Raw genomic sequence first — 72,089 nt, forward strand, 5'->3', positions numbered from 1 at the left:
TAAAAATCCTAAACAAAAGTTTTAATGCATGCAAGTTCTTTTTTCTAAAAGCAAATTTGGTCGATTAATCAATATTATAGAATCTTTGATTGACCATGATTATATCTACCATTTTTAATCAATATTATAGAATCTTTGATTGACCATGATTATATCTACCATTTTTAAAAGTTTAATTTAAAAAAGAGTGCGTGTACTTGTAACATTTATTTTTTGTAGAAATATCATAATCAACATTTGATTTGAAAATCTTTGGTGAGAACAAATGATTTTATTGTTCCTAAAAAAAGGGTATACGAGTACAAGTAGCGGTAAATCACTATATTCTAAATCTTGTTTCGTACAACGGTACAAGTGGTTTCACTTTTTATAAAAATTTTGATATATAATTTATTTTTTAAAAAAAAAACAAATTAGAAAGGTGCAAACGCCATATGATTTTAAAACCAAAAAAAAATAAAAATAAAAATAAAAAGTTGTGTGAGGAGTATATCGGCCTAAAGCAAAATATGTGGTGATATTAAAACTTGTGTGAGGAGTATATCGGCCTAAAGCAAAATATGTGGTGATATTGTTGAAGTGGTTTATTGCCAAAAACATAATGCTATGTGGTATAGTACTAAACAGTAAACACAACAAATTAAGGGATCTTGAAATATTATTATTATCACCTAATATTAAATATTTGGACATATACGCGTTATATGTATTTGACCTATTCTAAAAATATTACTGTTATAACTTTCAAATTTATGTTATATTATTAGTAATAATTATTACTTTAGAATAAATGCATGAGATATACTTGTGATCGATGTAAAATTCAAGTAAGTTATAGAATGATACAGAATTGTGGAAGAAAGAGCTAATCTTTTGGATAAATAAGCTTTGATTACATAAATGAATACATTTAGGTTGCATTTAGATGGATAAATTTGAAATTCCTATATTTAAATCAATTGCATGTTTTGTTTGGTAAATTTATTTGGCAATCGAATTAAATTCCAAATAGTTATTTGTGGTAGATTTCAAATTTATTTATCCAATAAAATAGACAACATTGAGTTCAATACATTATCAAATTCAAATCATTCCATCCAAATAAGCAATTTATTATTATATGTTTGCTTTTATTTTTTAAATATAAGTTTGTATTGTACGATATTTTTTTCAGCACACTCAAAAATACAACCGAAAGAGTACCCTTGAGATTAGCCTATTCACGCACACGATGATTCATCCGCACATATTTTTCAATCGGATTTATTATTTTAAATTTTTGGATTATTAATCATTATTACAATCAACAATAATTTAAAAAGTAATATCTTGGTAATTTTAAATTTTTTGGAAAATGGTTCCTATAGTTTTTATAAATTCAATAGATAAGGATAAAACATATTTTAGTAGGTTTTGTGAGAAGTTTTACTTATCGATCCAATATATTTTTTAAAAAAAATAATATTTTTGAAATAAAAAAAATTTATGAATCCAATCAAATCAGATGTCTATAACACAAGAGAATGTTGAAAAATTAATTTTTGTGATTTAATAATTTCAATTTTTCAGAAAATGGAGAGGATAAGTTTTATAAATTCACTAGTATATCTAATAGATAAGAGTAAAACATATTTGAGTAATTTTAAAACTTTCTGAAATTGATAAAAGAAAAAAAAAAAAAAGGTTTTATGACACTATATGAGATATGAATCGATAGATATCTTTGAATTACAAATTTAGTTAATAAAATATCTTATTACATATATATATATATATATATATATATATATATATGTCCAACTCATCCCCGACAACTAAAACCCGGTAGTGGGTTTTAGTGGTCGGGGACGAGTTGGTCAGGAATGGTTGGGCAGCTGAAAATTACTCATATATATATATATATACACACACATATATATATATAAATATATATATATATATAAACTGATGGAATAATATTTCTTTGATATATTTCCAATAATGAATACAAAAATGTTTATATACATCTAGAAAGCCTAAGAGATAAGAGAAAAATATAATTACAAAATATACAGACGATAATATATAATATATTACAATAGACCCCCTCAAGATGGTGATCTCATAGAGACACCATTCTTGGAACAGAGTAGACGCATTCGAGCACTGGGTAGCGGCTTCGTCAGAGCATCAGCCAGCTGATCAGAGGAAGGGGCACGAGAACATCGAATTTGTTTACTCTGAACCAGCTCGCGAACAAAGTGGTAATCCAATTCAATATGTTTCATGCGAGAGTGAAAAACTGGATTAGCACAGAGATACGTAGCCCCAATGTTATCACAGTAGATGGAGACAGGGAAAGACCCAATAGCAACCCCGAGTTCTTGAAGAAGCCATCGAACCCATTGGATTTCGGCAGCAGTAGATGCAATGGCACGATATTCAGCTTCAGCAGATGAGCTAGCAACAGTCCCTTGCTTTTTGGAGCTCCATGAGATAGGGGTCGCGCCCAAGAACACAATATATGCGCCAATGGAAGTGCAATCATCAAGATCACCGGCCCAATCCGCATCACAGTAAGCATGAAAAATCTGAGAGAACTTTTCCAAAGAAGAAGACCATAGGAGCGTGTATAATTTAAATAGCGCAAGAGACGCTTGACGGCAACCCAGTGAAAAGAAGAAGGCGAGTTCATGAACTGGGATAACTTGTTGACAACAAAGGCAATGTCAGGACAAGTAAAAGAGAGATACTACAGACTGCCCACCGTTTGACGATACAGTGTAGCAACAGTAGGTGGAGAGCTGTCCAGCAGGTGCAGAGACACCGACGTGGCAAGCGGAGTTGAAACTAGTTTGAAGTCTGCCATGTTCGTCCTAGTGAGAACATCAAAAAGATATTTTTTCTACGATAGACAAAGGCCCCCTTTACAGAAAAATGACTGCTTATGCAATCAACGAAGGCCTGGATAGCACTAGAATTATTTCCCGTGAGAATGAGATCATCAACATATACAAGAAGATACATAGTAATGCCGCCAGAGCGAAAAAAAATTAAGATGTGTCAGCAATAGAGCAAGTAAAGCCAACACCGAGGACAAACTGACGAAGCGTCGTGTACCAAGCGCCCGATGCCTGTTTGAGACCATAGATTGCCTTGTTCAATTTACATACATAGGAGGGGAGCGAACTATCAACAAAACCAGGTGGTTATGCCATATAAACACAATCGGCTAGATCACCTTGCAGGAAAGAATTATTAACATCCATTTGACGAAGAGACCACTCATTGAAGACAGCCAGAGACAAGAGAATGCGAAAAGTAGTGGGTTTCGCTATAGAACTAAAAGTGTCCGAGTAATCAAGACCGGGACGTTGATTAATACATGATAAAAAATCCTCGGGTCAGGGAGTTGCTCGCTCGAGCGTAATTTGTGCTCGCTCAAGCGAGCCGCGCGTAGAGAATTTTTAAAATTGGAAACTCTCGCTCGGGAAGGATATTATCTTTTGGGGATCTTGGACACTTAAATACCGACTTAATCATCAGATTAAAGGGGGAGAACGTAGACAACAGAGGAGGAGGCTACTAAGACTTGGGAGAGAAGATTTATCGTTTCTTTCTTCTTCTTCTTTTTATTTTGAATTATAATTTCAATTATTGATTAGTGTGTTTTCAACCAAGACGGCGTGATTGGGCCGAACAAATTCATGTAGAAAACTTAGATGTTTATTTGAGATTTTTCAGATTTGATTTGATTTTATTGATTGTTAGATTCATATTTGTCATGTGGATAGTCTGATCAACTGTTTGCTTGCATGTTAATTGGTTCCAAGTCGACAGAGGAGGGATTGATTTCGATCACTTTGATAATCAACACATGAGAAAACCAACTAGAAATAGAATTCGATTTCAGTGTGCGGTTTAGGTGAAAACTGAATTTTCACAAATATTTAATGCATTCAAATTTGATTAGAATTACAAAAGATTAATTCGTCAATATTTTTGTAGGTTTGATTGTTTTAAAAATAGACCTTTGAACAATTTAGGAGAATTCCCATAATCTAAGATTAAATCTGAGTCCTAAATCGGCTACATGTTACATGATTTGTTCGGTATCTATGTGTGTCTTGGTTGTCTTAATTTGATTATATTTATCTTTCTGTTATTTTAGTTCTTATTATTTTTAGTAATTAAATTTTTATTTAATTTGTTGCTTCTTTCTTTATTATTTTTGTCTAGATTAAGTAAAATAATTAATTCCTGATAATTGACAGCAGTCCCTGTGAGATCGATACTTGGACTCTCTGTCCACTTTACTATTACTTGACCTAGTGCACTTGCTAGTAAATACCGAATTAAGCGGTTACGCAGCGTGTTACCCGCCCTTATCTTGGGCGCTGTCATCTCTGTGGTCGTCAGGGACATTCCGCCAAATGCTGCCCGAATTTCACTTATCCGCTAGCTCCTGCAGCATCTTCTGGGCATTCTTATTCTGGACCCTCTACTTCACCATCCGCTTAATTGCTTGCCTCGCCTTCTCAGTCTGACTGGATTCTCGACTCCGGCGCCACTCATCACGTGGCTTCTGATCTTTCCAATTTTTCCCTTCATGACCCTTACGTGGGTTCTGATGATGTCATTGTTTGTGATGGCACTGGTCTTTGCATCACCCACACAGGTTGTCTCTCACCATCCTTTAACCCTGCTTCTCTTCAATTTACTCATGCCTTGTGTGTGCCCTCCATTACGAAGAATCTTTTATCTGTTTCACAACTGTGTAAATCTAATGACGTCTTGGTTGTGTTCTCCTTCTCTGCTTTTTAGGTGAAGGACCGTCGCACCTGGGCAATTCTCCATCAGGGACCGCTTAAGGATGATGTCTACTCCTGGTCTGAGCCTCCATCGTCATCACCATTGGCTTTTACTTTCTCTGTCATTTCTCTGCCTGTCTGGAATCATCGTCTAGGTCATCCGTCTGATCGAGTCCTGCATCAATTAGTGGTGTCTAAGTCGTTGTCATCCTTTATACTCACTCCGCTAAGTCATTTTAATTGTAACTCTTGCGAGTGCAATTAAATTCATAAATTACCTTTTCATGATTCTTCTTTATTATCTCAGTTTCCTCTTGAACTTATATTTTATGATTTCTGGACATCTCCTGTTATCTCCTGTGATGGCTATACATATTATGTTATTTTTGTTGACCACTATAGCAAATATATCTGGCTTTACCTTTTAAAACGTAAGTCGGATGTTCTCTCTGTTTTTTATGTTTCAAATCACTTGTTGAAAAACGTTTTGGTCATCATATCCTCACCCTGTACACTAATAATGATGGTGAATTCCTCGCTCTCAAAGAATTTCTCAGTCTGCATGGAATTTCTCACCTGACTACTCCTCCCCATACTCTCGAACACAATGGCTTCTCTGAACGTCGTCATCGTCATGTTGTTGAGACTGGTCTAGCGCTTATCCATCACGCGTCTGTCCTCACTAAGTTTTGGCCTTTTGCCTTTGCCATCGCGGTTTACCTAATCAATCAAATGCCCAAACGCAACCTGTCTTACAAGTCCTCTTTCGAGCGCCTGCTCGGTGTCCCATCCAATCTCTCTAAACTTCGTATATTTGGTTGTCTTTGCTACCCATGGTTTTGCCCATATTCTCCCCACAAACTTACCACGCGCTCATCCCTTTGTGTCTTCTTTGGTTAATCTCTCACCCAAAGTGCTTATCTATCTTATGAGCTCTCATCTGGAAAAATCTTTGTCTCACGTCATGTTGTCTTTGTCGAGTCTGAATTTCCATTATCCAGTGGTGGTTCTGATGCTGGCTCGTCTCTGAGTGTGCCGTCTGATGTGCCAATGGAGGATTCCCTGGTTTTTTATCCTTCACTATCCTATCCCCCTCAGCCATGCCCTGCGCCCCCCATCTGTACTCCTGCTACACCAATCCCGACCCCTACCCATATCACGCCCGAACCACCACCTCTACCTACCCAAACGGCCGAGCCCCCTATCCACACATCTACCACACATCCTATGGTTACCCGCTCCAAAAATAAAATATTCAAACCAAACCCACGCTTTTCCCTCGCTGTCATTCCTGACTCCGCTTCCTCTAAACCCACCAACTATACTTCCGCTCTCAAGGACCCGCGCCTGCGTGCCGCCATGTCTGAGGAGTTTGATGCTCTTCTTCGTAATCACACATGGGATCTTATTCCCTCTGACGACTCTCAAATGTGGTTGGTAGTAAATGGGTGTTTCGGATCAAACGAAATACGGATGGCTCTGTTGATCGCTACAAGGCTCGCCTTGTTGCAAATGGCTTTTCTCGCTCGAGCGAACATAACTTGCGCTCGAGCGAGTGATTGACTGCCTCGTTAATTCAGCTGCACAGCTTCCTTGCGCGATTGTTCAACTATGAAACGCAATCGCGCTTCCTTCTTTTCCAACCTTGCGTGATAGCTCTTTATGAAATATTCAACAGCTCAAGTCACCTGCTATTCCTATGCGCTATCGCACTAGTTCAGTCTCCAATAACGCAGCTCATCATGCGCTATTCCCATGTCCTCCATGCGCAATCGCACATCATCTCTTCTCCTCAGCATGCGCAATCGCACATACTTGCACACAGATGCACCTTCTTCTGCCTTCACGTGATGCACAACTGCTCATCTTCTTTGGTGCATACACGCTTTTTGGTTCCTTTGAAGCTCAGACATGCAACTTTCAAATATCAGAAACACATCTTCCTTACTTCATCAACAATGCCGAGTTTTCGTCATTTTCTGTAAATGCACCAAGGGGAATAATGTGAAGCTAAAATGCACGAAAACACCAATAAAATAATAAGAACACACACAAAATAGATATAAATATATCACGAAACAATGCATAAAAATGCACTCATCAACACCCTCATACTTAAATCTTGCTCGCCCTCGAGCAAGAAATGCAAAAAAAAAAAACAATATGCAAACAACGACATAAGTAAGAATGAATCCTGAACAACATAGCCTCCGATAAGTTTCAACTTCAACAACTAAAAACCACAAACTTCTGATTGTCCACAATACATTGTCAGTTTAACGTAAACGTGAGTGTGTGACATGTCATTTCAGTTTCGTGCAACTTCAAAAGAGTGTGTCCTAAGAATGCTTAGCGACCTATGACCATTCGGTGTAAGTGTCACAATCCAGTACTCTTTCATCCCAACAATCCCAAACAAAAACATGCACTTTCTTGAAATTAATTGTGCACCGCCGGATTTTGCACCTGGTTTTTTTAAACCCCAATAATTACCCGAAGACTTAGCTATAACTATGATAGGATTAGAATTTCAATCCCCTCGTCTATAGCACGGATGAAGCTACATTCTCATTTAACCCGCAAACTTAGCTATGAAAGAATGATTAGAATTTCAATCATTTTCCAAGCCCGGATGGATTGTTATTTTTTAAAAATTTCAAGTTTTTAACCCCATGGAATCCGCATACATAGCGACGAATAGAGGATTAGGATTTCAATCCCTTGCTCGTAACCCGAATGGAGTTAACTTATTTTTTTCAAAAAAAAATTTCAAAAATTTCTAGGTGCGCCCAAGATCATACATGCAATGTCAGACAATCACCAGGAATCCAAAGACACTATCATGATCAACAAACACCTATTGTCGTGCAATGGTCAAACAGACACGAACTTCATCAATTACTTCGCTACATTACACCAGTCTAACATGCGTGCTTAAAAATATTCATGATTCAACCAACAGCTTCTATGTTCAATCAAAAGCAACATTTTCACAAAAACATTTTTTTTTCACAACTCCATCATCATCGGCTAGCATTCATCATTCTACTTATTCACACAACACAAACACAAAACAATATGATATGCATGATTACAAACTATATGTAATGAACTAGATCATATGAATGCAAACCCAATTATGAACGAAACAAAACATAATTAAACAACACTCCCATACTTATCCAAAGCATTGCCCTCAATGCTCTAGAAACACAAACAGTATGCACAAACAAAGAACAAATGAAAGACAAACAACAAAAATAGAATGAAACTGAAAACTAAAAATCCTCTGGTTAATTTGCTGGAATCTCCATCGTTCTCTTCCTCTTCACACTCTAGAAGCGACATCTTTTAAGGTGACAATAGCAAACTGGGTGAATCGGCATTCACGGCAAACTGGCATGGGAAAGAACAAAAATCAAATAAAAATAAACAAAAACCAAAAATTAAACTAAAGAGCAAGGGAAAGAATACTGGGTTGCCTCCTAGTCAGCGCTAAGTTTATAGTCTACACCCTGACTATGCAGAAGCAACCATCAAAGAGCGGCTGCCGCCCATAGTAAGAATCATACGACTCTACGTATAGGTCTTGATTTTCTACGCCCTCAAGCTTGGTGTGATATTGACTTTGTAAGCTTGTCGGTCCAACAATACTCTTCAAGAACTAATTATTTTGGAAGGAGACTCCGAATCTAGGCTGAAGATCATGGAGGATATGATATTTGGTAGTTGGAGTCAATGGAAAGAAAGGATTTTTTAATGGCGTGCATGTAAAAACTATTGACGAGGTCAAATCATTCGCTTGTACATTTCTTCCTCCTCCATTGTAACTTTTGGCTCCTCTTCATATGAAGATTTCTCAAAAAATATTTCCTCATAATCTGGCACAATTATTTCATTATTTTGACACATCTCAGAAAATGGTTTTATAAGAAGCGCAATATGTTCATCCAAAACACTCCAAGAGTTGATGCGGCTTTCCAAGAACTTATTTGTCTCTGCCTGCTTTCTCACAATGCTCTCCAACTGAGCCACATAATCTTCAGAATTCCCTATACACTTTTCTTGAAGCTCAAATGGTTGGTTCACAAAATTTGTGGAGTTGAATTCTGGAGGATATTGGTGATTCCAACCCTGCAGTGAAAGATCACAATGTCAATGGTAGTCGAAATCTGCCATATCATTTAACAAGTGCATAACACTGTCGTAATTTCTGTTGAACAAGTGGCTGCCAGTTGCTCAAGCTCCATAATCCACCCAATGTCTTGTTGTCTCATCCAAACCACCATAAAAAATCTGAACTAGAGTGTAGTTTAAAAAATCATGGTACCGAAATATGTCTGCCAAATCATTGAATCTCCCCCAAGCAGCATAGAATGGCTCTAAGTATTGCTGGCCAAAACTTGTGAATACCCGTCTATGATCCATCTCCAAGCACCTCACAAGTAAAAAAAATTAAAATTAAAAATTAAACAAATGAAAGAAAAAAAATGTCTAGTCTCAAACAAATAATCTATCATAATACTAACTAAACAGTCCCCGGCAACGGCGCCAAAAACTTAACCGCTTAACTCGGTATTTACTAGCAAGTTCACTAGGTCAAGTAATAGTAAAGTGGACAGAGAGTCCAAGTATCGATCCCACAGGAAATGCTGTCAATTCTCAGGAATTAATATTTTACTTAATCTAGACAAAAATAATAAAGAATTAAGCAACGAATTAAATAAAAATTTAATTACTAAAAATAATAAGATCTAAAATAACTAAAAGATAAATATAATCATATTGAAATAACCAAGACACACGTAGATACCAAATAAATATGTAACATGTAGCCGATTCAGGACTCAGGTTTAATCTTAGATTACGAGAATTCTCCTAACTTGTTCAAAGGTTAATTTCTAGAACAATCAAACCTATACAAATATTGACGGATTAATCTTTCATAATTCTAATCAAATTTGAATGCATTAAATATTTGTTAAAATTCAGTTTTCACCTAAACCGCACCTTGAAATCAAATTCTATTTTTAGTCGGTTTTACCATTTGTTGATTATCAAAGTGATCGAAATCAATCCCTATTCTGTTGACTTGGAACCCATTAACATGCAAGCAAACAATTGATCAGACTATCCACAGGACAAATATGAATCTAACAATCAATAAAATAAAATCAAGTCTGAAAAATCCCAAATAAACATCCAAGTTTTCTACATGAATTTGTTCGGCTCAATCACGCCGTCTTGGTTAAAAACAAACTACTCAATAATTGAAATTATAATTCAAAAATAAAAGGAAGAAGAAGAAAGAAACGAGAAATCTTCTCTCCCAAGTTGTAGTAGCCTCCTCCTCTGTTGTCTGCGTTCTCCCCCTTTAATCTGATGATTAAGTCGGTATTTAAGAGTCCAAGATCCCCAAAAGATAATATCCTTCCCGAGCGAGAGTTTCCAATTTTAAAAATTCTCTACGCGCGGCTCGCTTGAGCGAGCACAAAGTGCGCTCGAGCGAGTAACTCTCTGCCCCGAGGATTTTTGATAACGTATTTCTCGCTCGAGCGAGCATAACTTGTGCTCGAGCGAGTGATTGACTGCCTCGCTAATTCAGCTGCATAGCTTCCTTGCGCGATTGCTCAACCATGAAACGCAATTGCGCTTCCTTCTTTTCCAACCTTGCGCGATAGCTCTTCATGCAATCTTCAACAGCGCAAGGCATCTGCTATTCCCATGCGCTATCACGCTAGTTCAGTCTCCAATAGCGCAGCTCATCATGTGTTGTTCCCATGTCCTCCATGCGCAATCGCGCATCATCACGTGATGCACAGCTGCTCATCTTCTTTGGTGCATACACACTATTTGGTTCCTTTGAAGCTCAGACATGCAGCTTTCAAATATCATAAACGCATCTTCCTTACTTCATCAACAATGCCGAGTTTTTGTCATTTTCTGTAAATACACCAAGGGGAATAATGTGAAGCTAAAATGCACGAAAACACCAATAAAATAATAAGAACACACACAAAATAGATATAAAAATATCACGAAACAATTCATACAAAATGCACTCATCACTGCCCATTCGCCGATGGGTATGATGGCGGCGGCGGTTGTGAGGACCAGCCACCAGGTGGGTGGACTGGTTGGGGAGGCGTGATGGAATATGAAGTTGGGACAAGCGGCGAGCGGCGGTAGCCGCCACTTGATCTGGAAAACGTGTTGGCGGTGGCCGAAAGGGTGATCTGAGTGTCCCAGCGAGCATTAAGATGAGCTTCATGATTGAGGAGTTTATCATGCAGATCCTCAAACGATATTTCAGAATCGCGAGCCTGAATAGCATGAGCAAGTTCTTTATAGTCATTATCCAGACCATGAAGAACTTTGATCGTAAAATCCTCGATGTCAACTGGTGAGTTCATGAGAGCCAGTTCATCAGCTTTGGATTTGATGAAATGCATGAATTTGGTTATGGAATGAGAGCCCTTCTGTAAGAGTGGGTGCCCAGTGAGCCAACTGTGTGGCTATGGGCTTTGTTGACTCTTTGTATAAACAATCTTTTGTTTAATATTATTTACACTTTTATGGCAATGACTTTATATTACTTCATATTGTTATATTGTGATATACTATTGTTGTTTTGATAAAGACCTTGAATATACTATAGTGTATGTAAGATGTGGTAGAACATGGAGATGTCTATCATGAAATACATCTTATAGTCACTGTATATTCTAAAACCGTTCCTAGTCGATTGAGCCGTCCGATAATAAGGATAAGGATCGCTCGAGTTTGAGACTAGCATTTGCGATGCGGAGTACCACGTTTCATTGGTAGGGAACATGGAGATGTTCGAAGCATGCAAATGGATATTCATAGGATGAATAGTCGAACTACCCTATCCGGACTTTCCAAGTGGTTATCACTTATCGAGTGGATAAAGTCCGCGGTTTTGGTTGTACACCATTAGTCCTTACGACTTGAAACATCATGGAGACTCTATATGCTAGTACTGTGCTTTGACTCGTTTACCGACTCTGAGGGGGTCATCAGGTGTCGAGATTGGGTACAGTTACGACACATATAGGAGTCAATGCATTGTTGTCAAGGATTCACCACATACTTGCGAGTGTGGATATCCTATGCGATCTGAGGAGATATTAGTGTGACAAATCTCTGGCCAGAGTACTTGATGTGATTTAAGAAATGGTTTCTTAGTAGCACATGCGATGTCACTAATTTGATCTTCAAGATGCATTGCATAGTTATCGAATCTTGAGCGACTCTCGATATACCAATGGTTGTTGATTCGATCGGGATATATGGATGAAGGGACCGTACTGTACGTTAACCAAAATCTACTGGTTCTTGTAGGCACTATCAGTGATACCTAGGGAATCATGGGGCGATGTTGCTAGGCGCTTTACCATGATTCGTTGGGCAAGTCGGAAAGTGTTGTTCCGAGTCACAAGGAGTTGTGAGCCCACGGCTAGCTGTATCCCTGAACCATTGAGGGTCACACAGTGTAATGGAGTTTTAATCCCCGTTGAGATAGTTAAATTTAAAGAGTTAAATTTAATGAACTAAGGAGTTGGACTTCTTAAATAAGAGTAAGGGAGTAGGATTTCCTAAAATGACATAGGGATGGACATTTTTGGAAACCACTGAATTCGGTTCAGGAAAATTTATTTTGACTTTAAAACGTGCAGAAATGGTTTCTGTGCACATTTGTGAAATCGTTTCATCAATCGGAGTCACGATGAATTTTATATTAATTTCTGAACGAGCGGGCTTTGCTTGTCGGGCCCCAGCTTATGACTAATGGGCCCTAAGGTGTTAGTGGCCTGCATTATAAATAAGTTATTTCAGTACAGAAATTACACACAACAGGTCATAAATTTTGAGAGAAAATTTCGAAAACCCTATACCCTCTCAAAACCGATCGGCCGTCCCCTCCCTTTGCTCTGCCCGAGAAAATTCCGGTCTGTGATTTTGAATCGCAGTAAGGAATAACGAATCAGATTCGTTCAATCTCTTCGCAGAAAACTTCTGATAGATTTTCTAGTGCAATCTATCAGAGGGATTAAACCTCTGTTCGTAGACCTGATTGAAGGCGTTCATCGGTTCCAGGGAGAGACAACAAGAGCAGAATTGTTCTGTTGGTGTCCATTAATCTCGTTGCGAGATTTGAGGTAAAATTTATTTAATTGTTATTTAAATTTTACACACACGTAATTCAATCGATGAACGGTTGATACCCATACCATGGAAACGTTCCATGAAAATTTTTAAACTTCCGCTGCACCGGGTATCAATCGTAATTGGTCTGGGAACTCGCCAGTTTTCCAACAGTGGTATCAGAGCCAGGTTGCTCAGATCAATCGATTGAATTAATCAATTGTACAAAATTTTTGAGTCTCGGTTTATGAAACAAAATAAATATTTTTAAATAAAAAAAATTTTTTCGGGGCAAAACCCGGGCAGCGATTGGATCGCTGCCCGGTGGGGCAGCAATTGTTGCTGCCCCGGGCGGCGCACGGCGCCGCCCAAAGGGGGCGCACGGCGCCGCCCAGGGCGGCGACCGTCGCCGCCCAGGGCGGCGCACGGCGCTGCCCAGCGCAGCGCTGGGCGCTGCGCAGGGCAGCGCTCGGCGCTGCCCAGGGCGACGCACGGCGCCGCCCAGCGGCGGCGCCAGGCGCCGCCAGGGCAGCAAACGTTGCTGCCCTAAGGGGGCAGCCGGGCTGCCCCGCCCGCGCCCCGGGTGCGGGCCGGCCCGGGAGTGTCCCGGGCGGCCCGCGGGAAAAATTATATTTTTAATTTTAATATTTAAAATTTTATATTTTGGTCCGGTCAAAAATTGTTTTTGATTGGTTCACGAGATTTCGGATCGAATTGTTCGAGTCCGTAAATTTTAAAATTGATTTTGGATAAATTTGAATTTTTGGAAAATTTTAATATTTTATCCGTAAATTGAATTTTGAAATCAATTATTTTGGTACAATTGATGATAAGATATGATCTTATGATATATTAGATAAAATATGATTTTATTTGTAAAATTGGATTTTATAGATAAAATATGATTTTATTTGATATGGAGATAAAATATGATTTTATATGTGAAATGTGATTTTATATATAAAATATGATTTTATCTTGTTTAAATTTGAATTGCCACAGCATGTTATCCAATAAATTAATTTTGAATTAAATGTTATTGGATAAGGATGATCGATTGCCATGACCAATTTTGTAGGTGTATGTTAGGAATTTACATTTTGTCTTTATTGTTGTTGGTTTTATTAATGGGCCTGGTTTATGGCCCGATATGAATGTCATATGTAATAAAAGTGGGCTTGGTTTATAGCCCGTTCCCACCCCCTAAAAATGTATCCCCTACTTGTCATTGTTATTTATTGTAAATACATTAGATATAGTGGGAGATCAAGATTTGAAGATGGTGGGCCCAGCAGACAATGAAGACTGAAGAAATGTAAATTGGAAGCATATGTAATAGGATTGCATTTGCATACTGCATATTACCTAGGATTGGACTAAGACCCGTGATTGGCAACCACGGGTCAATTAGAAATGGAATCGATCATCCTATATAATATGTGATATTATGATTGTATGCATGTTTAGACATAAATTGCGTGAATCCGGCAATGCATGCAATAAATTAAATATGATGAGACAAATATTTTTATAAATAAAAATCCCTCATTTTAAATATGATTTAAAATTTATATCAAGATAAATAAAGGAAATTTAAATATTGTTTAAATGTTCCTACCTTCCATCAACGGTCAATGTATGTGATGCTACCCGCGGATACGGTCCGGCTCATATTATTGGGGGGGCCCGTCCGTCGGAAAGCTGTACATTGGATCGACAAATGTTGTAAGTTGGGTGGAACTCCCATGGGATCGGCTCATATTATTGGGGGATCCACATGGCGACCGTCCATCACAACTTAATATTGATGGGTCATCTTGACATGTCACTTTAAACGGCGTCATATTATTGGGCCCTTATTGGACATGAGGTAAATACATGGGGGTTGCTTTGGAAGCAATTGGGCTCTACCTTTTGAGAATTATGGTTGGCTGATATTATTCGGGACCATAAGTTTGTCAATTGGACTCCATGTTCTCACTAAGGAAAAAGTTTCCCGTTTTCACTAGAGGGTGGTGAAATCGTTAAAATAGTGGGAGTGAGATTCATAAAATTAAATTCGCCTATTTTATGTCTTAGTAAATTGTTAAACAATCATTGATATATGTCTGTTTTTCCTTTTCAGTATTTCATACAATGAATTCGCGAAATCCTTTATTCTCGATCCTCGAACAAAACAAGCTGACTGGCGCCAACTATACGGAATGGTTCCGGAAGTTGAAGATTGTCTTAACTTCGGAGAAAATGCTCTACGTGTTAGAGAAAGCACCTCCGAAGGAAGCACCAGCTGACATAAGTCCGGAGGAATTGGCCAAACTTGATGCATGGTGCGACCATGACATCAAGACCAAATGCTATATGCAAGCCTCGATGTCTGATGAACTCCAGAGGCGATTTGAGGACACGGTGAATGCTGCTGACATTCACACACAACTCAAGGAACTTTTTGGGGCTCAGTCGAGGGCTGAAAGGTTCTCTACTGTTAAGGAGTTGATGACGTGCCGCATGCGTGAAGGGACTTCGGTCCGTGATCATGGGGTACGAGTGATTTGGCTCATACAGAAGTTAGCGACCCTTGATTTGGTGTTGGAGCATGAACTCAATGTGGACTTGCTGCTTCTATCTCTTCCTTCTTCATTTGATGGATTCGTGATAAATTTTAATATGAACAAGATAGAGGCCACCCTTGAAGAGATGGTCAATATGCTCGTTACATATGAATCCACACTTAAGAAGGATAAGCCAGCTTTCTTGGTGGGCTCCTCATCTTCTGCTAAGAAGGGGCCAAGTATGAAGGGCAAGAAACGTTCTGCCCCACCCAAGAAAGTGGAACCCGAGAAGAAGCAAAAGACAAAGGCTTCAAACGATGGAAAATCCAAGGATGTTTGCCATTACTGCAAGAAGCCGGGTCATTGGAAGCGCAACTGCAAGGAGTATCTTGAGCAGTTGGGAACTGCAAAGGGTATGTTCTATATCGAAATAAACATGTCACTTAATACAACTTCTTGGGTATTGGATACCGGATGTGGATCTCACATTTGCAATGATTTGCAGGTGATGACAAGAAGTCGCAGGCTTAGAATGGGTGAGACCCAGCTGAGGCTCGGGAATGGTTCCAGAGTTGAAGCTACGGCCATTGGAGATGTTTGTTTGATTTTGCAGAATGGTTTTAAATTATTGTTGAGAGATGTTTTATTTGTGCCAGATTTAATTAAAAACATTATTTCTATTTCTATGCTTGATAGAGATGGTTATTCTTGTAATTTTGTGAATGGGATTTGCAGTATTTACAAGAATGAATGTTTAATTGGAAATGGACAACTTGAAAACGATCTATATAATTTAAAACTAAAAGACGTTCCAGTAAATTGTATTGACAAACCGGCGACAACAAACAAAAGGAAAAACGATAGTCAAAACCCGGCAAACCTTTGGCACGCTAGACTAGGTCATATTTCCTCAAGGAGGATGAACAAGCTAGTGGGAGAGGGCATGTTTGATATGTCTGATATTAACTCTCTACCTACTTGTGAATCCTGCCTAAAAGGGAAAATGACTAAATCCCCTTTTAAGGGGAAGCCCGAACGTAGTCAAAATCTGTTGGATTTGATCCATACAGATGTTTGTGGTCCATTTAGAGTAGGGACTCAACATGGCCACACCTACTTCATTACCTTTACTGATGATTATTCTAGGTATGGGTATTTATATTTAATGAAATATAAGTCTGAAGCATTTGAAAAGTTCAAAGAATTCAAGGCTGAAGTAGAAAACAAGCTAGGTAAAAGTATTAAAGCACTTCGATCGGATCGAGGTGGAGAATACTTGAGTACCGAGTTTTTGGACTATCTAAAAGAGAATGGGATTCTCTCTCAGTGGACTCCTCCTATGACACCACAGCTTAATGGTGTATCGGAGCGTCGTAATCGAACTTTGTTGGACATGGTTCGATCTATGATGAGCTTCACTGAGCTTCCACCTTCGTTTTGGGGCTATGCGCTTGAAACGGCGGTATTGTTGTTGAACAACGTCCACACTAAAGCAGTGGACAAAACACCATACGAGTTATGGAATGGCAAAGCTCCTAAGTATTCATACTTGAGGATTTGGGGATGTCCTGCTTACGTGAAGCGGACAGTGGGAGATAAATTGGATAGTCGATCCAGCTTGTGTTATTTTGTGGGGTATCCGAAGAATTCAATCGGATATTATTTCTATTATCCTGCTGAAACAAAGGTGTTTGTTTCACGGAATGCCACCTTCTTGGAGAAGGAGTTCTTATTGGATAAGAAAGGCGAGATGATGGAACTCGAAGAAGTTCGAGAAGAACCCGAAATACAAAATAACGATCCCACACCTCAGGAACCATTGCTGGACACGCCTGCACCTAGAAGATCCGAGAGGACTTCTAGACCTCCAGTTCGATATGGTCTTCTTCTTGAAGAGGGTCAAGATGAACCCGACATTGGATGTGATCCAAGAAGCTTCAAGGAAGCAATTTCTGATGCGGATTCGAATTTATGGCTTGAAGCTATGCAGTCAGAATTGGATTCGATGCATACTAACCAAGTCTGGTCTTTAGTGGATCCTCCCGATGGAATTGTTCCAATAGGGTGTAAATGGATCTACAAAAGAAAGCTTGGGCCTGATGGTAAGGTATTGACCTACAAGGCGCGATTGGTGGCTAAAGGTTATACTCAAAGGCAAGGAGTTGACTATGACGAAACCTTTTCACCAGTTGCAATGTTCAAGTCCATAAGAATCCTTATTGCCATAGCTGCATGGTATGACTATGAGATATGGCAAATGGATGTGAAGACTGCTTTTCTTAATGGAGACATTAAGGAAGAAATCTATATGAAGCAGCCTGAGGGGTACACATCCATGGGAAGCGAGCATAAGGTATGCAAGCTTCAGAGATCAATTTATGGTCTAAAACAAGCATCAAGAAGTTGGAACCAGAAATTTGATGAAACAATTAAAGATTTTGGTTTCATCAAGAACCCGGAGGAACCTTGCGTGTACAAGAAAGTAGTTAAGGATGCGGTGACATTCTTAGTACTTTATGTTGATGACATCCTACTCATTGGGAATGATGTAGGGATGTTGCAGTCAACAAAGATATGGTTATCAGGTAGATTTTCGATGAAGGATTTGGGTGAGGCATCCTACATTCTTGGGATACAGATCTATAGGGATAGATCTAAGAGAATGATAGGACTCACTCAATCAACCTACATCGATACCATATTGAAACGGTTTTCAATGGATGGGTTCAAGAGAGGACATCTACCCATGTGTCATGGAGTTTCTCTATCCAAGTCTATGTGTCCCAAGACTGATGCAGAGATAGAGAATATGACACATGTACCATATGCGTCAGCTATAGGTAGTATCATGTATGGGATGATATCTACCAGACCGGATGTAGCATTTGCTCTGAGTGTCACGAGCAGATATCAGTCTAATCCTGGTCAGATGCATTGGAAAGCCGTGAAGGACATTCTTAAGTACTTGCGAAGGACTAAGAATATGTTCATGGTTTATGGAGGACGAGAACTCAAACTGGAAGGCTATACCGACTCTAGCTTCCAAAGTGATGTAGATGACTCGAAGTCAACCTCTGGATTTGTGTTCATGCTCAATGGTGGTGCTGTCTCTTGGAAAAGTTCCAAGCAGGACACCACAGCGGATTCCACCACTGAGGCTGAATACATTGCAGCATCAGCTGCTGCTAAAGAGGCCGTTTGGATGAGGAATTTCGTCCAAGAGTTGGGCGTCATTCCTGAATTTGTTGGTCCAGTCCCGGTGTACTGCGACAACACGGGTGCCGTTGCTCAAGCAAAGGAACCAAGGTCTCATCAAAGATCCAAACACGTACTGAGGAAATACCACATAATCCGGGAGATTGTGGAAAGAGGAGACATCAGTGTCGAACGAGTGGCCTCTGCAGACAATATCGCTGATCCACTTACTAAGCCTTTGCCAGGACCATTGTTTGACAAACATCGCGAAGCAATGGGTCTACGTAGTATGACTAGTTGGCTATAGGGCAAGTGGGAGATTGTAAGAGTGGGTGCCCAGTGAGCCAACTGTGTGGCTATGGGCTTTGTTGACTCTTTGTATAAACAATCTTTTGTTTAATATTATTTACACTTTTATGGCAATGACTTTATATTACTTCATATTGTTATATTGTGATATACTATTGTTGTTTTGATAAAGACCTTGAATATACTATAGTGTATGTAAGATGTGGTAGAACATGGAGATGTCTATCATGAAATACATCTTATAGTCACTGTATATTCTAAAACCGTTCCTAGTCGATTGAGCCGTCCGATAATAAGGATAAGGATCGCTCGAGTTTGAGACTAGCATTTGCGATGCGGAGTACCACGTTTCATTGGTAGGGAACATGGAGATGTTCGAAGCATGCAAATGGATATTCATAGGATGAATAGTCGAACTACCCTATCCGGACTTTCCAAGTGGTTATCACTTATCGAGTGGATAAAGTCCGCGGTTTTGGTTGTACACCATTAGTCCTTACGACTTGAAACATCATGGAGACTCTATATGCTAGTACTGTGCTTTGACTCGTTTACCGACTCTGAGGGGGTCATCAGGTGTCGAGATTGGGTACAGTTACGACACATATAGGAGTCAATGCATTGTTGTCAAGGATTCACCACATACTTGCGAGTGTGGATATCCTATGCGATCTGAGGAGATATTAGTGTGACAAATCTCTGGCCAGAGTACTTGATGTGATTTAAGAAATGGTTTCTTAGTAGCACATGCGATGTCACTAATTTGATCTTCAAGATGCATTGCATAGTTATCGAATCTTGAGCGACTCTCGATATACCAATGGTTGTTGATTCGATCGGGATATATGGATGAAGGGACCGTACTGTACGTTAACCAAAATCTACTGGTTCTTGTAGGCACTATCAGTGATACCTAGGGAATCATGGGCGATGTTGCTAGGCGCTTTACCATGATTCGTTGGGCAAGTCGGAAAGTGTTGTTCCGAGTCACAAGGAGTTGTGAGCCCACGGCTAGCTGTATCCCTGAACCATTGAGGGTCACACAGTGTAATGGAGTTTTAATCCCCGTTGAGATAGTTAAATTTAAAGAGTTAAATTTAATGAACTAAGGAGTTGGACTTCTTAAATAAGAGTAAGGGAGTAGGATTTCCTAAAATGACATAGGGATGGACATTTTTGGAAACCACTGAATTCGGATTCAGGAAAATTTATTTTGACTTTAAAACGTGCAGAAATGGTTTCTGTGCACATTTGTGAAATCGTTTCATCAATCGGAGTCACGATGAATTTTATATTAATTTCTGAACGAGCGGGCTTTGCTTGTCGGGCCCCAGCTTATGACTAATGGGCCCTAAGGTGTTAGTGGCCTGCATTATAAATAAGTTATTTCAGTACAGAAATTACACACAACAGGTCATAAATTTTGAGAGAAAATTTCGAAAACCCTATACCCTCTCAAAACCGATCGGCCGTCCCCTCCCTTTGCTCTGCCCGAGAAAATTCCGGTCTGTGATTTTGAATCGCAGTAAGGAATAACGAATCAGATTCGTTCAATCTCTTCGCAGAAAACTTCTGATAGATTTTCTAGTGCAATCTATCAGAGGGATTAAACCTCTGTTCGTGGACCTGATTGAAGGCGTTCATCGGTTCCAGGGAGAGACAACAAGAGCAGAATTGTTCTGTTGGTGTCCATTAATCTCGTTGCGAGATTTGAGGTAAAATTTATTTAATTGTTATTTAAATTTTACACACACGTAATTCAATCGATGAACGGTTGATACCCATACCATGGAAACGTTCCATGAAAATTTTTAAACTTCCGCTGCACCGGGTATCAATCGTAATTGGTCTGGGAACTCGCCAGTTTTCCAACAGCTTCATGGGATTGCGAAGCTACATCTTTAACTGAGTGATGTGCCCACGAGAGGGCTTGCCATAAGTGAGGGTGATGATGTTCCAAGCATCTGCAGATGTGGTGGCAGTGGCAATAAACGGAATCAGTGAGGGAGACATGGATCCAATGATAATATTTAAAATCAGTTAATCCTGATGGGTCTAGGCATTGTACTCAGGATTCAGCGTGGTAGTGGTGGCGCTGGTGACGAATTTGGGCGGACAGGGATGAGAGCCATCAACAAATCCAAGAAGATCATGACCAGTAAGGATGGTCGTAAACTGCAGTCGCCATGAGAGAAAGTTGGAGGAGGTGAGCTTCAAGGGCACATGAGCAGCAGCATTGAAGGAGATCAAAGTTACAGGAGCAGCAGCAGGAGTAGTGGTGGAAGCCATGGGAAGAGACGACGATCTACGGCGGCGGCTGCGTGTAGTAGGGTTAGGAAAATTTTAGTGGTGTAGGCCAGAGACTTCTGATACCATGTAGAAATTGATGAAATAATATTTCTTTGATATATTCCCACGAATGAATACAAGAATGTTTATATACAACTAGAAAGCCTAAGAGATAAAATGAAAAATATAATTACAAAATATACAGACGATAATATAGAATATATTTAAATAATATATGTATATGTATATATCTTACTAGGTTATTACAGTTGAGACCCTTTAATTAACTAACTTTCAATTAATTGGTGAAATTTAAAATGAATGTTTGAGATGAAATTACGATGTTATCCTAACTAAGTTCCTAACAAAATCAAAATTTTTAGACAAATTAGTCATTTTATATGATCTTCTCTTTTTTTAACCATTAAATGATATCTTACTTATCAAAATGTCAATTGCTATATTTTTTTGTATTTTTAAATTTTTAGATTAGATAGCTATCACTCTTAAACTTTTGAGTATCCAACTCATCATGTAAGTTATAACATGAAAATAAATTAACATAAAAAATTTATGTACATGCGCGCATCCCGTGCAAACGATGCAAGTATATATATACTTAACGAAAACAACGACCATTTTCTTTAAACTGAGGCAACAAAGAAGTGAAATTTTCCGGTGTTTTCTGAACATCAAGTTTCAGAAATTATATTTTTTTATCCAATATTTTTCAGGATTTACCATGAATTCAGAGTGCTAGTCCACTAACTTGATTTTTTTTTTTTTTTTGTGATTTTGTTTATTTTTCATCAAAGTGCTAGCATGTCATTAGACACATCAACAAAAACCAATCATCACGTTACCATTTTCCGGTTACGTATCCTCACGTTGATGAGAAAGGAGTTCTAGGGTTAAAAAGTACAAATCTATGGACTATGATAGTAAATTAATCACAACAAGATTAAAAAAACATGAAAGTTACAAGACTTAGAACTAATATATTATCTTATCAGTTTACATATACTCTTCATATATACATTGGCGTAGCTAGATGGTCCCGAGGGGGTGCGACCGCCCCCCCCCCCCCCCTCCCCCCTCCCCCTCTCAAATTTTAAAAAAATAGTACTATATATGTAATATCTCTTTTAAATACATGTTTAAATTATGTGACCGCCCTCGTGATTTTTTTTTTAAAAAAAATAACTAGTTCTATATATGTGGTCTATTTATAATGTATGGGCTAAGTTTTAAGTTTTAACTAAACATGGAGTGGGCCGTGGGGCGTTGGGCTTAGCCCTTAGCTGGTATACTTCTCAGCTGTCTTCTTGCAATCTTCACCCTAAAATCTAAATTTCAATTTTTAGACAGCGTGTACAGACTAAACGTGTGGACAAATAAGAAAGGCGTGAAATAGTGAATAGAGAACCCCCAATCGACCGATCTCATTTCTCGAGTCTTTCCTTGAACTCCCGATTTCAGTAAGTAAATTTCATATTTAAGTTTATCTGTTTATTAATCTCCATTCTTGAACTATTTCTTGTTGGTGATTGCCGTTTGATTGCATTATCATAATTGTTCATTTTGTTCGCACCATCTATCAAGAATTCAAAATATAATTAAATAAATATAAAATTGTTTCTCTTCTTGTTTTGTGGAGATAGTGGGCGGTGGATTAGTCATCACTCATCAGTGGACAATGGAAATATTCTATTTATGCTTTTAGTTGTAGACTTGTAGTGGACGGTTTTGACTTAATATTGTAGATTGTTGATATTTTGGGGAATCGATTATTATGATTTTAAAATGGCATGTTAAATTTGTTAATGATAAATCAGGTAAAATAACAATGTTGAGGTATTTTAAGAAGATGCGAGATGAACCTACTTCAAATCGGGCATCTCCCCCTCTACAACCACCTCCTCCTGCTGCTGCTGAATCGAATGAGTATCCTAGAGATCCTGGGCTAAGAAGGAACATCCTAGAGTATAATGTGAATGAAAGAGTGATTGTTCGACGTTATTATTTACAAAATGGTCCATTTCAGCCTATGAATCATAAATTTTCTTGGCGTACTTGTGGGAAGGAGAAACGAAGATTTTGATCTATATGGTTCAGTTATCATCCTAATTGGTTAGAGTATAGCATTGCAAAAGATGCGGCCTTCTATCTTTATTGCTATTTATTCAAAGCTGATCGTGGTGATCAATGTGGTGGTGATACTTTTGTTATTGAGGGATTTACAAATTAGAGAAAGATGGAAAAATTCCACGAACATGTTGGAAATCAGGGCAGCGTTCACAATAGGTGTATCATGGCAGCTTATGACTTAATGAATCAAAAACAACACATTGAAACTTGTTTGGTAAAGCAGTCTAGTCAGGTAGCTGCCGATTATCGTGTTCGTTTGACCGCTTCAATTTATTGCATACGATTTCTTGTGCGTCAAGGATTACCATTTCGTGGTCATGATGAATCTAGAGACTCACTCAATCATGGTAATTTTCTTGAACTCTTAAGATTTCTTGCTAACCATAATGAGGATATCAATAGAGTCGCACTGGACAATGCTCCTGAAAATCTCAAACTAACATCGCCTACGATTCAACATGAAATTATTTGATCCATTGACTATTTAACCACTAATTCTATTCTTGGAGATCTTGGTGATGAATTATTTACAATATTGGTTGATGAGGCTCGTGATGTATCTATTAAAAGCAAATGGCAGTAGCTTTACGATTTTTAGATGAAAGGAGATACAATGTTGAACACTTTCTAGGCATTGTACATGTAAGAGATACTACCGCTTTATCACTTAAGACTTCAATTGATTCTTTGTTGTGCCAACATGGGTTATCTATATCTAATTTGGGCAATGATAAGAGGAGCTAGCAATATGAGAGGAGAATTTAATGGATTAAAAAGTTTAATTATGATGGAGAACAAGTCTGCTTATTTTGTTCATTGTTTTGCTCATCAACTACAACTTACACTTGTAGTTGTTGCGGAAAATCACATGAGAATTTCTACTTTTTTTGATGTTGTTGCACAATTGAGAAATATTGTTGGAGCATCATGCAAGCGAAGGGACATACTTCGTGAGAAACAATTTGAAAATGTTATTGAAGGAATTTGCAATGATGATATCTTGACTGGACGAGGTATGAATCAAGAGAAGATGTTGAAAAAAGCTGGGAGTACACGTTGGGGTTTACACTAAAATACATTGTTGAGTTTGATATGCTTATACCCTTCAGTTATTGATGTACTTTTAATTGTTGAAGAGGAGTGAAAAGATCACAAGCAAAGGGCACAAGCAAATAATCTATTGGTATTGATGGGAAAATATGAATTCATATTTCAGATGCACTTAATGAAGAATATATTGGCAGTCACAAATGATTTGTCACAAGCTTTGCAAATAAAAGACCAAGACATCGTAAATGCAATTATTCATGTAAGATCAAGCAATCACAGCTGCAAACTATGAGAGATGATGGTTGGGATTCTTTATTGAAAGAAGTTTCTTTATTTTGTGTTAAATACAAGGTAGTCACCCCGCACATATATGGAAAAGTTGTTTGTCTTTCATGGGAGATCACGACGAAATACTGAAGGAAGAACAAATATTCACTATTTTCGTGTTGAAACATTCTACGAAGTGATAGATCTGCAACTTCATGAGTTGAACAATCGCTTTAACGAGATGAATACAGAGTTGTTGTTATGTATGGCTTGTCTTGATCCATCAAATTCATTCTCTGCTTATGATAAAGGAAAATTGCTTCAATTTGCTCATTTTTATCCATCTGATTTCTCTCCAATTGAGTTAATGCATCTTGAATACCAACTTGAGAGCTTTATCTTTGGCATGCGAAGTAACAAACAGTTCTCTGAGACTACGGGGATTAGCGAGCTTGCTAAAAGAATGGTTGAATCGAAGAAACATCAATTATATCCTTTGGTATATTTACTTTTAAAGTTAGCATTATTATTGCCTGTTGCAATTCCAATTGTAGAGAGAGTGTTTTCAGCAATGAAAATCGTCAAAACATAACTTCGTAATCGGTTGGGAGATGATATGTTAAATGATTTTTTAGTACCATATATTGAGCAAGATGTGTTTGATACAATTGATAATGAAGCTATTATTCAGCATTTTCAAAGTATGAAATCTAGGAGAGTGTTATTGTAAAAACATTAATATATTATTTTTATTATATTTTTGTGTTGTATTAATTTTTAAAATTTATTGAATTCACCCCCTGGTTAAAAATTTCTGGGTACGCCACTATATATATATATATATATATATATGCTCGAACATCTTCCGCACTTAGAACTAGTCTAAGTTGTTTGGCATATATATGGGTTAATCGAGAATCACTCTATCAGTCGCTAACTCAATCGTGACAAACACATCAGTGATCACAAATATCCTACATGCATACATATGTAATAAACAACTGTATAATATCATAAGAGAATGAGGATTGATATTTACACTATAGTTTATGTTAAATACACTTTATTTTAATTACTTGATAATTGTACTCTTTTATTGATTACTTTTTTTTAGTAAGTTGCTTAATCATCCTGACTCAAAATTTTTATGAATGAATTTGTCAATGACTCAATGTCCATAAATAGAAGAAAACACGCTATTAAATTAAAAGAAATTCATTAAATAATAGGAGTTTTTGTTTAATATTATATCATTTCTAATATTTTAGAAATTAATTTATGTAATTTAATTGTTAATTTTTCATAATTTATCTCATGTTTTACGATTTATTAACTTAAAAATTTTAATTTTTAAAATAAATCACAATAGATAATTAATAAATAATGGATACTAATCCCAAGGTTATTTTGTACGGAATATTATTTATCAAATGTATTATAAATATATTTTAAAAATATTTTTCATAAAAAAACAAAACGTATATATATAAATTAAAAATTTAATAATATTTTTACTTTAAAAAATTATAAAGTTAATTCCTAGAGCATATATTATATATATTGTAAAATAATACAAAATAACATATATCTTTATTAATCTCATATAATATTTTTTTTCACAAGGTTATCACAAGCTTAAAAGAAATGTCTTATATTCTTGTGCATTCCATATTTCAAGGTACTTTTAAAAACAAAATTCTAAAAACTGAAAACTAAAAATTTTAAACCTCCCTACCAAAGTATATGATAATTTATCAAACATATTATTATTGTTTTTTATGAGAACTTATAATTTTATTAATTGAAATCTTGTGTTACAAGTTGAACCAACAAGAAAAAAAAAATTCATTCATCCAAACAAATCATGATGAAGGAGCGAAGAAGAAAAATTAGCAACCTTATGGGCCACTACATTGACCGATATATACACGTACATGTATAAAATCTGATATCATGTTGTTGCATGTATGTTTTTAGATTTAAAACACAAATAACAATGTAACTGAAATTATTCTGAGAGGCAGAGACTGCTTGCACTGCCTGTAAGAAATCCATTACAATGCGAACATCTTGAAAGCTCTTTTTGTGAAGAGAGAAGGGCACCCTCGCGAATGGCTAGTAGCTCTCCATGGGAAACTAAAATAGGTTGGTTGATCTGCTTCTCGAATGCCAATAACAATCTGCCTTGAAGATCTCGCACAACTCCTCCCACGCTATAAATTAACACGAGCATCCAAATTCATTTTCAGATAACTTCGCCGAGGTGGCTTCCATTGTCGTTTAGTTTCAGAAATCGATCCCATATCAATTTTTTTTCTAAAGATCTCACATCTTGGAAATCCTCAAGAAGTGGTGTTGTAGTAACCATCATTATTATTATTATTATTATTATTATTATTATTATTATTATTATTATTATTATTATTATTAGTCATTAAATTTGTCTTGGAAATAACATTAAATATTAAATATTATTTTTTATATAAATAATATGCTCCCCAGGCCCAAAGTCCTTTCTGAAAAATTGTTAAAGAATTAATTATTTTCAAAATTTAATTTTGATATTATATATACTTGCACAAAAATCTGATGATATAAATGTTCATACATATACAAAAAATCGAAGCATATGCACACAAATTAAAATAACGCTATGGAGGGCTATAATGAATGTAAATGTTATAAATCAAAATAGAAATAGAGAGATGAGTAGAGAGAATTAATATGAGAGAAGAGAGAATTCATATTAGTTAATACTCAGGTGTAAATTTCATTGAACTCAATCACCTCTATTTATAGGAAAAGATTACAAGATACAAATCTGGACAAATACTATCTTTACATGCATATTTATCTTGATCACATAAAGAAATCATCTATAATAATAATAAATGAGCAATGCTATATGTACAACCAAATTTGTACATTAATTTGTACAACACAAAAAATTCAATACAAAAATTTCATTTATCAAAATCTCATGATAAATTGAATGTAAAATATCGCGATATAATAGCAAAATTTCATGATATATTTGTTGTAAATATCGTTGTACACGATATATGTTGTACCTCTAGCGTTATTCATAATGAATTTATAACACTTCCCCTTAGATGATTATTTGCACAAGCAATCGATTCTTCAAAATCTCCATTTGGCAAGATGTATGTCTGAGAATTTCATCGGGACTCAAATGTTGCCTTGTTAAAACCTTGACAATAAAACCCCGTGGAAAAAATTTGAACGAAGGAAAAAGAGTACAACAACATATATTTTCTTTGGATATTTTCCCGACGATGGATGCACCTCGTTAAAACCTTATCAGAAAAAACTCAGTGGGACAAAATCCTAATGAAGGAAAAAGAGTACGACATCTCTTGATACTTGTTAATTGCCTCATTAAAAACCTTGTTATGAAAAACCACGCGGAAAAAATCATAGACAAGGGAAAAAGAGTACAACTTTAATTGCTCTCCCTCTTTCAAGCATCACTTTCAATTATTAACTCTTAATATTTCAATTTTATACACTTATTTGCCAAAAATTGATTTAGATGTTGATTTTGCCATAGACATAGTACTTCAAGACCAAATATCTTTTCTTCTTCAATTTTGGCAAAAATAATATTTTGAGCATCAAATCCTTCGAGGATGTTTCTAAATATATCACCGTCAAATCAGTGTATTCATGACAAGTGCAAATATTTTCTCATAATCTAAATAAAATATTTTGCGAAACTTTGCTAATATTTGCTCATATGCGACATGTCACTTGTCAATCATTTGTTATTGACAATCTCTACAAATTGTTGTTCAAAATAATCATCATTTTTCATAATAGCAAAACACACTAATGATTATATCATTTCGATCCCAAATAATTTGTGCAATCTCATCTTTTAATATACTTGTTATTCTTCATCAATAACATAATCCAAATTGGATTCATTGAAATAATTGGTCGTTCACGCTTCTAGCGTCATTTTTCATTTACTTGCAAGTAATATAAAATATGGTCATGCAGGACGTCGATTTATTTCATAACGACCAACCTCCATTGTTCTTTTCACATTGAGATATTCACTTATTTTCTTTAAAGCGGTTTTGTCACTAAAGACGATTTATATATAATGTTCAACTAGAACATAAATGAAGCTAAACGATCTTATACACAAGATCAAATAATGTATTTGAGATTTAAACTTTGAACATCATGTTCACTTTATATTTCATTAGGATCGATCTCAAATATTCTTGTAGCTTCTACTTCCTCCCCTCAATGTTGAAAACATTGTTTCACAAGAATAACGAATGAGAATTTCGCGTCATAAAATCTCATTGTTCAAAATAATTGATGATAAGATCAAATTTATTTCCAACATATTTATAATCTCTTCAAGAGATTTATGTAGTGCATTTACCGCACAACATTAACTTTCAGTACATAATCATTTGGCATAATATTTACAACATATATTTCAGATATCACCAACTATGACGCATTTATTTACATGGTTTAATAGTTGATTGGAGGCAAAATAAATCAACTACACCAATGTATTTATAATCATAAAATTGATATGCATATCATTTTTTGATCAAGCTTGTCTTGAATATATATTCTGGAGTTTTTCTCAATACGTATTTTCACAAACATTATGTTGCGCTTCATGGGCCCACATTATTTATTTATTCTAGATAATATGGGGATTCTCTACCAATTTGAGAGAATGATAGTGATATCAAATTTGATAAGTCAATAAAAATTCATAAAATCTTCTTGATTAAAAAACATTCATATTTATCGATTCAGGAACTTTTGGCTTATTCATTAACATCTTCGTGCACTATATAATAATAATAATAATATATTTATAACTGGAAATGAATTATCATGAGCAAGTAGTTATTATAACAGTATATCAAAACGAATTAACAAAATATTTCATACTTGGAAGTGCAGAAGAAAATGAAATGAATCCAACAAACCAACAACCAAATAAGAACGGACACAGTGAAACGATTTCACAAGGTTTTTCATCCGAACAAAAGTTCAAAGTCCGTCATATTTTGTACCGAAGAACCCAGCTCAAAATTCCCACCTCCATACACTCTCTTTAGTTTTTCCCAGAAGTTCTTTTCAATCTTCCTTTCGCCGTGTTTCTTTCTAAAGAGCCCCAACATTTTCTTCAACCTTACAGCATTAGTCAGCAAAAAATCTGCCAAATGAATATGCGGTGGCTTTCCGCTGAATTGATGAAACTGAACTTCATTTAGGTGATTCGTAATACAGGTTGGCACTGATTTCACCTCCTCATAATCATAGTCATGCCACTGCAACTGTAAAAACAAAACTACCTACCTTGAATATATATAATAACCAGTCATGACAAGTAAGAATCGAGAGGGGCAATTAAGTTAGAGTTTTAACAAGTTAGACATGAAATTTACATAAGGAGAACATCAACCAGTGATTGCCAATGGGTGGAAATCATCAAAAGAACTTACCATATAAAAGGTGGTTGATTCAAGATATGGCATCACATGAAGCATCTCTAGAAGTGCTCCAATCTTGCATTTTCTAACAAGCTCTAGTCGTTTCAGCATATTAAATTTAGGAAGTGCAGTCCCTCTTTTAGATCTCGCAAAGCCCTGACACAGTATATAAAACCAAATGTTATCATGGCTGATTTTCAAGTTCCATTTAATCAAGAAACCAGGGTTAGGGACCACATAAAATAAAAGAATAAAGAGGAATAATGCTTCAAATAAGTTCCATTATATTTGTTTGGGGTCGAGATGTCATTGAGATTCAAAACAAGCTAGAAGTAGGAATTACATCAATTGGTTTTTCATTTACTCTTGGGGGAGAACACAAGTATGTGATGACTAACAATGTAATATAATGAGAGTATTGTTAGAGAAACTGACCTCCACGACATCACCTGATAATCGCAAGCGACTTATACCAAAGCATTCTTTGAGTAAGGAACGAGCAAATAACCCATCCTTTCTAATTACTACAAAATCATCCGCGGTGCTGCGGCAATCAACAACTGCAGAAAAAACTGATGACATGCTGAGATCAATACTTTCTACAAAATGACCATAAAGATCAAACTTCAAAAGTTTGGCTCCAAATATCCTGATCTGGCATTTCACTCCTTTAGGAAGCGAGTGGTGTACCACATTGAACTTAGTTAATGCTGGAGCCTTGATTTCCACAAATTTTACTTTCAACCATTTGCAATTGCATAGTTCAATAGTTTCCAAGACCGGAAAATCAAGCACCAGCGTGTCGGAAACACATGAATCGTTTAGAATTTCGACTTTGTCAAGATGCAAAATTTTAAGGACGTTGGAAGACCAGTTCTCTACCGGAACTCTGAAAGTACAAGGTAATCCAAGTTTCAGTCTACTCAAGGACGTGCAATTAAAAAGGCAACGGGGTAAAATAACTCCTTTATGGTCATAATCTATTTGCAAATCCTCAACATTTCTCATTACCACGGCGGAAATCCATGTTATGATTTGAGTTGGGCTGTACTTGTACGAACACGATAGATGGAAGCTTTTAATGGTTGCTCGGGAAAAGAGGAGAATCCTGTCTACAAAGTTAACTACACTCTTCGTCTTCGTCTTCGTCTTCGTCCTCCCCTTTTTCCGTGAAAACCATGTTTTCTCGTCTATATGTATATTATAAATGCAAGTCCATTTGTATTCCCAGGCCTTGGACAACACCGAAGTTCGAAGAACATCCTTTGCAGGTAGAAGAGATAGAATATGACGGATAATAGTTGGAGGTAAATTACTAATGATGTCTCGACCATTCAGTCTCGGTTTCTTACGGGCATTGCTATCAAGATCAATGCTTGCACTCATTACTTTAACAATCAACCTGAAATATCAAAGAAAATAGAATAAGGAAGTAAAAAAGTGCAAAACGTACAAAGCAAAACACAAAATCACACATACAATGATAAAAAATCTTGTGATTGAACGAAGGAAAAAAACCCAGAATATACGCTCAAAAAACCAACAATGATGTTTTTTTGAAAAAAATAAATCCTTAATTTTCTTGCTGAAACCCAAAATGATGAGTTGTTACTTGTTACCTGTTCTGAGAACTCCTTAATGCGCGCAAAGTGTTTGTTGGAAGTCCCTTTAATGCGATTTTCTCTCAAAACATTAGAGATATATTTCAAGTTATTATTTATCTAATATATCGTTGATTGAATTTGATACCTACCAATTTTAAATTTTAATAAATAATGACATTTTAAATTTTTAGGAAACAAATCTTTGCTGATAACATCTCGTCATTTTGTTTTCCTTAAGAGGAGAAAGAGTTGTGCGAAACTAGTGGTAAATCAGTATATTCAAATTTTGTGGTAAAATAAAGTCTTTTTCACTTTTTTTTAAAAAAATCGAAATGATAATTTATTTAAATATAAATAAATAAGTGTAAAACATATGAACGTAAAGCTTGAATTATTTTAGTTTAAAAAATGTGAGTTGCATTATTATCACTATTAATAACATTTGGTAAATCGAAAAAGTTCAATCTTATGTTTGCTATTAAGTCAATATTATCGGTTCAATAATCATTTAACACAAAGTATTCAATTATTGGGATACAATAATTATTTATTGATATATTGCAATCGGAATATGACATTTGAACTTATATATGCATACACATGCAGCTAACTATCACACTCGTTAGTAAACGTAAATCTTACTATATATATATATATATATATATATAATATATATATATATATATATATATATATATATATAGAGTTCTTTTATTGGTGCCCAACTCTATATGCCCAACTCCATGCCCACCATGTACAATATGTGATAAGTCAACTCATCAATTGTGTTGGTCAACTTACATATTGTACATGGTGGGCATGGAGTTGGGCATATGAGTTGGGCACCATAAAAGAACTCTATATATATATATTATTACAGTAGAGATCATTTAATTAACTAACTTTCAATTAATTAATGAGGCTAGCTTGAGATAAAATTACGATTATACCATAATTTAATTTCAAAAAAAACTAGGGATGACAATGAGTCGGGTCTAGACCCGGGCCTGGCAGGCACAAGCCTAGACCGGGCTAAGAGGGTCCACAAGAGGGTTCGGAGAGGTACTATATTATTATAGTAGAGATTCTTTAATTAACTAACTTTCAATTAATTGGTGAGGCTAGCTTGAGATGAAATTACGATAATACCATAATTTAATTCCAACAAAACTAGGGATGATAATGAGTCGGGTCTAGACCCGACCCCGATTGGCGCAAGTCTAGACCCGGCTAAGAGGGTCCACAAGAGGGTCCTGGGAGGTACTATATTATTATAGTAGATATCCTTTAATTAACTAACTTTTAATTAATTGGTGATGCTAGCTTGAGATGAAATTACGATTATACCATAATTTAATTCCAACAAAACTAGGGATGACAATGAGTCGGGTCTAGACCCGGCCCCGGCAGGCGCAAGTCTAGACCCGGCTAAGAGGGTCCGAGGAGGTACTATATTATTATAGTAGAGATCTTTTAATTAACTAACTTTCAATTAATTGGTGATACTTGAGATTAAATTACAATTATATCATAACTTAATTTTCAACAAAACTAGGGATGACAGTGAGTGAGGTCTAGACCCGGTTAAGAGAGTTTACAAACGTGTCAGGGACGGGTCTCGAGTTTGACCATACTCACCCCGCCAAAGGATATATGTTTATATAAATTAAAAATGTATATATATAACAATATATATATATATATATACAATTTTGCTATCCTGCCCACTTAATGTGCCCACCATTAGGTGGCACTCAACTATTGGATGTGATGAATTGTGCGTCCAATAGTTGAGTGCCACCTCATGGTGAGCACATTAGGTGGGCAAGATGGGTGGGCAGGATAGCAAAACTCTATATATATATATATATATATAATTATGTTTTTTATACAAAATAATTAATATTTTATCCATAATTTTAGTTTATAATATTTTTAGATTGAAATGAATTTATTTTATTATGATATGTTTAGTATGAAAATATATCATTATAAATTTTTTAGTTAATAATTAGTAATTAAATACAAGTTGATAAATTTTAATTTGTGAGAATTTTTTTTTTCGTCCTAAATATTATCAATATAAATTTGAAATTAAATTTAATGATTTTTTGATAATTTTAAACTTTTTGAATTTTTTTATTCAATAAATTTAAAATTATATAATTTCTGGTGGGTCCAACGGGTCTAACCCGGATTGGACCCGCCGGGCTCGCGAGGCAGGCTGGGCTCGGGTTTAGCCAAACCCGCCCCGTTTCCATACCTAAACAAAACCAAAATTATTAGGCAAAATTTTGTCATTTTATATGGTATTATCTTTTTTACCGCTAGATTTTATCTTATTTACCAAAATGACACTCGCTATCTTTGTTTGTATTTTTAAATTTTTATATTAGATAGTTAGCACTATTAAACTTTTGAATATCTAATTCATAATGTTAGTTCTAAAAATAACATGAAAATTAATTAAAATAAAAATATTTATGTATATGCACGCATCGCGTGCAAAGAAGGCTAAATTAATTTAAAATTTGCCTTTTTTTTACCAACTAATGTTCAAATAAATTTGGTGAAACCTTAATTAATTTAGCAAAAATGCCCTCAAATCCTCATTCTTTAAAGCTCATCTGAAACCCGGTAAATTAGATCATACATTTATAGAAACTGTCTCAAACAATATCTAAAGGTAGAGATTTATCAATACATGTGGGGTCCACTATTTTTTCAATAGACCTCACATATATCAATAAATTTTTACCCTTAGATGCACTATTAAGACAGTGTCATTACAGGTGAAATTCTCTTCTACAACAACATCCCATGATTTATCCATTTTTAATCATATTTTATCTAGTTTTTTAGAACTTAAAATTATTAATTGTTTTATTTTAATATAAAATTTTTAATATTTAAATTATCATATTAGTTTTGAAATTTTACCACTCATCGCGTGTGTGACTCAAATTCTTTATTTCTTAAAATTAAGAAATAGAAAATCGATACAAAGTGATTTAAATAAAGATTAGTGAATACAATCTCTAGATAATCCCTTGATTTTTCTCTTCAATGGCAATTTCTTGTGAAATGTGAATTTCTTGAGTGTTTGATCTTCTTGGAAGATGATTTGATATCTTGATAACGTTAATTCGATGGGTTCACACCTTGTTATCGAATTAACCTTCAAAATTTGGGAAGAACGCGATGAACTCCTTGAATCACGCCTTGAATTTTGTTGATCTTGAATTTGGTGAAGAACGAAATCTTCTTGGATTTGAATGAATTTAAATGTGTTTGAAGAATAACGCAATTAATTCCTTGAATCACGCCTTGATCTCCTTGAATTTAATGAATTTGATGAAGATGACTTGAATTTCGCCTTGATCTTCGTTGATTTCCTTGAACTTCTTGAAGATGACTTGAGAGAAAAATATTGAATTCTTCTACTCCTTTTCTTCAGTCTTCTGTGTTGTCTTTTTCTTCTTGATCATCTGCCTCCTATTTATAGGTGAAGGATGCAGAATGTTTCCATTTCCATTTGATGAGGTGTCGCAATTTGATTGGCTCCTCATGATTCATTTGGTGATTATTTTCCATTAATCACAATATTTGATTTTAAATACTAAAAATATTAGTATTTTCTTCCATTTGATTCAAGATTTGATTTGAAATACTAAAAATATTAGTATTTCATTCAATTTTTGTAAGATGCAATCTTGATTTAAAAATCTTGATTTGATCACAAAATATATTAAAATATAAATTAATTAACTATTTATTTTTTTGTAGGAATTTAATTTCCAATAAATAAATAGTCAATTATTTTTTTTATTGATATTTAATATATATACTTCTTTTGGTATTTTCCACAAATTTAAGCTAGACAAATTTAATTGTCTACAAATGCCCCCTCGAGATTTATTCACAATTTTTTTTTTTGAGTGAATAAGTCACGATAAATTATTTCCATAAGTTGGCCTCTTTATTTTATTATATATATATTTATACGTGTGCATATATATATATATATATATGTATAATATGAGGAAGAAAGGGAAACATATATACTGACCCATGCATCATATCATATTTCTTTGTAATTAGAATTGTTTTTCCATTCTGAAAGATGGAAACTTTTTATTCCTTCCTTCCATGCACACTTTTTTTCAATTATAAAAGAGAGACATTAGGGCATGAATTCACTCGCTCATCCTCGAATACAAGTATTGAGTACGTGCCCTTCCGTTTATTTTTTTGTTTGGTTTTTTTTTTTTTTTCGTCGGCTACTTCTTTTCTTTGATGCCGTTTTTTTTTTTTGTATCTAATATTTTTTTAACTCCATGCTTGCAGAGTCTCCGAGCCTCCAAGATTTTGGGTTGATTGCGGCCACTTCTTCTTCCTTTCGTCTGGTATGCGAACATCACAAAAGTCCCACTTGTTTTTTTTGTTTTGTTTTTTTTTTCTTATATTTTATTAAGTTTTGTATTGTTTTTTTTTTTTTTAAGCGAATTTTAATAATTTTTTTTTTTTTTGTTTTTGTTATGTTTTCTTTTCTTGTTTTGTGATTTTCTTTTATATATATATATATATACACATATGTACTTTTGAAATTATTATATTAATATTTTATATATATACATGTACGTATGTACACATGTCTTACATCTGGGTATTTACATGCATCTTATAATAATTCTATTTTTTTTCTTGAATTTTGAGTTCGTTTTTAATATGTGTATATGTTACGCATAATTTTGTTTTTTAATCTTTAAATGTTATTAGTATTATTATTATTTAATATTATATGCAAATGTTACGTACGCACATGATACGTATATATTTATTATTTTTTTTTTATCTTCACATCTTTATTTTACTATCATTTAGTTACATATATATAATCATATGTACGTTTTTTTTTTTATTTATTAATTATTATTCTTACTGTGATGTCTGCGTATTTTTTTTTTCTATTATTATTATTTTGAAACATTACACATAATTTTCAGTTTTTTTTTTTAATCTAATCTTGTATGTATGTATTTAGTTTTATATGTACAAATATTATTTTATTTTTTATTATTATTTTATTGTTATATATATTACACTTACGTATTTTTTTTTGTATACCATTATTTACATATTAACACTATTTTTTATTAATTATTATTATTATTATTTTTTTATGTAGCACAATGGTCTTTTTCAAGGACATATCTTCTTCTTCCGGCACTCAACGTTTGATGATTCTTGATGACGAAGGTCAACCCGAAGAGAAAGGCACTATTTTGATTGTTGATGAGCCTGTGGCCGGTCGTTATGCAAAACCATGGCCGCGATTGACAAACTTGCTTTATGCTCCCGAGTGGTCCATCGAGACTCCTTTCACCAAGAATTCTAAAGTTTGGGCTTTGCGATCTACTCACCATCAGCAACTGCAAGAGCATGTTCCATTGCCATCATTGGGAAGACGTATTATTGAAGGCCAGGCAAGGTGGGATGACACACTCCAATTTATTGGCGAATTTCATTACGTCAAAGGCTATTGGGAGTGGACTGAAGATATTCTTAGTCGATGCGATCATAGGCTTCGAGCGGCACAAATATATGACCCGGTTTATGCTTCATTATTCACATATGATCGAGATTCCAACATTATGAAGGCATTTTGCGAGGCGTGGTGTCCACTCAACAATACATTATTGACTTCACATGGCGAATTATCTATTTCTTTGTGGGATTTGCACTCTTTATCGGGCCTGTCTATCACCGGAAATTTATATGATGAAGTCGTCCCTAGTGCCAAGGAGCTCACCGGCATTGATGAAGCGGGTAGTAGATTCTTTCCTCGATCATGCAATCACTTACTTCATGCTTTTCACATTCTTCGAGGAAATTCAAAAGATGATCCATGCTCTCAAGTGACTATTGATCAGTGGGTTAGATTTTGGTTCAAGAAGGCTTTTCGGTATCATTCACCTCCCCCTCGTAGAGATAAAAAGGCAACGCCTCCTGAATCCACATATAATCCACTTGGCGATATCAAGACACACGAAGAATGGTCCCCTGCAGAGAAGGCTATATTTTCGAAGCTTGGAATCAGAGACAACTCAAAAGATGAGACATACTTGGCGGCATATGTATCTTGTTGGTTATGTGTATTTGTCCTTCCTCAAAGTGGTGCCAAAATTATTCGTCCAAGTACTTTCAAGATGGCAAGCATCATGGCTAGTGGGCGGAAGGTGGGTCTTGCTATTCCAACATTGACGAGCATTTATCGAGGCCTCAACAAAACTGCTGCTTCTTCAAGTCCATCTCGTGCATGTGCGACTTTTCCTACACACTTCATCTACGGTTGGCTCGCGCATTACTTTAAGACTCACACCCAAGTTTGGCAAGGAGCACGTGGTCCAAAAATGGCGACTTTTTCCGGCGAAGGGAGCGCAAAACATTATGATTCAATTGAAGCTCGCAAAAGAATTCACAAAGGAGATTTTGCTTCTTGGACTTGCACCATGATCACAAGGAGTAAAGAATTTTTATATCTTGATAATGGAAACACGGAGGAACTTGAGCAGAATTATTTTATCGCCATCCGTTCCGGCTATCTGTCTTTGCGCCAAGGAAGTCGCTTCTTGGTTGAACCTTATAGTCCTCACCGCTTTAGTCGTCAGTTTGGATTTTATCAAATACCCCCAGGGGTTCTTGTTCGAGACGTCCGCAAAGCTTCTTTGGATGAAGGGCTTCTTTTTTGGCGGTTGATTACTCTTTCCAACTCAATGTCTAGAGTGCAATTTCCATCCATGCCCCCAAATGCGAAGAGATTCTGCTCCGATGAGTATAAGAAGTGGTGGACAATAGTTCATGGAAATTATTTGGAAGAAAACTTTACCATTTTAACTATCTCGAAGCCTTGTGAAAATTTGCGAGAAGGTAAAGTTTGTGAGGATGAAAATGGGTTTCTCGGTGAAGACTCTCGTCCCAAAGATCATAGTGCTCGTGCAATCGAAATTTTAGAGATAAACAAGAGAAAAGACTTTCAAGATAGTGAGAGTAGTACTGCAGACCATCATTGGAAAAGGGCCAAAAAGACCTCTAATCCTTCCGAGCCAAGAGTTATTGACATTGATAGTGTAATCAGAGACCCGAGACTTGTGGGAAGCTTTGTGGGAGAGGTAATTTTTTTTTATTTTTTTTTTTTATTTTAAGAAACTTCCTTTCTCTTATTTTTTTTTATTTTTTGTATTTTTCATCAAACCCTTTTGTCATTCCCCCCTTTTTTTTTAGGTGGAGAAAGAGTTATTGAATGTTGATGATACTCATGGTTCACAAGGCAGCCAAAAATCGATCATGGGACCGAACACATCACTTGCAATTCTTTCAGCCGGTGAACCTATACCAAAAGAAGGTTCTATTCTGGCAATTCCTAATGCAACTCCCAAGCCTGCTGCCCTTCTTGCATTTGATGGAGGGAAATTTTTATTTGATCACCAGAAAGAATTTCTTCAAAGACTGTGGGTCGACCTTCGTGAAAAGATAATGAATATTTCAATTGATTGTATCTCTTATCTCAAAGGCGACGTGTTCTTGGTGCTTGATACCATGAATACTTTCCATGATTTTGATTTCTCTGGTTTGGAAAAGTTATTGGGATCATTGTTTGACAAAGCTGCTGCATTTGATGAAGCTCGGTCAAAATCTTCCGAACAGGCTGCCCAGGAGATTCTTGCACAACAACTGAGTGAATCAAAAGATCGTCTTGATGCTGCTAAGACTAGGGAGAGCAAAGAGGCAAGTCAAGTTCAATCTTCTCATGAGGAGTTGGAGCGCCTTACTAAGGAACTTGATGATTTGAAGAAGAGAAAGAAGAGTTTATCTACTTCCTTAAAGAGACAACAACGATTGTTATCCAGTGCTCAAGCGGAGGTTCATAAGATTGAGGAAGAAGTCACTGCCATCGGAGATGTTTCCCCTTTTGTTGATGGGACCGTCGAGAATTTGAAGATGTCGACGATCCATCTTGAAGTTGCCAAAGAAGACTTGAAGAAATTTAGTCCCTTTGTTTAGAATTTGTTTATGACTTTCATTTCCTTTTATATTTTGTAATGAACATCACTTTGAGAGGTTTATAGATGTGCTTCTTTGATTCATATATATATATATATATATATATATATATATATATATATTTGCTTACACTCCACTTGAAATATAAAATGAATTATAATTTCATGGGAAACGAAAACAGCAAGTTCATGACTGTACTTAGAAAATATCTAAGTTTCCTACGTACCCAATATAGGGATCAAGTCATAACGTAGTTCAAAATTTGATTGTTTGGGGGGTGCCGTGCACAGTTTATACTCATGTGGGCCAGGAGTATCTATTTCTTAACCACCCTAGACTAGGTGGGGATTTAATATTTTAACCACATAAAATACCATAAGTGGGAGAAATACAGTTTAACCACATGAATTCACTATTGGTGGGGACATAACAGTTTAACCACATATAATACCTTTGGTGGGCACCGTTCACAGTTTATACTCGTGTGGGTTAGGAGTTCTTTTTTTTTTTTTTTTTTTTATGCATAGTAACGCTTCAAGAATTTCCCGTTTATGGGACCAATCCTTAAGCCATCTTCGGCCACCAGTTTGTATGCGCCATTAGTATAAACCTCTTTGACAACATATGGGCCATCCCATTTTGATGTGAACTTGTTTCCGGTTCGATGAGTTGTGATGATGGGCCTTCTCACTGCGAGTACTAAATCACCGACTTCAAATGAGCGTGACCGCACTTTTTTGTTGAAAGCTCTAGAGAGACGAGCTTGGTAACACTCAAGTCTTTGTTGCGCTTCCAGTCTTTTCTCATCGAGAGCTTCTAACTCCTCGAGGCGCAAACGTGCATTTTCTTCTTCTGTCAAGCCTTCTTGTATGGCTATCCTTAGTGATGGAATTTGTTGCTCGAGTGGCACTACGGCTTCCACACCATACACCAATGCATAAGGAGTTGCTTGAGTAGGCGTTCTGTAAGTTGTTCTATATGCCCATAGAGCCTCTCCAATCCTTTCATGCCAGTCTTTCTTTGATTTTGCAATTATTTTTTTCAAGAGATTACACAAGGTTTTGTTGAAAGCTTCGGCCAAACCATTAGCAGCAGCATAGTACATAGAAGACTTCCTTTGCTTGAAACCGAACTTTTCGCAGAGCTTATCAATCAAAGTGTTGCAAAAAGGTTTCCCATTATCTGTGATCATGTACCGAGGAATTCCATACCGGTATATAATGTGGGTGCGAATAAAATCAGCAACATTTTTCTTCTTCACTTCTTTGAGAGGCACTGCTTCAGCCCATTTAGAAAAATAGTCTGTTGCAGCCAAGATATACAAATGCCCACTTGAAGATTTAGTCAGCGGTCCAACTACGTCTAAACCCCATGCGTCAAATGGCCAAGAGGCTACTGTAGGGTGCAACACTTCAGGCGGTTGGTGAATGAAATTTGAATGGTACTGGCAAGCTTGACACCTTTGTGCATAATCCATGCAATCTTTCACCATTGTTGGCCAGTAATAACCCATTCTTTTTATTCGAAAATGTAGCTTTGGACCTGATTGATGGGCTCCGCAAATTCCAGAATGAGCTTCTTCCATTGCTCGGGTGGTTTCTTCATCTCCTAAACACCGTAAGAAGACTCCATCAAATGAGCGCCTATATAAGGTATCCTTGTAGTAGATGAAGCGCGCTGCGCGTCTTCTAATGTCTACCCTTTGACGCGGATCATTTGGCAACTTTTCATACTTCAAGTAATCGACAAATGCTTGACGCCAATCTTCTTTCTCAATTTCGAATACTTCGACAGTGTAGTTATCATCTTCTTTTTCTTCATCACTCTCATCCTCAAAAAGTGGCGGTACTACCCAATTTTTACATATTGGCACACGAGCTTCATTGTTTGGCATGGAAATTGTAGAAGCAAGCTTGGCCAGTGCATCAGCTTGTTTATTGTCTTTTCTCGGCACATGCTCAATCTCCACATCACCGAGCCACCCCATAAGCTTCCTAGCATAATTATGATATGGGAGTAATTCAGGCTTTCTGACTTCATATGATCCGAGTAACTGATTAATCACCAGAGCCGAATCCCCATATACTTGAAGATGCAATTGCTTTATATCGACCGCCATTTCTAGTCCAAGGATTAGAGCTTGATATTCAGCAACATTATTGGAGCAATTTTGAGTCAATGTGAATGAGTATGGCAACGCTTCCCCGTCAGATGTCACAAATATAACTCCAGCACCGGCTCCTTCCTTATTCGAAGCTCCATCAAAATACATTTTCCATGGGGGTTTAACTTCAATTACAAGAACATCTTCATCCGGAAATTCATTAGATAGCTCCCAATCGGCAGGGATTGGGTGGTCAGCTAAAAAGTCAGCTAATGCTTGCCCTTTGACAGCCTTCTGAGGAACATATATAATTTCAAATTGCTGCAATTGGAGATACCATCTTGCAAGTCTATCAGAAAGAACCGGTCTTGACATCACATATTTTAGCGGGTTTGCCTTTGAGACAAGCCGGACAGTGTGGGCTTGAAAGTAGTGCTTTAGCTTTTGAATGACAAATATGAGGGCTAGGCATAACTTCTCTATTGGTGAGTAGTTCAATTCATTTGGCGTCATCATTCTACTCAAATAGTATAGTGCAGCTTCCTTCCCATCATCATTATCTTGAGCTAATAAAGCTCCGACGGAACGCTCTTGAGCAGTGATATAGAGGGTTAATGGGCGTTCAGGCACCGGGGCTGCCAACACGGGAGGCTTCATCAAATAATCCTTAATGCTCTTGAAAGCATTCTCGCAAGATTCGTCCCACTTAAATGGAACTCCTTTTTTCATGAGGCGGCTAAATGGTTGACAACGCCCAGCCAAATTTGAGATGAACCTCCTGATATATGCCAATTTTCCTTGCAAACTTTTCAGCTCGTGGATATTTCGAGGTCCGGGAATTTTTAAGATTGCATCAATTTTGGCTTGCTCAATTTCAATCCCTCGATGCCGGACAATAAATCCAAGGAATTTTCCTGATGTGACACCGAATGCGCATTTCAAAGGATTCATCTTGAGTTGGTACTTTCTTACGCGCTCAAAAATTCTTCTTAAATCTTCCAAGTGGTTATTTCTCTGTTTGGATTTAACAACCACATCATCAACATAGCATTCGACATTTTTGTGTAACATGTCGTCAAAAATGTTCTGCATTGCCCTTTGATAAGTGGCACCAGCATTCTTTAATCCAAATGGCATTACTTTGTAGCAATATATACCCTTTGGAGTGCGAAATGCAGTTAACTCTTCATCTTCTGGCGCCATGCGAACTTGATTATATCCAGAAGATCCATCCATGAAAGACAATGCTTCGTGACCCATAGTTGCATCAATCATGAGTTCAGTGATAGGTAACGGAAAGTCATCTTTTGGGCATGCATTATTCAGATCTCGAAAGTCAACACAAACCCGAATTTGTCCATTCTTTTTCTTTACAGGAACTATGTTGGATATCCATGTAGGATACTTGACTTCACGGATGAATCCAACCTCAATGAGTTTGTTAATCTCAGTTTCGATTGGAGGGATTAACTCAGGGCGAAACCTTCGTTGAGCTTGCTTGATAGGTCGAGATCCCTTTTTAACAGCTAAGTGATGAACAACCACTTTCGGATCCAGCCCAGGCATTTCTTTGTATGACCATGCAAATATATCTCTAAACTCTTGCAGTAGCTCGATATATGCTTCCTCTTCATTGATGGACAATAGGGCGCTGAGGTAGATTGGTCTCGGGTTATCATCGTCGCCTAGATTAATCTCTTTTAGTTTATCAACAGTGGCCTTTACCCCTTCTTCAAGTTCAAGGGGAGCAATTTCAGCATCTTCCTCTAATGGATTTTCTTCTTCATTTGAAGTGATGTGACAAGAAGCAACACTTTCTGTATCATCCTCATCCTTTTGAGTTTGAGTGTAAATCACTGTTTTCATCTTAGCCTTCAGGATCTTATCGCATGATATAATCAATGTGGTGCATCGCTTCATGCGGGATGGAATCAAACTTCGCAATCTTTTCGGGGTTTGCTGATTATGAGCCTCACGCAAATGCTTGGAAAAGTTCAATTTTTGTTGATTCCTTTGCCTTTTACGTTGGCCCAGCCTATCAAATACAGACACTCGTTGATCCTTTTTATTTTGTTTGTCAACAACGGTGTTTGACGAGTACTCATCTTCAGCAATATAGTTGAGGCTGACTCTTTTGATGGCAATGCGGATGGGACTTTGTGGAATGAACCCAAGGCCTGGTCGAGTTTTTTGAACAGTACGCGCATTTCCTTCAAGAGCCGCTTGTTTGTTAGAAACTCCTGAGGGGAGTTTACCCAAGGTGAGGTTTTCCCTTGGGTTGTATCCGGCTTTAACGAGTAGTTTATAAGCTTTTGGATCAAAGCCCTTCGCATTCTGTAGTTCTGAGTACTCCCCATGTTCTACCTCGGCCCCTTGAGTTGGACGGACAAATCCGATGATAGATGGTCGTTTTTCATCAAGTTTTGTTAAAGGAAGTACCATCTTTTTCAAAGGATTTTCTTCTTGGACAGGCAATTTACCTTTTGATTGGTCTTTATGAACTTCCAAGGCTTCTTTAATCTTACTTTTTTCATCATCCTGTCCTTCGGGTTCCCGATGAGGTGAACATTCTTCGATTCTTGATGTCTTCTCATTCTCAAAATAGTACTTGGCATCGGCAAAGTGTGATTCGGCCTCGGTAAATGGTTTATCATCTCCAAGTACTTTTCTTACCACCCCATCTTGACAGTATTTAAAACATTGATGCCATGTAGAAGGAACTACCCCATTTTCGTGAAGCCATGGTCGACCAAGCAACATGTTGTATGATGTCCTGGAGTCTATGACATGGAAGAATGCACTTGAGGTCATGTCATCCATTATTAGTTCTAATCTTATGGCCCCGAGAGCCCTTTGTCCTCCTTGATTGAATCCTTGGATCATCAAGCGACTGTTTGCGAGTTCTTCTGTGGCAATATTCAACTCCTTCATCGTGCGCAAAGGCATAATATTAACTGCAGAGCCTCCATCAATTAATATCCTATTCACCTTTTGCTCGCGACTATATCCCGTGACAAATAAAGGCCGATTGTGAAAGTCAGAACCAAATGGTAGATCTTCGTCAGTGAATGCTAAGGTCGCTACACAATCTTTTTATTTTCGGACTGATCGATCTGGTTGAAGAGACTTCCTTGTAAACCTGTTACGTAGCATGATGCACCATCATTGTTATGTATTTCGATTTGATTGACATTCACATTATCCTCTTCAAGTGATATTTTTCCTTGGCGAGCCAACTGCATGATTTTATCCTTGAATATGAAGCAATCATGAATAGGATGCCCGATCAACCGGTGATATTTACAATATTTTGGGTCATCCATTCGTGTAGCTTCCTCAGGTCGCTTCAGTTCTGGTAATTCAATCAAGTTTGCTTTGACCAAATCATCAAATATCCCCGATACATCAGAGTCGAGAAAAGGGTACTGTTTTGATTGCATTTCCTTTAAACTCAACTTTTTTTGCCCTCTTTCCTGATATATCTCTTTCTTTCCATTGCTTTTATCATTTATATTTCCCTTGACTTTGACAGGTGTGGCATTAACTGTCATCGATTCTTTGGTCGGGGTCTTTGTGAAAGGCTTGCCTCCTTTCTTGAAGACTTCCTTTTCTTTTGCTTTATGAGATTCATGAGCTGGAGGTCCCTCTGCTCCACTTGCAGCCATACTTAATTCCATGTCATGAGCTCGAGTAGCTAGATCCTCGAATGTCTTTGGCTGGATTCCTTGAAGGATGTATCGAAGCCCCCAATGCATACCTTGGATGCACATCTCAATGGCGGAAGATTCCGACAATCGATCTTTGCAGTTAAGACTCAAATTTCTCCAACGATTGATATAGTCAATGACAGGCTCTTCTTTCCACTGTCGTGAGTTTGTCAGCTCGATCATGCTAACTATTCGTCGAGTACTATAGAAGCGATTGAGAAATTCTTGTTCTAGCTGATTCCAACTATTAATCGAGCATGGCTCCAGATCAGTATACCAGTCAAACGCATTTCCTTTTAGTGAGCGAACAAATTGTTTGACCAGATAATCTCCGTATGTTCCAGCATTGTTACATGTCTCGATGAAATGAGCCACGTGTTGTTTTGGATTTCCCTTGCCATCGAACTGTTGAAACTTTGGAGGCTGGTAACCAGGGGGCATCCTCAAGTCATCGATCTTTTGTGAGTAAGGCTTGGCATATGTGAGAGATGACTTGGAGCTTCCGTCAAGTTTTTCTTTGATAGTACCCATGATGAAGTCTTTTAATTGGTCTACAGGAACTGACCCATCAGGTGAAAAACTTAAATCTTTAGTATGTTCCTTTCCTTTTTTCTTCAACGATGATTCAGTTTCACCGTTAGTTTCACCTTGTTTGTCCATGTGACTTGCATCAGTATGGTCTATCTTTTCCATCAACTTCATGATTTGGGAGTCTTGATCTTGAACATGTCTCGAGAGTCCCTCAATTGCCTTCGTCAGATTTGCTATTTGATCTTCTAAAGTTGAGGCATTTGTCACCATTACTGGTGCTATGTGCGAGTTTTGATGGGTTTCTAAGAAACGAGCTTGCTCAGAAGATTTCTTCGACATACTTCTTGTGACGACCCCAAGACTTTCAGTTGAGATCTTGTTATTGGTGGACATGATGACTTAGAACTTTTGGCGAAGAGAAAAGATGAAAGGTAGAGATGGTCCCACTGGGCGTGCCAAAATTTGTGACTCAAATTCTTTATTTCTTAAAATTAAGAAATAGAAAATCGATACAAAGTGATTTAAATAAAGATTAGTGAATACAATCTCTAGATAATCCCTTGATTTTTCTCTTCAATGGCAATTTCTTGTGAAATGTGAATTTCTTGAGTGTTTGATCTTCTTGGAAGATGATTTGATATCTTGATAACGTTAATTCGATGGGTTCACACCTTGTTATCGAATTAACCTTCAAAATTTGGGAAGAACGCGATGAACTCCTTGAATCACGCCTTGAATTTTGTTGATCTTGAATTTGGTGAAGAACGAAATCTTCTTGGATTTGAATGAATTTAAATGTGTTTGAAGAATAACGCAATTAATTCCTTGAATCACGCCTTGATCTCCTTGAATTTAATGAATTTGATGAAGATGACTTGAATTTCGCCTTGATCTTCGTTGATTTCCTTGAACTTCTTGAAGATGACTTGAGAGAAAAATATTGAATTCTTCTACTCCTTTTCTTCAGTCTTCTGTGTTGTCTTTTTCTTCTTGATCATCTGCCTCCTATTTATAGGTGAAGGATGCAGAATGTTTCCATTTCCATTTGATGAGGTGTCGCAATTTGATTGGCTCCTCATGATTCATTTGGTGATTATTTTCCATTAATCACAATATTTGATTTTAAATACTAAAAATATTAGTATTTTCTTCCATTTGATTCAAGATTTGATTTGAAATACTAAAAATATTAGTATTTCATTCCATTTTTGTAAGATGCAATCTTGATTTAAAAATCTTGATTTGATCACAAAATATATTAAAATATAAATTAATTAACTATTTATTTTTTTGTAGGAATTTAATTTCCAATAAATAAATAGTCAATTATTTTTTTTATTGATATTTAATATATACTTCTTTTGGTATTTTCCACAAATTTAAGCTAGACAAATTTAATTGTCTACAGCGTGCAATCGAAATATGATATATATTTGAACTTGTATATGCATACACATGCATCTAACCATCACACTTGTTAGTAATTGTGAATCTTACTATATTATTGTAGTAGAGATCCTTTAATTAGCTAACTTTCAAATAATTGGTGATTCTCGAAATGAAATTACGATTATATTCTAATTTAATTCCCAAAAAAATATGGATTACAATGGGTTGGGTATAGACTCGGCTAAGTGGGTCAACAAACGGGTCCATGGAAGTACTATATTATTATAATAATAGAATCTTTTAATTAACTAACTTTCAGTTAATTGATGAAGTTTGAGATGAAATTACGATTATATCCTAACTTAATTCTCAATAAAACTAAGGATGACAATGGGTGTGGTCTAGACCCGGATAGGCGGGTCCGATACGTGTCCAAGGTATGGCCAAAACCGCCCCGCCAAAGTATATATATTTATATAAATTTAAAATTCATATTTAAAAATAAAAAATAAAAAATATATATGTAATATTAATAATATATAATTATTTTTTATACTAAATAATTAATATTTTATCCATAATTTGAGTTTATAATATTTTTGGATTGAAAAATGAATTTTTTTTATTATGATATATTTAGTAAGAAAATATATCATTAAAAATTTTTTGGTTAATAATTATTAATTAAAAATACAATTTGATAAATTTTTTACTTATGAGAATATTTTTTTGTCCTAAATATTATCAATATTGTCACACCTCGAAATTTGGCCTAGTTGACATCGACGTTGTTTAACAATTTAACATTAAAACAACAAGTCTTGTAGTACAATTCTTGCCAAAACCAGTCTATTTCATAAAATGGAATTATCTTTTACAACTCAAAATAAGAATGCGGAAGCGATAACATAAAGGAAAACCAACTCAAGAAAAATCCAGAATCTTCTTGTCTTTAAACTTGGTCACCAACCCCAAAACATGCTTGTTCGATCTCTTCGACTTATTATTCATTCCTATCTGGGGAGAAAAGTAAGGGGTGAGTGTTTTGGAAACACTCAGCAAGTTGGGGATGTTTGTACACCCAAATAAATAATATATATATGTACGAAATAATTCTGGACGTAACATGTTTCAAAACATGTCACAACACAAGTTAAGACAGGATAAGTACAATACTCAAACAAAATATTAAAACGTACCAGAGATGGAACATGAACGTATAGACATGATTCTGGAAGATATCTCACTGTTTATAACAGTCATAACATATAAATACGATTTTGGATATGACATGTCACAAGACGTGTCACGACATGAGTCAAAACATGATAGCAACATAATTCAAAACGAAGCATTAAATCGCATCAGAAACAGAACAAAAACATATAGATGATACTAAAACTTCATTTTATTATTCATGGTTTGTTTTCTATCCCCTATATGTTACTCCTCTAAGGGGCGAGACCAATATAACAGTTTTATACTCACCGTGTAGGGGCCAATATAATGGTTTTATACCCACCGTGTAAGGGTCATATAAATCTGTCCCCTATATGTTACTCCTCTAAGGGGCGAGGGTTCGATTTTATACCCACCGAAGGGGGCTATAGGTACGGTTTTATACCCACCGTACGGGGCCATAGATATGGTTTTATACCTACCGTACGGGGCCATAGGTACGGTTTTATACCCATCGTACGGGGCCATATGTATGGTTTTATACCCATCATACGGGGTCATAGGTACGGTTTTATACCCACCGTACGAGGCCATAACATATCATATTTTTTCCACTTCAAAATCAATTCATAACAGTGCCGTTCCAAAACTCTCAAAGCATAACAAACGAATACAAGACTTTGTTGGACATAAACAAATCAGAGGACTCGAAATACGTGATGTACAATGGATTTCAAAATCGAAAGATCATTGTTCAAAGTGTAGACAATTCGATATACGAAATCAAAAACATATGAAAGTGCCATAAAGAACAAAACGAATTTATACATATCAAGACATGAACGAGATGGTGTACAACGGATTTTAAAAAAAATACATAAGTTTTTAAAATGTATACATAAGCCCACTTACTTTGATTCACACGAAAATAAGGGGATTCAATTGGTTGTTCTTTGGTCGAAACCTTGTTTGAAAATCGGGCAACACTTCCTTGCTTGATTCTTAGGCAGATCTTGGCTCTAATACTAGATCGAATTTCCAATACCCTATGAGACGACCCTCACTTAACCTCTATAATTTAATATATATTAAAATAATGCGGAATTTTCAAAAAAAAAATTCGGCATGACCTTTTTAAAACATTTACAAACCACCTGTCTTTAACAAACAAATGTTTAACATGCCAATAAAACTGATCTAGAAGTTCTTAGATTTACATCCAATAAATATAAAAAATAAAATACATAAAAACATTTACGTTTAAATAACATCTTCGGAAGACTAGCATAGGTCGAAGGGATGTGTCAAGCTCGCATCGCATTCCACTCAAGAGTCATGTCTCTCGATCTCAACGAAAGTCTAATCTGAAGCATGGAGTAACGAAGGATACATAATACATACACCATACTTTAAAATATTTGTATTCAAAATACTTTGAAACTTTCCTCTAAAAAAATGCTTGAAATTAAATGTAGATGAGACTTAGAACTTTTAATGAAATCGTATGCAATTAACTCATTTAACTTTAACTCAAACTCACGCTTGAAACTTTAACTTTACTCACACTTGAACTTTAAGTTTCCTCGTGTCTTTAAACATGAACGTTCATAAACTTTAACTTTAAACTTTTCTCTGTGAATTTAGATCCTCGATTATGACCCTCTTTGTTTTGATCGATCAATGGCTACAGTACTATGCCGGCAAGGACGCCGAGATTTCTCCCAACACCACATTGCCCCTCTATGGCAAGGACACCGAGATTTCTTCCGACCCCACATTGCCCCTCTTGGCATGACACCGAGATTTCTCCTGGCCCCACAATGCCCCTCTATTTGGTAGGGGAGCCGAGATGTCTCCCGGACGCACACTACACGTCTGCTTTTGCAAGTGAGACGAGGAGATAATGTCTTCTGTTCATGGACAATCGAGTGCAAGGCTGGTTCTTGTGTTCTTGAAGTATTTGCAATTTCAATGTCAATAATTTCTTAATGTCAGAAGTATTAACAGTTAGCTGATGCATTTTATTTCGTTGGTAATGATGTCAATTTGTTATTCCTGGTAGATTTTGCTTTAAAAAGAATTGTCGTTGGTTCAGTGATACATTTTGGTTTGAGTGGTCCTGGGTTTGGATGCACTTTTCTGCCATTACTAGCACATTGTTTCTTTTAAAAGCTCAAGGGTCTGATCGAGCAAAATCACTTGCTCCCTCTTGGTATGCCGAGCAATACTCGTGAGCAACTAATATGAGAAATATTATTTTTAGCAAAAGTAATAGTTTTTATTTTAAAAGTATTAGTTTTTATATCAAAATATTATTTTTAACGTATCTTAATTTGAAATAAATAATATCAATTTTTTGTCAAAAGTATTAATATTTATGTTAAAGGTATTAATTTTTATATCAAAAGTATTACTTTGTAATATATGCTTATTTGAAATAAAAAATATTATTTTTAGTAAACAATATTACATAGTAATTTTTATGTAAAAAGTATTATTTTTTATGTTAAAAGTATTAGTGTTTATGTATAATGTATTAATTTGTAATATATGCTCATTTGACATTTACGTTTTTTATAAACAGTATAAAATATTATTATTTAGTAAAAAGTATTAGTTTTTATTTTAAACGTATTAGTGTCTATGTCAAAAGTATTATTTCTAACGTATGTTTATTTGATATAAAAAGATATTATTTTTTTGCTAAAACATATTAGTTTTTATGTTAAAAGTATTAGTTTTTCAGTTTGAAGTATTAACTTTAAGATTATTTGAATAAAAATTACACACGTTAGAAGTAATATTTTTAAAATAAATTTAATAATTTTGACCAAAGAAGTAATAATTTTAACAGAAAAATTAATACTTTTTATGTCAAATTTTTGAAATAATATTTTTTAAATAAAAACTAATACTTTTATTATACAAACTAATACTTTTCACAGCAAAAGTAATATTTTATGTGTCAAATTAGCACGCGTTAGAAAGTAATATTTTTCACATAAAATTAATACTTTTTGACAAAAAATAATACGTTTTACAGAAAAAGTAATATTGTTTATGTTAAATTATCACACATATAGGACGTCATGAATCATATAAGACTTGATTAATCTATACTTATACAGATATATTCAAAACATGACATATATATATATATATATATATATATATATATTTATATATTTATTTATTTATTTACACACACATTGATAATTTTTTACCGAGATCGATTTAATATAAAGTTTTTTTTAGCTGAGGGAGGAGATTGTAATTGAACATGTTTTTTTTTTAAATTTATATTTGAGCAAAGCTATTTGTTTCAATTTGTATGCTTTTTAAAAATTATTTTATCATTGAAAAGTTAAATACTTAAATTTTCATAACCAAATCTGAAGAATCTCAAAAGTTATATATATCAGTAAAACTATTTCTTTTGTTAAAAATATTTGTTTTAAAAAGTATTAGTTTTTATGTTACAGATATTAGTGTTTTTGTCAAAAGTATTACATCTAACATATGCTAATTTGACATAAAAAATATTATTTCTTATATCAAAGGTATTAATTTTTCTGTTGAAAGTATTATTTTTCTGTAAAACAATATTACTTTATAATGTTTGTTAATTTGACATAATTTTTTTTTTTGTTAAAAATATTATTTTTTGGGTCAAAAGTAATAGTTTGTATGCTAAAAGTATTACTTGGTATGTCAAAATTATTCCATCTAACGTATGCTAATTTGACAAAAGTATTAAATCTTTTGAATCATACAACTCTCATTTTGTTACTATTACCGCTTCAATGACTTTTTGTTAACATAGGACATAACATAATATTATAGAAATTTAAATAATACAAATCAGCATAGATGATCTAACGTAAAGAAGTATGCTCTTCAAAATATAGGAATAATGGAAAGGTGAATATTGTTACTAACATGTAAACACGAAGATTGAAGTAATAAGTAACAATGACTCATAAAACTTTACAACATATAATATTTGAGAAGTTCGAAGCTAAAGACATCGGATTTTCTGAGAATCTTCCATGTACTGCATATTCTGGGGCCATGTAGCCACTGCATAACATTAATTCACCATAAGTGACAGAATTAAGCAAGAACATAATAGAATAAAGAACCAAGTGCTCACTATGTTTCAACAACCCTTGAGATGTATGTACACTTATGATTCAAGAAAATGTGTGTACATATTGTGTAACTGATATGAATATTTACTGTGAGTAACACATTAGTACTTTAAGACAATTTAAGGTCATGACGCATTACAATTCCTACTTACTCAGCAACATGGGGTGTATATTCAAAGTTTAAGATTAAGAGCATGAATCCGTCATAATGATAAAGAAGTCTGTAATGATAAGAGACACGAAGCATGGATTCAGAGAACAAGAACCCAAGAAAAAATTCAAATATTGTTAGAACATGCACAAACTCACACTCAAAACTCTTTCGCCTTCCATTACCACTGGATTCATCAATCCTTGGAAGCTAATTTTTTGCAGTGGGCATATCAAACTTCAATCAAAGCTCATACTTTACTGGCACAGTTCTATGACCAAAAAATCGCATCGAAACAAGAAGATAAGACAGCTCATTCAACCTTATATAATTGTAACATGATTATAATTGTTCTTTTAATTCCGCTAGTAAGAATTTACCGTGCAAACATATTCAATAGTCCTGCAAAAATCAAATTTACCAGGTCAAGGACATGAACAAGGTGCTTTATTCACTCTCATCCATGGAGTAGATGTGATCCTCCACCCGTTCTTCCAAAACCAGATCAAGCTCCAGAATCCCCCTTTGCTTACTCCTATACAACAAGCTACAATTTTTCCCAAGGAAAATAAAACTCACATCACAATTACAAGCAAAAAAGTAAAAAAGGACAGATTTTTCAAGAAAAAAGAAAAAATTCAACAAAATTGTCGCCTCCAATTTACTGATCCCGAACCAAGAGATGCTCAAAATAAGTTCTGAAACATTCGAAGTCAAGGGCATAAATGGAGGCATAAACAAATTCCCAACTCAAATCATTTTCACCATTACAAAATCACATTTGATCAATATATAGATAAGCATAGCCAATATTAGTACTGAAATTTTCGAATTCACATGCTAGGCAGAAACCTAGAATTTTCGAAACCAACAGCATCAATACCATCACCATTCTAGAATTTGAATCCTTTTCAAACTCCAACCATAACCATAACATACGTTCCTCAAGCATAAAAAAAAGAGAACCATTTTGACAGAAACCGAACAGGGCACTAACGATTCAAACATTAAACATGAAATGCAATACACAATCATACACACAACAAAATAGTCTATAAGGTGCAGAAAACGAATCCATATTCTTGCCTAGGCTACTGTTAGCGCTTAATCGTATCACGCCCAAATTATCCGACTCAATCAGATAAACAATAATGCAGTAGTGTGAGTAGGGATCGTTCCCACGAAGAAAGGTAAATTTAATGCGTTCTAAATAAATAAAAGGGGGTTTTGAAGTTTGATATTAACTACTGAAAATTTTAAACAATTAAAATTCACTAACATGCAAGATTGAATAATAAACTTGGAGAAATCAATAAGAGACGAGACTTGGTATCGGTCGACTACACCCTTGATATTCATTCATTCAATCATCGATTCCCTAAAAATAATTAATCTTATTAAATATTCGTCACTGAAAACTAAATTCCTGTTTCACCGTAATTTTAGTTAATTAGAAAACAGCATTCTAAATTAACCCTTCTCAATGAATTAACCCGATAACAGCAATCTAGATTTAAATCCACGATAGCATTCAAACTAGTAAAACTGACGAACCTAGACAACACAAACACCAACGGTTGTATTTAGCCTAGTCAATAATTGATCCTACGATTTAATAAATTCAACAGCAGAAAATATCAAACGTAGTTGCTTCGCAAATTAGATTGTTCAAATAATTACGGATTTGAATTCTAATTTAGCTGTTCGCAATACAAAACTCTAAGATGGCCAATCCTAAAATCTCGCATACAAACATGAAATCAAATAGATCAAAGATTGATACTTAATAAAGATTAAACACTACGAATCGAATCTCATGAATAAAATATATCAAGGTTTCGTCTCCCTCAACCAAGTATTAAAAGGTTTAGCTACAACGATTCATCGCCAAATCAATAAAAATTCAAAGAAAAGAAGAAAACTAGAGAAAAAATTGAAGAACAAAACCTAGCCTCCAAGAGAGAGTCTCCACAATCTGATTATAATCCTTAAAAACGGAATTAAGAGTCTAATAAAACCTAGAGTCCAAAATAACAAAATTTCCAAAATTAAAAAAAATCATTCCCGAACAGGCCCGTGCGCTCGATCGCATTGAGTACATCCGATCGAGCGCATCAAAATATTCAATTCTCTGTTTTCAAACTTCTCGGCCCGCGCTCGATCCTGCTGAGTATGTGCGATCGAGCGCACCAAAATCTCCAAAATTCTGCCTTTGCTTTCTTCATCTTGAAATCTCCTACACATTAAACCCGGGAGTATGTTATGAATATAAATGCATGCAAAAGACAAAACTAAGATAAAACATGAACAAACACAATTAAATGCATGCAAACTATTAACAAAATACCAACAAAATATGCAAACAAAACACAACTATCAGCTACGATCAAAGAAATCGAGAGAAACAAATTAGCTCGCCTATCCGATGTCTCGCCGGAGAGGAGGGAAAGAAAGAAAAAATCAGGCGGCATAAGCTTAAGATGAAGCCGAAGGATTTTACATGGAGGAACAGAGCAAGGTCGCGAGATTTTGTGTGTGTGAGAGCCGGCAAACGCCCACGGTTGAATTGGAAAAAAAATCTGGTGTACAATGGGGAAAAAAAATCAAAATTAGGGTAGGCGTAGCGGGTTAGTTCCGACCCAAATTAGGATCCGTCACACGAATATGACCCGTGCAACGGTTGCATACAAGTGTTTGCATTCTTACTTTTATAATAGAAAATAGACATTCATGCTTTATTTCCACATAATGAATATGCAATTAACCATTCTTACTTTTATAATAGAAAATAGACATTCATATTTTTATAATAGAAATAGATTTTTTCACCCAATTTTCATTCAATCGTTCATACTTTTTTGGCAATATAGTACAAGTGGTCACATATTCGATTTCCTCTACCACACTTTATTAGACTATTATGTCGCAAACTGTACTTACCTAATGTGATTTAGGTATCAAGCATGACTCATAGACTTCATTCGAAATTATGATGTGCGCATCGAAATATACTTTTTGTTTACCAAAAATCCATATAAATTTCCAATCACGCGCGCATACATAATTCATTAGTCTAAAAACCCAATGGCGGTGAGTTGGAGACTATGGGGACTGTGCATCTTTGCGGCATTCCTCGCCTCCGTCAGCACCACCGTGCATTCGGAGGAGGATTGCACGAATCTGGTGCTAAACCTCGCGGACTGCCTATCCTTCGTGGTGGAGGGGAGCACGGCCACATATCCCAAGGGTGATTGTTGTTCTGGGCTTAAAATTGTGGTCAATACTAACGCCGAATGCCTTTGCGAGGCGTTTGAGAATAGTGCGCAGTTTGGGGCGAAGCTGAACGTCACTAAGGCCATGACTCTGCCCGCTGTCTGCCGCCTTTCTTCTTCTTCCGTTGCTAACTGCAGCTGTAAGTTTCATCATCATTTTTTTTTATCGAGTATATAATTTGATTTTAGGCAGACCCATGTTGCGATTTCGTGTAAATTTTATGTTTTTAATTGTTGCTTATTTTCTGTTTGATGCGATCTTCACATTTTTCATTTGTTTTCTGCCCTTTCAACAGCGAGTGGTGGCTCTGGTGAAGCTCCAGGTACTGAAAGATCCCATCTTTTTCAACAATTGCATCCTTGCGCTTCATTCATCCCATTTAAAAATTGTGTTTTTTCCTCCGCAATTACAGTACGATAAATTTGTTAACAATAATGTGGGGTCGCTCTGTACTGTACTTTTGATCAAATTTCATTAAAATATTAGTCACCAGATCTTAGAGATTCTTCTCCTATTCTGTTTGTGGCCTTCACTTCTATATGCTACCTTTAGTGGCTGGATTTTACTTATTGTTTTAAAATATGTCATGAGACTGCACATGTTTTTATTTTCCTTTTGTTTCTGTTGTATGCTTCTATTATTTGTATTTCTCGGATTGTGTTTGTGTGGTTATGTAGATTCTCATTTGTTTTGGTGCCACATCACAGCATGTTTTTTTTTATTTTACTTTTTTGCACCAGATCCTCCTATTTTGATTGAAAATCCAAGCAGTTAACTGCAGGTACCACCAGTGCTTGCTTTTCAGAAATTCTGCCGTTTATGTTCAAAATGAAAGTGATTTTTATCCTTCTTGTTTCCTTTCCTGGTTGATTTGGTTGGAAATGATCTTTTTTCAGATTGATTGCACAAAGAAAATTTTGGTTTCAGTTTTGCCATCTTGGATTTTATTGCAAATATAGGAGCTTTACATTGTGTTTATCGTAGATTTTATGTTCTGTATGAAGTTCATTCTGGATTAACTGAAATTGTGGTGCTTGCTGACTACTACATTTGTGCATTTTGGATTTTACATGTTCCAATTGTTGTTTGTTCCAGTGAGTGATTAGCGGGCCGAAAAATTCACCTTTATTGTAAGGAACTGCAAGCAGCGTTTCGGTGACTTCACCATGCTTTTGGCTGATAAATCTTCTTTCTTCCATCTTATGTTCCACCTTAGGGAGATATTCTAACACACAACTATGCTTCTACAATGATAATACAATGCAAACTAGCAATGTACTGCTTTTTGTTAATTCATTAATTTAAATGTAATCCATTTTGATGTAGAGAATCCATTTTACTTGAGGACCATACTTCTGGTGCGAAGTAGAACCTGGTTTAGTAATTTTCCAACTCCCCTTATGGTCCTATGGAGCTGTGGAATTGACCATTTTCCACTTCTATTCATTATTATTATTTGCAAGCTGAAGTATTTAACTTTGAGTTCTGTAGACTCTGATACACTGTGTTTAGTTCGTCAAATGATTTAGAGAACTAGCCTAAGATTGATACTTATATGATGCAGCTCTATCATACATTTGGTTGTTTATATCCATATGAAATATTGTCTAAACATCACATTTTTTCTGTTTACCTTTCTCCCCACCCCCACCCAACCCCCCCCACCCCCCCGATAATGAAGCTTATGCTAATTTCGATGTTCTGCAACAGCTCCTTCTCCTTTCTCAGAACCTCCTAGTTCAGGTTTGGAGACTCCAAGCCCAACCGCCATCATTGGTGTTAATGAAGTTGTATCCCCACCAGCACCTAAATCGGGTTCTTCTTCGCTTGTAGCCTCTGCCTTCGTCTGGATGTTTGTTCTTTCCACCTCTGTAGCTGCTGCTGTAGCATTATTTGCTTCAATCTGAGCATGTGGTGACACCTTTTTGGTTATTGATTATACTTGTTATTTATCAGCTTTAGTTGCTCCAAATGGTTAACTTTTTAGATACATGAAACTCAATACCATTCACTTGAGCTACTTCTTAATTGTATGGTGTATATATTACATTTATTATTGGCTTGAAGGTGTTTTTACCTTGTGTTTGTTTATTTTATATGGCATTATTTCACTTCAAATTTCTACGTTGGTGTTAAATGAATGCTCGTGGTCTATCGCTTAATTATGTTTGCTAAGTGACAAGTTGGGATAAGTAACAGGCATGCGGCCCCAGATATTACAAAATGATTGATTTCAAAAGTGAACCGAGTCATGGTTTATTATCCTAAAAGACGACCTTCCCATAACACTCACTTTCTCCCTCCATTTTGATCTATGGTTCCATCTTAGGAGCCAAAGTCACGACAGCATCTGCAACTGTGAGAAAAACGTTGTCATCTCCAACTGTGTTGGCTAATCCTGATGCATGAAGTTTGTCAAGAACAGACCGTCCGGGATTTTCTAGAACAAGCTGGCAAACATAAACAAATAAGAACAAATGAATTAGATGTTACATTTTAAATGACCCTGACGCCTTGATATTATCATCAACTTAGTTGTATGTCTCTTTTGTAGACTTTTGTACAGCTCTTCCATGGCATGAATGCCACTGGTATATCTATATCAGTTACAGCTGAAAGTTTAGAAGGAAGAAATGTTTGCCTTTGGTTAATTTGCACGATATTTGGATTTAGTAAATGGAAAAATTTTCAAGACCACTAGAAAGGTTGTTTATTACGTGACATTTCAACTATCAAATTGATATTGAATTCTCTGTTGGTTCTTTTCTTTGAGCTGTTCCTCTACATCCGTGAGCGATCGCAATATCCTGCAAAATAAATCATGACAAGTGGTTTTTCTGATTGAATGGTGGATAAACTCAGAAGGGGTGTACTTGAATAGGGGAGTGATCACGACTAGAGTCAGGCACACAACACACACGACATGACAATATTTGATACAGCTGTTTGGCATCCAGCCATGTAATTTACAGCAGACCGTGAGAATGATCCTGTGAGATCAACGGCAAGGATTTAGTGTTCGCTTCCGAATATTAATGTAGGGTTGAACATCTGACCTTCTTCCAAAAGCTATAACAAAGAATAATTGATTTGCCGATTGTTTGCACATAAAAATTGGCGAATTTTGTGTGTTGCGCAGGCGTGCCAGGCACGTGAGTGCCGAAATGAAATAAAAATAAAAAATAAAATCTAACTTCTAAAATCAAGCGAATGTGAGCCCCGGTTTCATCGCCGGTCTCAATTCCACCGGTTAAACACCAAAGAACATAAGAAATAATGAAGAAAAATCATTAATAGCAATTGAAACTTCAACGTTACTACTAAAAATTTAAAAATGACAAGTGTTTGCCATAAAACAAAATAAAAGATGTTGCTGGAAAGCTTGAGGAACTACGAAAATATGGACTGAAAATCTAGAAAAAAAATACAAGAACAATAATGAAATTTTGAAAATGTGCAGAAATATGCTGAAGAATTCGAGCTTTTGGAGCTTGAAATTGTTGGATTGTTGGTTGTTCTCTTGTGTTTTGCATGAATGCACCTTTTATATGCTGGTTCCCGAGTCAGTTCCTCAACTGCTCACCACCACTAGCCCCATTACTTGCAGCACTAACAACCCCACTAACTCTTAACTATTTTGACTTGGTCTTTCTCTCACTCTTTCTCAGCTTGGTTCCTCGAGTGCCGAAGGTTCCCCGAGTGCCCAACTTCACCATCCCACTACTTGTAACTGTTTTGACTTGGTCTTCTCCTTTTTCTTTGCTTGGTTCCTCAAGAGTCAATCCGGTTCCACGAGTGCAGTAGTGGGTATTGGAAGTTGTTGACCAATTCTTTGCAGTTCCTATAACTTTATTGGGTTTTAATTCACCGAGATCTATCATTAAATTTTTTAATTGATTAAATGATAAATTAATGGCACAAATTAATTTATGGGTCAAACAATTGCCCCCCGGCAAGCTTTTGGCCCAACGGGCCAATATGCTTGGATATAATATCATGCATTGAGCTGAGTTTCCCGCAAGATTTTGGCCCAACCGGCCAATATGCTGGAGAAAACCTGTTCCTTGATTGTGAAATATTGTTCCTTTGCTGGTAAGTATCGCTTTGTGGCCCTCGAGCCATGGTTCATACTCGTATATATGAGCAGTTCTTTGATGTCACATTTTCACAATGATATAAAATGTTCCTTGGCCCGTGGGCCATGGTTCCTCCAGTATGCGAGTAGTTCCTCGACCTTTGGATTTTGGTTTCTCCAGGACGTAATGGGTTCCTCGGTCCTTGAGTGGTTCTTTGATACACTTTGTACTTATTTTTGTACCTGTACAAAAAGTGTGTGATAACCAAAGGTTGAGGGAGATATGGTGCCCCCCGAGTATTCATAGAATTGCGTTCTCGATTGATGGTTCCCTGTAACCCTGCAGAACACTTTTTGGTTAATGACAAAAAATTGTTGAAAAACTTAAATCTTACTGTTATACTTCAGATTTTGAGGAGTTCTTTTCCACACTTCTTCCTCTCTTTTGTGAAGTGGAGTGCATCGATAAACATCATTCTCTTGATTGATATTTACCTCAGCAGTTTTCTTAAGGTTCACCGTCTGTTCTTGAGAGATGGTGATTTTAGGAACAGATTCTTCACCAGATTTGATTTTGCTCATCTCACCCCGCATGAAGCCCATGGCCGAAATCAGAAGCCTATGTGCCTCCTCCATACGTTCCATGGTGTTCAACATTATTTCCATCATCTCCAGTTCCTTAGTGTTGATGGAATCAAGATGAACTGAATAGATCCTCGCACTTTCTGATCCATAATATTCTGGTGGTTTCTCGGACTCTTCTTCGTGTGCAGAAAAATCGTCACCTCCTTCGTTAATGCTTCCTTCGGTCTTCGACGTCATTGGTCCCACCGGGCGTGCCAAAATTATGTTTGCACATAAAAATTGACGAATTTTGTGTGTTGCGCAGGCGTGCCAGGCACGTGAGTGCCGAAATGAAATAAAAATGAAAAATAAAATCTAACTTCTAAAATCAAGCGAATGTGAGCCCCGATTTCATCGCCGATCTCAATTTCACCGGTTAAACGCCAAAGAACATAAGGAATAATGAAGAAAAATCATTAATAGCAATTGAAACTTCAACGTTACTACTAAAAATTTGAAAATGACAAGTGTTTGCCATAAAACAAAATAAAAAATGTAGCTGGAAAGCTTGAGGAACTACGAAAATATGGACTGAAAATCTAGAAAAATACAAGAACAATGATGAAAATTTGAAAATGTGCAGAAATATGCTGAAGAATTCGAGCTTTTGGAGCTTGGAATTGTTGGATTGTTGGTTGTTCTCTTGTGTTCTGCATGAATGCACCTTTTATATGCTGGTTCCCGAGTCAGTTCCTCAACTGCTCACCACCACTAGCCCCACTACTTGCAGCACTAACAGCCCCATTAACAGGCCCACTAACTCTTAACTGCTTAGACTTGGTCTTCCACTCACTCTTTCTCAGCTTGGTTCCCCGAGTGCCGAAGGTTCCCCGAGTGCCCAACTTCACCATCCCACTACTTGTAACTGTTTTGACTTGGTCTTTTCCTCTTTCTTTGCTTGGTTCCTCGAGAGTCAATCCGGTTCCCCGAGTGCAGTAGTGGGTCTTGGAAGTTGTTGAGCAATTCTTTGCAGTTCCTGTAACTTTATTGGGTTTTAATTCACCGAGATCTATCATTAAATTTTATAATTGATTAAATGATAAATTAATGGCATAAATTAATTTATGGGTCAAACACCGATAAATCAAAATGTGTTAAATTTTTCAAGTTTGAAAATTGAAAATAAATAAATTGATGATCGTTTTTTCTGAAATTAAAATCTATCACACTCTGAACAAACTATTTTCATGCCATATTCTTACTGTGTCTTTGCGTTTGGTGTATTTTTTTTGATTGTACCATTTGGAGTGTTATATGCCACATAAGCGGCCTTCAACGTAATATGGGCAATTTTTGTTTTCCATCAATGAGGAAGTATGCATTTGACTTGCCTGTTGCTATGTAACAAGATGTCATGGAGCTAATGATATTCAAGGAACCTAATGCTACCATTTCTTTGTTCCCATCCAATCCAAGTGATAATCTTTCATTGCTGCAAAAGTTCTGCCAATCGCTACTGCTTCCTGTCACATGTTAGTCAACGCTGATTTCTGGCTCTGTTATTTGAATTGCGTATGGATTTTGTGCTCTAATATAATTCTCATACAGTGAGTGCAATTGTCCCCGCCAACACACCGATTCTGAAACCTATGGCGACACGGCTGCGGGTGAAATAGATTTGATGAAGGGTTGATGAACTTTTTTATGTGGTCACCTTCGGACAGGATGAAAGGTTCGGATGTTAGAATTATGCCAGTTTTCTTGGTGGAATTCTGTATCCCTAGTAAACCTTTGAGCTGCTGGAGGGTAATGGTAATGGCTGCCATGATAGAGGAAGTCAATCAAGAAACCCAACCTCAAACCAAACTATCTAGAATTAAAAATGACCAAATTTGAATTTCGTGGAGATGTTAATTACAAGAATAATACCGGAAGAAACATAATACGAATTAGGTGATTCCGGCAAATAATGTGGCAGTAAATGCAAGGCTTTGGTATTCTACTTTTTGTAGTTTCGTTCGAATTCGTTCTGAAGCATGGATCCGAGTAAGAGACACCACTGCCACAGGGCCAATAGCTATATCTCTCGAGCTCCCCATGGAGGCATATATTAAGGGTGGAACAAAACTACTGTCTGCAATTTGATGACAAAAGTTCTTATGTGTTGAGATGATCTTCTTGAGTAAATATTTATCAGCATATTAGTTCAGTTGCATGCGCCTTATAAAGTTTTATATCCATGAAGAGGATTTCTGGGAATTTTGAGTGGAGATTGCTCAAACAATACAGTGAAACAACTTACACAGCCCATATTGTGGATCCAAGTTGGCAAGTTTGCATATCCAACATCCTACATGATTTAAGATTGTAAATGTTAGAAATATATGCTGAGAATTCTAGTCGGATAGCGAATCGGTGAGTTTCGAGGACCTACCTGAGATATGCAGAGACTTGCAATGGTAAGTCCTGCGATGAGGTCCCCTTGATCATACCTTCTTCCCCAGTCGAAAATCAAGAAAATGGCTTGAATCCGAGTAAAAATTTTCTTGCTTTTGGTTGGTCCTTGAAAGATCTCAGGAGGTCATCATGGAAGAAAGTCTCTTTGAAAGTGAACTTGAACTCATCCAACAGACTCTTCTTAGGAGGCACTCCCACCTTGTGAACATAAGGCAAGTCATCAGCATCGTGACGCGAAGAAGCCTCGCCTGAGATATCTGCCTTGTCCACAATATGGTGCGCGCTCATTGTTTATTCAGAAACAACAAAAGACCCAGAATTAGAAGAGAAAAAGATCACAATATTAGTTTTGGTTGCTAACATTAAAACCATTCAAACAATACTAAGTAGATATATTCCCCCTTTAAAATGAAATATATTAAATCTATATAAACAAACTTCATGCAAATATAACTTTTGCCCCAAACACAAGGGTTTTTTGTCCCTAGTAAATTTGTATGTAAAAGATAATGAGGCTTTTGTTCAAATATCATAAGTTTCAAGCAAAATATAATTTTGATATATTTTCAAGAATGAATACAAGATGTATTTATATACAAATAAAAACCTAAGAACAATAAAAGGAAATACAATATATAAAGATAATATAGAATATATTCCAAGATATAGAATAGAACATATACCCCCTCAAGATGGCGAGCCCGTAGAGACACTATTCTTGGAACAGAGTAGACGCAAACGAGTACTAGGGAGCGGCTTTGTCAAAGCATCAACCAGCTGGTCAGAAGACGAGACATGAGATAACTCGAATTTTGTTACTTTGAACTAGCTCACGAACAAAGTGATAATCCAAGACAATATGTTTCATGCAAAAATGAAAACGGGATTAACACATAGGTAAGTAGCCCCAATGTAGTCATAGTAGATAATGACCGGGGAAGACCCAACAACAACCCCAAGTTCAGCAAGTAATGATCGAACCCATTTTAGTTCAGCAGCCGTAGAGGAAATGACACGATATTCTGCCTCAATAGACGAGCGAGCAACAGAGCCCAGCTTTTTGGAGCTTCACGAGATAGGATTTGGATCCAAGAACACAATATAGGCAGAAGTGGAAGTACGATCACCAAGATCACCGGCCCAATCCACATCACAGAAGGCATGCAGGGACGGATAACTATGCAGCCAAAGAAGAAGACTATAGGAGCGTGTAGCATTTAAATAGTACAGGAGACGTTTGACAGAACCCCAGTGTAGAGAAGAATGAGAGTGCATAAATTGAGATAACTTGTTAAAATCAAAGGCAATATCATGCCGACCAAACGAAAGATACTGCAGACTCCCCAACGTTTGGTGATAAATGATGGAATCGGAAGGGGGCGAGTCATCCAGCAGGTGCAGGGCTGAAGACGTGCGAGAGGGAGTTGAACAGGCTTGGAGTCATCCATGTTCGTCCTGGTGAAAACATCAAGAAGGTAATTTTTATACGACAAACAAAGGTCCCCCTACATAGGAATCAGCCTCAATACCTAGAAAATAAGGCAAGGAACCTAGATCCTTGAAAGAAAAACGACCGCTTAAGCAATCTATGAAGCCCTGGAGAGCACCAGAATCATTCCTTGTGAGAATCAGATCATCAACTTATACAATTAGATACATAGTAATGTTGCCAGAACGATAAATAAATAGAGATATGTCAGCAGAGAGCAAGTGAAGCCAACACTGATTACAAACTGATGAAGCGTTGTGTACCAAGCGCGCGGTGCCTGTTTGTGGCCATAGATCTCCTTGTTTAGCTTACAGACATAGGAGGGAAGCGAATCATCAACAAAACCATGCGGTTGTGCCATATAAACACAATCATCTAATTGACCCTGCAGAAAAGCATTATTCACATCTATTTGATGAAAAGACCACCCATTGAAAACTGATAGAGAAAACAAAATGTGAAATGCAGTGGGCTTCGTCATAGGACTGAAAGTGTCAGAGTAATCAAGACCCGAACACTGATGAAAGCCATTCGCAACAAGACGATCGTTGTAGCGATCAACAGAGACATCCAATTTTTGTTTAATCCAAAACACCCATTTGCAGTCAAACACATTCTAAGAGATGTCAGAGAGAACAAGATCCCAGGTGTGATTAAGAAGAAGAGCATCAAACTCCTCAAACATGGTTGCACAACAGTGAAGGCCCTTGAGAGCGGAAGTATGTGTGGTCGGTTCAGATGGAGCGGAGTCAGTGACAATGGTTAGGCCAAAGCAAGGGTTGAGTTTGAAGATATTATTTCTAGAGCGGGTAACCCCATAGGATGAGTGTTGGAATGCGAGTCGGATGGTGGCTTGGGGGGTTTGGCCGTGGGGTTAGGTGGGGGCGGGGGTGGTTTGGGATCGACAGGTGGCGGGTTCAGGGGTGGTAGATCAGGGGTGCAGGTGTTTGGCACAGAGCACGACTCAGGTGAACTGAGGGGTGAAGGAGCAGCAGCCATGGAATCCTCCATCGGCATATCAGATAGCACTCTCAGAGAGGAACCAGCACCAGAACCAGCACTAACAAAGGGAAATTCAGACTTAACAAAAACAACATGATGCGAGACGAAGATTTTGCCAAATGAGGACTCATAACATAGGTAGGCACTCTGACTAAGTGAGTAACCAAGGAAGACACAAGGTGATGAGCATTGGGTAAGCTTGTAGAAGAAGTATGGGCGAAGTCGGGGGTAGCAGAGACAACCAAAGATACGAAGTTTAGAGAGATTAGGGCGGACACCAAACAGGCATTTGAAGGACGACTTTTAGGACATATTGCGTTTAGGTAGTCTATTTTATAAGGTAAATTGTTGTGGAAAAGTCAATTGGCCAAAACTTGGTTGGGGGGGGGGGATAGATGCATGATGTAGAAGAACCAGACCAGACTTAACAACATGACAATGACGATGTTCAGAGAAGACATTGTGTTCAGGAGTATGGGGAGGGGTGGTCAAATGAGAAATCCCATGCAGATTAAGAAATACTTTGAGAGCAAGGAATTCACCATCATTATCAGTGTACAGGGTGAGAATGGGACGACCAAACCACTTTTCAATAAGAGACTTGAAACAACGAAAGACGTGAGAATGTCCGAGTTATGTTTTAAAGGGTATAACCAAATATATTTGTTGTAGTAGTAAACAAAAATAACATTATATTTATAGCCATCACATGAGAAACCTGGGGAGGTCCAGAGTCCAGACATCCGAGAAAATAAGTTCAAGGAAAAATTGCGAAGAGAGGGAAAAATCACGATAAGGTAATTTATGACTTTTATTGCACTTGAAAGAGTTACAATTACTCAACAGAGAATTAAACGACGACAACTGTGAGGAACTCGGGTGCTAATCTAATCTTGTAGGGCAATTAGGATACAACATGATTAAATCCTAAACATCATCCAAGCATGGAAGGATAAAACTAAAAGAAATTTTTTTTATAAGGGAACCCGAGCATGGCTCGCTCGATCGAGCATGGTTCGGTTCCAAGGTTCACATGGCTCGCTCGAGCGCACCATATGGCGCTCGAGCGAGCTGAACTCTGTCTAAAACCTTTAAACTCTGTTCTTTTGCTGTCAAGTGAAGATTTTTGATGCATAACTTCTTCCAACAAGGCAATAAATGTACAAGAGAAGATGTTAACATAAAAAACACAAACTAAACATGTATTGCTACCTCAATCTTCCCGAAGTTGGTACCAAACCATATAGACATGCTAGATACAAGAATAACAAGTGTTCTACAAGGTTTATTCATCTACAAAGGAAGTTTCAACTAAAATCAATACAAAGTTTTACAGCAACTCTAATCATAGCCCGAAGTCACCACGTGTTAAATCTTTCTATCTTGAGCTATTCACGAACACTCTGTCCAGCTCCTGTCCCACCTATTGCCATGCACACATACAAAACACAGCAATAGCCGGATAACTCCGATGTGAATATAATTCTAGTATAAATAACATAACATGAAAGAATGTAAGTATGAATGCAATGCATGTTTCAAAAGGAATAGGCTATCAACTCTGATAACAATAAATCTGAGTTCTTGTGATCCCGGGGAATAAAATCTTAACCAAACCACTGGCACTGCCAATCGAGGTGGCGTCAAGTATTTCAATCCCCTGACTTTGGTGTAATTATAGTGAGTCATCTAGCTCTGGAATTAAATCTACATTCCATGCCACTCAACTATAGCCCTCCAAACGTCACTTGCAATCTAGGCCATTCGACCCTCTATGCTTTTCAGGCTGGAGTTCAAGATGAATGCAACATAATCTGTATGCATTAAAAACTGTAAAACATCTTGAACAAGTAAATAAAATAATCAATCCAAGCAATAACAATCATCAAAATCGCATAAAAGCATATAAGAAAACAAGTATGTGATTTTAAAGGGAATACTCGAGAATCATATCTATCTCGAGCGTTCTAACCCATTTGGATTAGCTGTCATTTATACCTTTCAATCTCGATTCTGAAAGTACTTCAAATCAGAAAATACATTAATGAATGCATATCATAATTCTGCTCGAAAGCGTAGCAAAGGTTCAACTTAAAATAGCTTCAAACCTCAAGCTTGTCTTTTCCGATTCGAATGTTGAATTTCCGAGTTCGAACACTTCAAAACAAATCTGAAAATGAAGTATGCAAATCTAGGAGATATCAGCAAGAACTTCATACAAGTTTAGTTCAATCAATCTAACTAAATCTTGATCATTTTCTAATCCGACGGCGTAACGGCTAAAAACGGGTAACCGAAACAATATCTAAATCAATATACCAATCATATCCAACATCATTCGAAACATATCAATATATTCTCGGCCAACATCAACACAAATCAGAATTGAATATTTCTAATATTTCTTCAAAAATTCACAACAAATCAAATCGACGTTCTTTCTCCGATCTGTCTTCAAATATACAATAGATGCTAGCTCAATCACATGTATATCCAGGCATAATAAAATTCCATATTTAATTTTAAAATCGAGTATTTGAAAAATGAATGAAACTTGTACCAAAACGTAGCTCTCGACGAGGTGATTGCAGATATATATTTATCTCGAAATTCTGACGGCCGGATTGCAAAAAACTCGAGCTTCAAAGACTGAAAATGGCGTTGGAAAGGTTTTCTGATTTTGGGCTGCTCTTCACGTTTGTTTTGCTAGGAAAGAGATGAAAGTATAGATATATATTAGCCAAATTGTAGTTTAGTACCCGAACTTTGGCATATTTTCAATTCAGTCCATGGACAATATTTTTAATTCAATTTCAATCCTAAATAATTTAAGAATATAGAATTTAATTCTAAACTCTAAGTATTCCCAAATTAAATATTCTTGGATTAAAATTAAATAATCCCGGGCCTTTTAACATCGACTTAGACACGACTAATTGACGTAGGACTCGATCAGACAGATGACCTAGACGGCTATGCCAGACTGGCAAGAACACGACAAAGGAAGTAAGTGTCAGTCGTGAAGATGGTGTGGACATAGATCAGGAGTAGACACTGTCCTTAAGTGGACCCTTATGGAGAATTGCCCCGGTACGACGATCCTTCATCTGAAAAGAAGAGGAATAGAAAACAATCAGGACATCATTAGATTTACAGAGTTGAGAAACCAATAAAAGATTCTTATTAATTGAGTGCACACAAAAGGCATGAGGAAATTGGAGAGAAACAGGGTTAATGTGTGGTAATAGACAACTTGTGTGAGTGATTGAAAGACCAGCGTCGTCACCAGCAATTACACCATCTGAACCAACATAAGGGGCATGCATAGAGAGATTTCCAAGATGAGAGGCCACTTGATGAGTGGCACCGGAGTCAAGAATTCATTCAGATGAAGAAGATGACGCGAGAGAGTAAGCAGCCGCTGGGAAAGCAGTGGACCAACGGTGGAATAAGGCTGCTCAGAAGGGGCCACAGGAGTAGGAGAAGGAAGATACTGAATGTTCGGGCAACATTTGGCAGAATGCTCATGGTGAACGCAGAGCTGGCAGCACCCAAGATAGGGGCACATGACACACAGTCTTGGTGCCAATGGAGATGGAAAGTACGTACGGAGGTTGTGAGTGCCAGAGGCCAGGTTGGCGGATGGGTTGGTGGTGCGCGAAAGATAGCGACCATTTCTAGCCGACATGGATCAAGCGCCAAATGCAATCAAGTTCCAACACAGCCACAAGTTCCGGGCATACAGATTGGCGGTGACCGGAATGGTTAATTGGGAATCCCAGAGAGCATCAAAATGAGCTTCATGATTGAGGAGCATATCATGTAACTCCTCAAACGAGATTACAGTATCTCGGCCTTGAATGGCATAGGAAAGTTCTTTATAGTCATCATCCAAACCATGAAGAACTTTGATGGTGAGATCTTCAATATTAATAGGAGAGTTCATGAGAGCCAGTTCATCGGTTTTGGATTTGATGAACTGCATGAATTCGGTGATGGACTGAGATCCCTTTATCGGATTGCGCAGTTGCGTCTTTAACCGGGTTATGCGACCACGAGAGGTCTTGCCATAGGTGAGGGCAAGGGTGTTCCAAGCGTCTGCTGATGTGGTGGAAGTAGCAATAAATGGAATCAAATATGGAGACAACGAGCCAATGAGGATATTCAATATTAGTTGATCCTGGCGGATCCAGGAGGTATGCGCAGGATTCAGCATTTGAGTGGTGGCGGTCGTGATGAATTTTTCCAGACAGGGATGAGAACCATCAACAAATCCAAGCAGATCATGACAAGTTAAGGATGGTCGTGAACTGTAGACGCCATGAGAGAAAGTTGGAGGAGGTGAGCTTCAAGGTGTTGGACTTTGAGATTTATTTAGTTGATATTATATTGGTCTTTTTCCATTATGAATGGAAATTGGTCTTGCCATATGGAAGGCATGTGGGGGTATCCCACATTGAATAGGAAAGGAAAAATTGGTGAGATTATATTGAGTTACATTTTATGAAGGTGTAAGAATAATTGGTCAAGAGGCTATTTCTTGCGCGCGCCTACGCAGGGTGGGGGGTGGGGTGCAAATCAAGGGCCCGATTTGCACTGAAAAAGGCTTGACTTGTGTGCAAGCGTACGAGCGCGACCTGGGTGCGTCGAATGATCGGACCGATCAAGGAAAAATTTCCTACCCAGTGTTGGCCACCTTTTGCTATTTTCTTTTTCTATTTTTCGAAATTTAATTTCAAACCTTCTGGATGTGACCTTCAGTCTGACTGACTGTTGGTTCTCCATCTGGCTGCTGACTGATGGTGCTCATCTGCCTAACCTTTGGTCCTTTATCTTCCCAATTGTGCCCTATAAATAGAGGCTGTATGCAGTCTTTCAAAACACACCATTTTTGAATCCCTCTCTATTATTGTGCTTCGTTTCCGCTTGTTGCTATGCTCCTGTGCTTCTATTCCGTCTTGATACTGTTCAGGTACATTAACAGTTCGCCAGTATAGTGCCTTCGTGCTAGGTGTCTATAAGGTTTCTCCATTGTATTTTGGGAAACAGACGTCCGTGTAATCCTCGAAGCACACTCCGGAGGGGACAAATATGTTTTAAGGAAACTGTACTAGTTACAGGCCTCAGTTTTCTTGATTGTTTCCTTATTCACTTGATTTATATTGTTCAGTATATACTTATTCGATATACTACTGTACTGTCAACATTATTTTTGCTTTGTATATTGTTTCTGTTATTGTTGTGAAAAATTACTCGCAAGCGTACGAGTGTCAAGTTTTAATATAGTGATTAAATCAGATATCGATCCCACAGGGAGTAATTTGAAAATATTCAGTGCTTGTAATTAAAATAGTCCAAACTTTATCTAGAAAATCAAACTTTTAGAATTTTGCAATAAAAATAAAATAATTAAGAGATTTAAAAGCACGCACACAACTTTCAGATTAAAAATCAATCAGAGAAAAATGGTCTAGAGGTATAGATTTCACCTGATTTCAACAACAATCAATCCTAATTAATTAATCTTCATGAATTTCAATCAATTAATAGCCAAGAACACTTAAGTGTATTATTCCCTCTCCCGAGTGCCGAATAAACTATATCAACTACAATTCAATTCCAATATCCCTATTAAGAATCTACTTGCAGTGATCAATTCAAAACAATGTTCTTTTTAAAAGCTCTGTTAAAATTATACACTCTCCCGAGCAATATAAATAATTAACAGTGTATTTTTCAATGGTCCTATTCAAAATCTCCTCTCTCGAGTGCCAGATTTCAAATAAATATAAAAAATCAATTATTGATCAGATAATTGAAAAGAAAATCATTTCTAGAAAAAAATAATTAATCTAGAAGAAACTCAATTCAATAAAATCTAGAATTCATGAAAATGTCTACACCAGGTTCCATCCGACCTCTAGACTCTAAAAATTTAGTTCATAATAAAATTCTGAATAAAATAAAATATGTTCAAAAATCCAAACATATTCAGAATTAAATAAATAAAAGATAAAGAAATCAAATCCGTCGTCGATGCCATGTCCGGTCTATCGAACTTCGTCTTTGTTCTTCAGATTAAGATCCA

The 72,089-nt window shown here is 36.4% G+C and overlaps 3 protein-coding genes and 1 pseudogene across 4 annotated transcripts; 2 read left to right on the forward strand and 2 right to left on the reverse strand.

Annotated features, from left to right (window-relative positions):
* Positions 1-23,612: 23,612 nt before the first annotated feature.
* On the forward strand, positions 23,613-25,358 carry LOC140862405 (uncharacterized). Its single transcript, XM_073265426.1, has 5 exons — positions 23,613-23,796; positions 24,301-24,462; positions 24,559-24,566; positions 24,666-24,758; positions 24,855-25,358. Exons 1-5 carry the CDS (start codon positions 23,613-23,615, stop codon positions 25,356-25,358), a joined length of 951 nt encoding a protein of 316 aa, XP_073121527.1.
* A 4,412-nt stretch (positions 25,359-29,770) lies between these two features.
* Positions 29,771-31,971, reverse strand: LOC140866903 (F-box/FBD/LRR-repeat protein At3g14710-like). 2 transcript variants are annotated; one of them, XM_073271967.1, is made up of 4 exons: positions 31,881-31,971; positions 30,697-31,663; positions 30,274-30,417; positions 29,771-30,105 (listed from the first exon to the last, which is right to left on the reverse strand). In XM_073271967.1, the coding sequence occupies exons 2-4, from the start codon at positions 31,645-31,647 to the stop codon at positions 29,803-29,805; spliced, it is 1,398 nt and encodes a 465-aa protein (XP_073128068.1). In that variant the 5' UTR covers positions 31,648-31,663; positions 31,881-31,971; the 3' UTR covers positions 29,771-29,802. The 2 variants fall into 2 exon arrangements, with proteins under 2 accessions (XP_073128068.1, XP_073128069.1); XM_073271968.1 differs by lacking the exon at positions 31,881-31,971 and adding an exon at positions 31,741-31,815.
* A 24,165-nt stretch (positions 31,972-56,136) lies between these two features.
* On the forward strand, positions 56,137-58,482 carry LOC140866938 (non-specific lipid transfer protein GPI-anchored 11-like). Its single transcript, XM_073271999.1, has 3 exons — positions 56,137-56,553; positions 56,710-56,736; positions 58,125-58,482. Exons 1-3 carry the CDS (start codon positions 56,226-56,228, stop codon positions 58,319-58,321), a joined length of 552 nt encoding a protein of 183 aa, XP_073128100.1. The 5' UTR covers positions 56,137-56,225; the 3' UTR covers positions 58,322-58,482.
* A 3,317-nt stretch (positions 58,483-61,799) lies between these two features.
* On the reverse strand, positions 61,800-63,798 carry LOC140862407 (sulfate transporter 1.3-like; annotated as a pseudogene).
* Between the last annotated feature and the right edge of the window lie 8,291 nt (positions 63,799-72,089).

The sequence above is a fragment of the Henckelia pumila genome, chromosome 4, assembly GCF_033568475.1.
Source record: "Henckelia pumila isolate YLH828 chromosome 4, ASM3356847v2, whole genome shotgun sequence".
In the NCBI taxonomy this organism is placed as follows: domain Eukaryota; kingdom Viridiplantae; phylum Streptophyta; class Magnoliopsida; order Lamiales; family Gesneriaceae; genus Henckelia; species Henckelia pumila.

What these genes read in the sequence shown, in the direction of transcription:
- LOC140862405 (XM_073265426.1), top strand. Translation starts at nt 23,613, where the DNA reads ATGGCAGCTTATGACTTAATGAATCAAAAACAACACATTGAAACTTGT. An exon ending in TAGAGACTCACTCAATCATG is followed by an intron (nt 23,797 to 24,300) that starts GTAATTTTCTTG and finishes TTACACTTGTAG; the next exon opens with TTGTTGCGGAAAATCACATG. An exon ending in TCGTAAATGCAATTATTCAT is followed by an intron (nt 24,759 to 24,854) that starts GTAAGATCAAGC and finishes AATACAAGGTAG; the next exon opens with TCACCCCGCACATATATGGA.
- LOC140866903 (XM_073271967.1), bottom strand. Translation starts at nt 31,647, where the DNA reads ATGAGTGCAAGCATTGATCTTGATAGCAATGCCCGTAAGAAACCGAGA. An exon ending in TATCAGGTGATGTCGTGGAG is followed by an intron (nt 30,418 to 30,696) that starts GTCAGTTTCTCT and finishes ATACTGTGTCAG; the next exon opens with GGCTTTGCGAGATCTAAAAG. An exon ending in AATCAACCACCTTTTATATG is followed by an intron (nt 30,106 to 30,273) that starts GTAAGTTCTTTT and finishes TTGTTTTTACAG; the next exon opens with TTGCAGTGGCATGACTATGA.
- LOC140866938 (XM_073271999.1), top strand. Translation starts at nt 56,226, where the DNA reads ATGGCGGTGAGTTGGAGACTATGGGGACTGTGCATCTTTGCGGCATTC. An exon ending in TTCCGTTGCTAACTGCAGCT is followed by an intron (nt 56,554 to 56,709) that starts GTAAGTTTCATC and finishes CCCTTTCAACAG; the next exon opens with CGAGTGGTGGCTCTGGTGAA. An exon ending in TGGCTCTGGTGAAGCTCCAG is followed by an intron (nt 56,737 to 58,124) that starts GTACTGAAAGAT and finishes GTTCTGCAACAG; the next exon opens with CTCCTTCTCCTTTCTCAGAA.